General features: G+C 49.9%; 1 protein-coding gene across 1 annotated transcript; it reads right to left on the reverse strand.

The window, feature by feature from the left end:
- Positions 1–11,921: 11,921 nt before the first annotated feature.
- LOC139275520 (retinol dehydrogenase 13-like) lies at positions 11,922–57,923 on the reverse strand. The gene is made up of 5 exons (XM_070892690.1): positions 57,746–57,923; positions 54,715–54,954; positions 38,986–39,075; positions 38,074–38,265; positions 11,922–12,112 (listed from the first exon to the last, which is right to left on the reverse strand). The coding sequence occupies exons 1-5, from the start codon at positions 57,921–57,923 to the stop codon at positions 11,922–11,924; spliced, it is 891 nt and encodes a 296-aa protein (XP_070748791.1).
- Between the last annotated feature and the right edge of the window lie 14,166 nt (positions 57,924–72,089).

Here is a 72,089-nt window from a genome sequence, read left to right on the forward strand (position 1 = left end):
CATCAGCCACTGGGTGAATCCTCTGACACTGAGTGAATCATCAGACACTGAGTGAATCATCTGACACTGGGTGAATCATCTGACACTGGGTGAATCATCAGACACTGGGTGAATCATCAGAGACTGAGTGAATCATCTCACACTGAGTGAATCATCTGACACTGAGTGAATCATCAGACACTGGGTGAATCATCAGAGACTGAGTGAATCATCTGACACTGAGTGAATCATCAGACATTGGGTGAATCATCTGACACTGAGTGAATCATCAGACACTGGGTGAATCATCAGAGACTGAGTGAATCATCTCACACTGAGTGAATCATCTGACACTGAGTGAATCATCAGACACTGGGTGAATCATCAGACACTGGGTGAATCATCAGACACTGAGTGAATCATCTGACACTGGGTGAATCATCAGACACTGGGTGAATCATCTGACACTGGGTGAATCATCTGACATTGGGTGAATCATCTGACATTGGGTGAATCATCAGACACTGAGTGAATCATCTGACACTGGGTGAATCATCAGACACTGGGTGAATCGTCAGACACTGAGTGAATCATCAGACACTGAGTGAATCATCTGACACTGGGTGAATCATCTGACACTGGGTGAATCATCTGACACTGGGTGAATCATCAGACACTGAGTGAATCATCAGACACTGGGTGAATCATCTGACACTGGGTGAATCATCTGACATTGGGTGAATCATCTGACACTGGGTGAATCATCAGACACTGAGTGAATCATCAGACACTGGGTGAATCATCTGACACTGAGTGAATCATCAGACACTGGGTGAATCATCTGACACTGAGTGAATCATCAGACACTGAGTGAATCATCAGACACTGAGTGAATCATCAGACACTGGGTGAATCATCTGACACTGGGTGAATCATCAGGCACTGGGTGAATCATCAGACACTGGGTGAATCATCAGACACTGAGTGAATCATCTGACACTGGGTGAATCATCTGACACTGGGTGAATCATCTGACACTGGGTGAATCATCTGACATTGGGTGAATCATCAGACACTGAGTGAATCATCAGACACTGGGTGAATCATCTGACATTGGGTGAATCATCTGACACTGAGTGAATCATCTGACACTGAGTGAATCATCTGACACTGGGTGAATCATCAGACACTGGGTGAATCATCAGACATTGGTTGAATCATCAGACACTGAGTGAATCATCTGACACTGGGTGAATCATCAAACACTGGGTGAATCATCTGACACTGGGTGAATCATCAGACATTGGGTGAATCATCTGACACTGAGTGAATCATCAGACACTGGGTGAATCATCTGACACTGAGTGAATCATCAGACACGGGGTGAATCATCAGCCACTGGGTGAATCATCTGACACTGGGTGAATCATCTGACACTGGGTGAAACATCTGACACTGGGTGAATCATCAGACACTGGGTAAATCATCAGACATTGGGTGAATCATCTGACATTGGGTGAATCATCAGACACTGGGTGAATCATCTGACACTGGGTGAATCATCTGACACTGGGTGAATCATCTGACACTGAGTGAATCATCTGACACTGAGTGAATCATCTGACACTGAGTGAATCATCTGACACTGGGTGAATCATCAGACACTGGGTGAATCATCAGACATTGGTTGAATCATCAGACACTGAGTGAATCATCTGACACTGGGTGAATCATCAAACACTGGGTGAATCATCTGACACTGGGTGAATCATCAGACATTGGGTGAATCATCTGACACTGAGTGAATCATCAGACACTGGGTGAATCATCTGACACTGAGTGAATCATCAGACACGGGGTGAATCATCAGCCACTGGGTGAATCATCTGACACTGGGTGAATCATCTGACACTGGGTGAAACATCTGACACTGGGTGAATCATCAGACACTGGGTAAATCATCAGACATTGGGTGAATCATCAGAAACTGAGTGAATCATCTGACATTGGGTGAATCATCAGACACTGGGTGAATCATCTGACACTGGGTGAATCATCTGACACTGGGTGAATCATCTGACACTGAGTGAATCATCTGACATTGGGTGAATCATCTGACACTGAGTGAATCATCTGACACTGAGTGAATCATCTGACACTGGGTGAATCATCAGACACTGGGTGAATCATCAGACATTGGGTGAATCATCAGACACTGGGTGAATCATCAAACACTGGGTGAATCATCTGACACTGGGTGAATCATCAGACATTGGGTGAATCATCTGACACTGAGTGAATCATCAGACACTGAGTGAATCATCAGACACTGGGTGAATCATCTGACACTGAGTGAATCATCAGACACTGGGTGAATCATCTGACACTGGGTGAATCATCAGACACTGGGTGAATCATCAGACACTGGGTGAATCATCAGACACTGAGTGAATCATCAGACACTGGGTGAATCATCTGACATTGGGTGAATCATCAGACACTGAGTGAATCATCTGACACTGGGTGAATCATCAGACATTGGGTGAATCATCAGACACTGGGTGAATCATCAGACACTGAGTGAATCATCTGACACTGAGTGAATCATCAGACACTGAGTGAATCATCAGACATTGGGTGAATCATCAGACACTGGGTGAATCATCAGACACTGGGTGAATCATCTGACACTGGGTGAATCATCAGACACTGGGTGAATCATCAGACACTGGGTGAATCATCAGACACTGAGTGAATCATCAGACATTGGGTGAATCATCAGACATTGGGTCAATCATCAGACACTGGGTGAATCATCAGACATTGGGTGAATCATCAGACACTGAGTGAATCATCTGACACTGGGTGAATCATCAGACACTGAGTGAATCATCTGACACTGGGTGAATCATCAGACATTGGGTGAATCATCAGACACTGAGTGGATCATCAGACACTGAGTGAATCATCTGACACTGGGTGAATCATCAGACATTGGGTGCATCATCAGACACTGAGTGAATCATCTGACACTGAGTGAATCATCTGACACTGGGTGAATCATCAGACACTGAGTGAATCATCAGACACTGGGTGAATCATCTGATACTGAGTGAATCATCTGACACTGGGTGAATCATCAGACACTGAGTGAATCATCAGACACTGGGTGAATCATCAGACATGCATTAGACATTGGGTGCATCATCAGACACTGAGTGAATCATCTGACACTGGGTGAATCATCTGACACTGGGTGAATCATCTGACATTGGGTGAATCAGCTGACATTGGGTGAATCATCAGACACTGAGTGAATCATCTGACATTGGGTGAATCATCTGACACTGGGTGAATCATCTGACACTGAGTGAATCATCTGACACTGAGTGAATCATCTGACACTGGGTGAATCATCAGACACTGGGTGAATCATCAGACATTGGTTGAATCATCAGACACTGAGTGAATCATCTGACACTGGGTGAATCATCAAACACTGGGTGAATCATCTGACACTGGGTGAATCATCAGACATTGGGTGAATCATCTGACACTGAGTGAATCATCAGACACTGAGTGAATCATCAGACACTGGGTGAATCATCTGACACTGAGTGAATCATCAGACACGGGGTGAATCATCAGACACTGGGTGAATCATCTGACACTGGGTGAATCATCAGACACTGAGTGAATCATCAGACACCTAGTGAATCTTCAGGCACTGGGTGAATCATCAGACACTGGGTGAATCATCAGGCACTGGGTGAATCATCAGACACTGAGTGAATCATCAGACACTGAGTGAATCATCAGACACTGGGTGAATCGTCTGACATTGGGTGAATCATCAGACACTGGGTGAATCATCAGACACTGGGTGAATCGTCAGACACTGAGTGAATCATCAGACACTGGGTGAATCATCTGACACTGGGTGAATCATCTGACACTGGGTGAATCATCTGACACTGGGTGAATCATCTGACACTGGGTGAATCATCTGACACTGAGTGAATCATCAGACACTGGGTGAATCATCAGACACTGGGTGAATCATCAGACACTGAGTGAATCATCTGACACTGAGTGAATCATCAGACACTGGGTGAATCATCAAACACTGGGTGAATCATCTGACACTGGGTGAATCATCTGACACTGGGTGAAACATCTGACACTGGGTGAATCATAAGACACTGGGTAAATCATCAGATATTGGGTGAATCATCAGACACTGGGTGAATCATCAGACACTGAGTGAATCATCTGACATTGGGTGAATCATCAGACACTGGGTGAATCATCTGACACTGGGTGAATCATCTGACACTGGGTGAATCATCTGACATTGGGTGAATCATCTGACACTGGGTGAATCATCTGACACTGAGTGAATCATCTGACACTGGGTGAATCATCAGACACTGGGTGAATCATCAGACATTGGGTGAATCATCAGACACTGGGTGAATCATCAAACACTGGGTGAATCATCTGACACTGGGTGAATCATCAGACATTGGGTGAATCATCTGACACTGAGTGAATCATCAGACACTGAGTGAATCATCAGACACTGGGTGAATCATCTGACACTGGGTGAATCATCTGACACTGGGTGAATCATCAGACACTGGGTGAATCATCAGACACTGGGTGAATCATCAGACACTGAGTGAATCATCAGACACTGAGTGAATCATCAGACACTGGGTGAATCATCTGACACTGAGTGAATCATCAGACACTGAGTGAATCATCTGACACTGGGTGAATCATCTGACACTGGGTGAATCATCAGACACTGGGTGAATCATCAGAGACTGAGTGAATCATCTCACACTGAGTGAATCATCTGACACTGAGTGAATCATCAGACACTGGGTGAATCATCAGAGACTGAGTGAATCATCTGACACTGAGTGAATCATCAGACATTGGGTGAATCATCTGACACTGAGTGAATCATCAGACACTGGGTGAATCATCAGAGACTGAGTGAATCATCTCACACTGAGTGAATCATCTGACACTGAGTGAATCATCAGACACTGGGTGAATCATCAGACACTGGGTGAATCATCAGACACTGGTTGAATCATCAGACACTGAGTGAATCATCTGACACTGGGTGAATCATCAGACACTGGGTGAATCATCTGACACTGGGTGAATCATCAGACATTGGGTGAATCATCTGACATTGGGTGAATCATCAGACACTGAGTGAATCATCTGACACTGGGTGAATCATCAGACACTGGGTGAATCGTCAGACACTGAGTGAATCATCAGACACTGAGTGAATCATCTGACACTGGGTGAATCATCTGACACTGGGTGAATCATCTGACACTGGGTGAATCATCAGACACTGAGTGAATCATCAGACACTGGGTGAATCATCTGACACTGGGTGAATCATCTGACATTGGGTGAATCATCTGACACTGGGTGAATCATCAGACACTGAGTGAATCATCAGACACTGGGTGAATCATCTGACACTGAGTGAATCATCAGACACTGGGTGAATCATCAAACACTGGGTGAATCATCTGACACTGGGTGAATCATCTGACTCTGGGTGAATCATCTGACACTGGGTGAATCATCAGACACTGGGTGAATCATCAGACATTGGGTGAATCATCAGACACTGAGTGAATCATCAGACACTGAGTGAATCATCAGACACTGGGTGAATCATCTGACACTGGGTGAATCATCAGACACTGGGTGAATCATCAGACACTGGGTGAATCATCAGACACTGAGTGAATCATCTGACACTGGGTGAATCATCTGACACTGGGTGAATCATCTGACATTGGGTGAATCATCTGACATTGGGTGAATCATCAGACACTGAGTGAATCATCAGACACTGGGTGAATCATCTGACATTGGGTGAATCATCTGACACTGAGTGAATCATCTGACACTGAGTGAATCATCTGACACTGGGTGAATCATCAGACACTGGGTGAATCATCAGACATTGGTTGAATCATCAGACACTGAGTGAATCATCTGACACTGGGTGAATCATCTGACACTGGGTGAATCATCAGACATTGGGTGAATCATCTGACACTGAGTGAATCATCAGACACTGAGTGAATCATCAGACACTGGGTGAATCATCTGACACTGAGTGAATCATCAGACACGGGGTGAATCATCAGCCACTGGGTGAATCATCTGACACTGGGTGAATCATCAGACACTGGGTGAATCATCAGACACTGGGTGAATCGTCTGACATTGGGTGAATCATCAGACACTGGGTGAATCGTCAGACACTGGGTGAATCGTCAGACACTGGGTGAATCATCTGACACTGGGTGAATCATCTGACACTGGGTGAATCATCTGACACTGGGTGAATCATCTGACACTGAGTGAATCATCAGACACTGGGTGAATCATCAAACACTGGGTGAATCATCTGACACTGGGTGAATCATCTGACACTGGGTGAAACATCTGACACTGGGTGAATCATCAGACACTGGGTAAATCATCAGACATTGGGTGAATCATCAGACACTGGGTGAATCATCAGACACTGAGTGAATCATCTGACATTGGGTGAATCATCTGACACTGGGTGAATCATCTGACACTGGGTGAATCATCTGACATTGGGTGAATCATCTGACACTGAGTGAATCATCTGACACTGAGTGAATCATCTGACACTGGGTGAATCATCAGACATTGGGTGAATCATCAGACACTGGGTGAATCATCAAACACTGGGTGAATCATCTGACACTGGGTGAATCATCAGACATTGGGTGAATCATCTGACACTGAGTGAATCATCAGACACTGAGTGAATCATCAGACACTGGGTGAATCATCTGACACTGAGTGAATCATCAGACACTGGGTGAATCATCTGACACTGGGTGAATCATCAGACACTGGGTGAATCATCAGACACTGGGTGAATCATCAGACACTGGGTGAATCATCAGACACTGAGTGAATCATCAGACACTGAGTGAATCATCAGACACTGGGTGAATCATCTGACATTGGGTGAATCATCAGACACTGAGTGAATCATCTGACACTGGGTGAATCATCAGACATTGGGTGAATCATCAGACACTGGGTGAATCATCAGACACTGAGTGAATCATCTGACACTGAGTGAATCATCAGACACTGAGTGAATCATCAGACATTGGGTGAATCATCAGACACTGGGTGAATCATCTGACACTGGGTGAATCATCAGACACTGGGTGAATCATCAGACACTGGGTGAATCATCAGACACTGAGTGAATCATCAGACATTGGGTGAATCATCAGACATTGGGTCAATCATCAGACACTGGGTGAATCATCAGACATTGGGTGAATCATCAGACACTGAGTGAATCATCTGACACTGGGTGAATCATCAGACACTGAGTGAATCATCTGACACTGGGTGAATCATCAGACATTGGGTGAATCATCAGACACTGAGTGGATCATCAGACACTGAGTGAATCATCTGACACTGGGTGAATCATCAGACATTGGGTGCATCATCAGACACTGAGTGAATCATCTGACATTGAGTGAATCATCTGACACTGGGTGAATCATCAGACACTGCGTGAATCATCAGACACTGGGTGAATCATCTGACACTGAGTGAATCATCTGACACTGGGTGAATCATCAGACACTGAGTGAATCATCAGACACTGGGTGAATCATCAGACATGCATTAGACATTGGGTGCATCATCAGACACTGAGTGAATCATCTGACACTGGGTGAATCATCTGACACTGGGTGAATCATCTGACACTGGGTGAATCATCTGACATTGGGTGAATCATCTGACATTGGGTGAATCATCAGACACTGAGTGAATCATCTGACATTGGGTGAATCATCTGACACTGGGTGAATCATCTGACACTGAGTGAATCATCTGACACTGAGTGAATCATCTGACACTGGGTGAATCATCAGACACTGGGTGAATCATCAGACATTGGTTGAATCATCAGACACTGAGTGAATCATCTGACACTGGGTGAATCATCAAACACTGGGTGAATCATCTGACACTGGGTGAATCATCAGACATTGGGTGAATCATCTGACACTGAGTGAATCATCAGACACTGAGTGAATCATCAGACACTGGGTGAATCATCTGACACTGAGTGAATCATCAGACACGGGGTGAATCATCAGACACTGGGTGAATCATCTGACACTGGGTGAATCATCAGACACTGAGTGAATCATCAGACACTGGGTGAATCTTCAGGCACTGGGTGAATCATCAGACACTGGGTGAATCATCAGGCACTGGGTGAATCATCAGACTCTGAGTGAATCATCAGACACTGAGTGAATCATCAGACACTGGGTGAATCGTCTGACATTGGGTGAATCATCAGACACTGGGTGAATCATCAGACACTGGGTGAATCGTCAGACACTGAGTGAATCATCAGACACTGGGTGAATCATCTGACACTGGGTGAATCATCTGACACTGGGTGAATCATCTGACACTGAGTGAATCATCAGACACTGGGTGAATCATCAGACACTGAGTGAATCATCTGACACTGAGTGAATCATCAGACACTGGGTGAATCATCAAACACTGGGTGAATCATCTGACACTGGGTGAATCATCTGACACTGGGTGAAACATCTGACACTGGGTGAATCATCAGACACTGGGTAAATCATCAGATATTGGGTGAATCATCAGACACTGGGTGAATCATCAGACACTGAGTGAATCATCTGACATTGGGTGAATCATCAGACACTGGGTGAATCATCTGACACTGGGTGAATCATCTGACACTGGGTGAATCATCTGACATTGGGTGAATCATCTGACACTGGGTGAATCATCTGACACTGAGTGAATCATCTGACACTGGGTGAATCATCAGACACTGGGTGAATCATCAGACATTGGGTGAATCATCAGACACTGGGTGAATCATCAAACACTGGGTGAATCATCTGACACTGGGTGAATCATCAGACATTGGGTGAATCATCTGACACTGAGTGAATCATCAGACACTGAGTGAATCATCAGACACTGGGTGAATCATCTGACACTGAGTGAATCATCAGACACTGGGTGAATCATCTGACACTGGGTGAATCATCAGACACTGGGTGAATCATCAGACACTGGGTGAATCATCAGACACTGAGTGAATCATCAGACACTGGGTGAATCATCTGACACTGGGTGAATCATCAGACATTGGGTGAATCATCAGACACTGGGTGAATCATCAGACACTGAGTGAATCATCTGACACTGAGTGAATCATCAGACACTGAGTGAATCATCTGACACTGGGTGAATCATCAGACATTGGGTGAATCATCAGACACTGGGTGAATCATCAGACACTGAGTGAATCATCTGACACTGAGTGAATCATCAGACACTGAGTGAATCATCAGACATTGGGTGAATCATCAGACACTGGGTGAATCATCAGACACTGGGTGAATCATCTGACACTGGGTGAATCATCAGACACTGGGTGAATCATCAGACACTGGGTGAATCATCAGACACTGAGTGAATCATCAGACATTGGGTGAATCATCAGACATTGGGTCAATCATCAGACACTGGGTGAATCATCAGACATTGGGTGAATCATCAGACACTGGGTGAATCATCTGACACTGGGTGAATCATCAGACATTGGGTGAATCATCAGACACTGAGTGGATCATCAGACACTGAGTGAATCATCTGACACTGGGTGAATCATCAGACATTGGGTGCATCATCAGACACTGAGTGAATCATCTGACACTGAGTGAATCATCTGACACTGGTTGAATCATCAGACATTGGGTGAATCATCAGACACTGAGTGAATCATCAGACACTGGGTGAATCATCAGACATGCATTAGACACTGAGTGGATCATCAGACACTGAGTGAATCATCAGACACTGGGTGAATCATCAGACACTGGGTGAATCATCAGACACTGATTGATTCATCAGACACTGTGTGAATCATCAGACACTGAGTGAATCATCAGACATGCATCTGACACTGAGTGGATCATCAGACACTGGGTGAATCATCAGACACTGAGTGAATCATCAGACACTGGGTGAATCATCAGACACTGGGTGAATCATCAGACACTGGGTGAATCATCAGACACTGGGTGAATCATCAGACACTGAGTGAATCATCAGACACTCATCTGACACTGAGTGAATCATCTGACACTGAGTGGATCATCAGACACTGGGTGAATCATCAGACACTGGGTGAATCATCAGACACTGAGTGAATCATCAGACACTGAGTGAATCATCAGACACTGAGTGAATCATCAGACACTCATCTGACACTGAGTGAATCATCTGACACTGAGTGGATCATCAGACACTGGGTGAATCATCAGACACTGAGTGAATCATCAGACACTGGATGAATTAGCGGGCACACAGTGAATCAGAGGGCCCACAGTGAATCAGCGGGCACACAGTGAATCAGAGGGCCCACAGTGAATCAGCGGGCACACGGTGAATCAGCAGGCACACGGTGAATCAGCGGGCACACAGTGAATCAGCAGGCACTTGGTGAATCAGCAGGCACACAGTGAATTAGCGGGCACACAGTGAATCAGCGGGCACACGGTGAATCAGCAGGCACACAGTGAATCAGCGGGCACACGGTGAATTAGCGGGCACACAGTGAATCAGCGGGCACACGGTGAATTAGCGGGCACACAGTGAATCAGCGGGCACACAATGAATCAGCAGGCACACGGTGAATCAGCGGGCACACAGTGAATCAGCAGGCACTTGGTGAATCAGCGGGCAGACGGTGAATCAGCAGGCACACAATGAATCAGCGGGCACACGGTGAATCAGCAGGCACACAGTGAATCAGCGGGCACACGGTGAATCAGCAGGCACACAGTGAATCAGCGGGCACACGGTGAATCAGCAGGCACTTGGTGAATCAGCGGGCAGACGGTGAATCAGCGGGCAGACGGTGAATCAGCAGGCACACAGTGAATCAGCGGGCACACAGTGAATCAGCGGGCACACGGTGAATCAGCAGGCACACAGTGAATCAGCGGGCACACAGTGAATCAGCGGGCACACGGTGAATCAGCAGGCACACAGTGAATCAGCAGGCACTTGGTGAATCAGCGGGCAGACGGTGAATCAGCGGGCAGACGGTGAATCAGCAGGCACACAGTGAATCAGCGGGCACACGGTGAATCAGCAGGCACACAGTGAATCAGCGGGCACACAGTGAATCAGCAGGCACTTGGTGAATCAGCGGGCAGACGGTGAATCAGCGGGCACACGGTGAATCAGCAGGCACACAGTGAATCAGCGGGCACACGGTGAATCAGCAGGCACACAGTGAATCAGCAGGCACTTGGTGAATCAGCGGGCAGACGGTGAATCAGCGGGCAGACGGTGAATCAGCAGGCACACAGTGAATCAGCGGGCACACGGTGAATCAGCAGGCACACAGTGAATCAGCGGGCACACAGTGAATCAGCAGGCACTTGGTGAATCAGCGGGCAGACGGTGAATCAGCGGGCACACGGTGAATTAGCGGGCACACAGTGAATCAGCGGGCAGACGGTGAATCAGCGGGCAGACGGTGAATCAGCGGGCACACGGTGAATCAGCAGGCACACGGTGAATCAGCAGGCACACGGTGAATCAGCGGGCACACGGTGAATCAGCGGGCACACGGTGAATCAGCAGGCACACAGTGAATCAGCGGGCACACGGTGAATCAGCAGGCACACAGTGAATCAGCAGGCACACGGTGAATCAGCGGGCACACAGTGAATCAGCAGGCACACGGTGAATCAGCGGGCAGACGGTGAATCAGCAGGCACACGTCGAATGAGCCGGCACACGGGGAATCAGCGTGCACTTGGTGTTGCGCTGCGCATCGAGTGCCATAGCAGCTTGGTGTGTGAATGGTGCGTGACGTGAGCACTGACCTTGAAGAAGAAGATGCCAAGCAGCTTGCTGATCACTCGAATGTAGATTTTTTGGTTCCTCATTATCTCCGTCTGCACAATTCCTGGGTGAACTGCATTTACCGTCACACCTGCCCGAGGCAAGAAATTTCCAAACACAACTCCTTACTTCAAAAACTTTGTACAAACACATAAATAGTTACATACGGTATATATGGCACAGAAACCGGCCATTTAGCCCAACCAGTCCATGCCGGCGTTTATACTCCACTCGAGCCTCCTCCCGTCTTTCAATCTTAAAGTCTTTTAAATCTATCAGCATAACCCTCTATTCCCTTCTCCCCGATATGCTTGTCCAGCCTCCCTTTAAATACATCGATACTATTCGCCTCAACCCCTCCCTGTGGCAGCAAGTTCCACATTCTCACCACTCTCTGAATAAAGTAGTTTCTCCTGAATTCCCCATTGGATTTTTCAGTGACTATCTTATATTGATGGCCTCTAGTTATGCTCTTCCCCACAAGTGGAAACATTCTCTCTGTACCCACTCGATCAAAACTTTTCATCATTTTAAAGACCTTTATTAGGTCACCCCTCAGCCGCCTTTTTCCAGAGAAAAGAGACTCAGCCTGTCCATCCTTTCCTGATATGTATACCCTCGCATTTCTGGTATCATCCTTGTAAATCTACTCTGCACCATTTCCAGTGGCTCTATCTCCTGTTTATAATATGGCGACCAGAACTGTACGCAGTGCTCCGAGTGTGGTCTAACCAAGGTTCGATACAGGTTCAGCATAACTTCCCTACTTTTCAATTCTATCCCTCCAGAAATAAACTCTAGTTCTTGGTTTGCTTTCTTATGGCCTTCTTAATCTGTGTTGCTACTGTTAGTGATTTGTCTATTTGTACTCCGAGGTCCTTTTGTTCCTCTATCCCATTTAGATTCTCATTTGTCCAAATAATTTATGACCTCCCTATTTTTCTTACCAAAATATAATACTTCACATTTCTCGGTGTTGAAATTAATTTGCAATTATTTGCCCATTCTTCAGGTTTATTAATGTCCGCCTATAATGTGTTTCAGTCTTCCTCAGTATTGACTATCGCCCCTCCAATTTAATGTCATCCGCACATTTACAAATTGTGTTTTTGATTGCTGAGTAGAGCTAGAAATTTCACTCACATCTATGGCGCCTGATCACCAGTGACATTGTGGCATTTGCGTCTTTTTAACTGCGGGAATACCGCTGGTGTGCGCTCCCGGGGTTTTCGGGTCCTCAATGTCGGCGGCGGCGAAGGCGAGTGATTGTGGTCTGGGGCGGGCAGCAAAAACCAGAAGAAAAGTCTCCCATCACCTTCCCTTTAGAAAGGGAAGCAGAGCCTCTGTAGGAAACGGCCGGAAAAGCTTCTCCACGGCATGCACGGCAATTCCCCCACGATTCCGGGGTCAAGGGTGATCCTGTGCATGCGCAGCCATTCCCCCACGATTCCGGGGTCAAGGGAGATCCTGTGCATGCACGGCAATTCCCCCACGATTCCGGGGTCAAGGGTGATCCTGTGCATGCACGGCAATTCCCCTACGATTCCGGGGTCAAGGGTGATCCTGTGCATGCACGGCAATTCCCCCACGATTCCGGGGTCAAGGGTGATCCTGTGCATGCGCAGCCATTCCCCCATGATTCCGGGGTCAAGGGTGATCCTGTGCATGCGCAGCCATTCCCCCACGATTCCGGGGTCAAGGGTGATCCTGTGCATGCGCAGCCATTCCCCCATGATTCCGGGGTCAAGGGTGATCCTGTGCATGCGCAGCCATTCCCCCATGATTCCGGGGTCAAGGGTGATCCTGTGCATGCGCAGCCATTCCCCCACGATTCCGGGGTCAAGGGTGACCCGCGATTGCGCCGCGAAGGTAAGGACGGCACTCAACATTTCAAGCTGCAGAGGTTGGTGCAAGTCAGTGGGACAGGAGCTGGGAGCATTTGTGAACATTTTTGAGGAGTATTTAGTATCTTGACAATTATATTATATTATAAATAATATCAATATAACTAGTAATAATTATAATAATAATAAATCTTCAAATTAATAATAATAACTCATTAATTAAATTGAAATGGATATATAAATATATATCAATATAATGGAGAAGCAAGCCATGCAAGTGGAGCGGGAGTTCGGTGGGAGAAAAAGGGGCCACTGGTTTCTCGGAAGAAGCCCTGGAGCCATTGATGGAGGAAGTGGAGGCGCGTTGGCATCAGTTAACACCGGGTGGGCAAGGGAGACCGTCACCGTCTGTGTATCAGCTGTCATGGTGATAGATCGCTGAGGTGGTGTCCTCTATCGCGCCCGTGATGCGGGGCCAAACCCGTGCCGCAAACGGTGGAATGACATCGTTGGGTCTGCGAGAGTAAGTACTAACTTTTATCATGTATTGATGATTGACGCTTGAATAGTGACATGTTTTATTATGTTATAAAGCTTGGTAACATTTTTATTTCCCATCATCAATCGCATTGTGTTAGTGCCCTGTATGTTCATCATGCAACATCTGCATGCTAACATAACTTAAATCGTGCAGTCGTTGACGAAAAGACTGGGGGACAGTTAATTGGGGATGTGTACCAATATTTTGTATGTGTGTATGTGTGTGTGTGTGTTTGTGCTCGGTGTTAGTCGCTGTCAAATTAGTTCACACATATTTTTTCTCACCTTTGCAGAAAAAACTAGCCGGCAATAGGGCGGAGCTACACGAAATGGGCGATGGTCCACCCAACACTGTTCCTCTCACGGACCTGGAGGGAAGCGCTGCAGCCCTGATGGAGGCGTCTGATTGCAGCGCCACGTGTGTTGGTGCTAAACCAGTTATCCCGGAGGGTAAGTCTGCATAGTCCCTGGGCTGTACTGCGATCAGCTAATTCAATGTTATGATTATATAATGTAGACTGTAATGTAATGGTGGGACCAAGACACGTTGTTAATGGTGACATGAATTTTTAGTTAATCACGCCGTGCCACTTGGAAACCAAACTGTTTGGGACTGAAGTTTTGTTATGTCATGTACTTTCTCTATCCTTTGCTCATGATACATTCAAGTAATGATTCTCAGTAAAAAAATATTTGCTCTCCACATAAGCCTGCGCAAAGTGAATTGCTCTGATGTTACCTCTGAACCCGAACATAAGAACATAAGAACATAAGAATTAGGAGCAGGTGTTGGCCATACGGCCCTCGAGCCTGCTCCGCCATTTAATACGATCAAGGCTGATCCGATCATGAACTCAGCTCCACTTCCCTGCCCGCTCCCCACAACCCCTTATCGGTTAAGAAACTGTCTATTTCTGTCCTAAATTTATTCACAGCTCTCTGAGGCAGCGAATTCCACAGATTTACAACCCTTTGAGAAAATAAATTTCTCCTCATCTCAGTTTTAAATGGGCGGCCCCTTATTCAAAGATCATGCCCTTTCGTTCTAGTCTCCCCGATCAGTGGAAACATCCTCTCTGCATCCACCTTGTCAAGACCACTCAGAATCTTTTACATTTCGATACGATCACCTCTCATTCTTCTGAATTCCAATGAGTAGAGGCCCAATCTCATCAACTTTCCTCATTGTTCAACCCCCTCACCTCCGGAATAAACCTTGTGAACCCTCTCTGAACTGCCTCCAAAGCAAGTATATCCTTTTGTAAATAGGGAAACCAAAAAGCACGCAGTATTCCAAGTGTGGCCGCACCAATACCCTGTATAACTGTAGCAAGACTTCCCTGCTATTATACTCCTTCCCCTTTGCAATAAAGGCCAAGATTCCATTGGCTTTCCTGATCACTTGCTGTACATGTATCTATCCCAAACTAATCCCACTGCCCCGCTCTCTCCCCATAGCCCTGCATCAATCCCCAAACTAATACCACTGCCCCGCACTCTCCCCATAGTCCTGTATCAATCCCCAAACTAATCCCACTGCCCCGCTCTCTCCCCATAGTCCTGTATCAATCCCCAAACTAATCCCACTGCCCCGCGCTCTCCCCATAGTCCTATATCAATCCCCAAATTAATCCCACTGCCCTGCTCTCTCCCCATAGTCCTGTGTCAATTATCAAATAATCCCACTGCCCCGCTCTCTCCCCATAGCCCTGCATCAATCCCAAACTAATCCCACTGCCCCGCTCTCTCTCCATAGCTTTGTATCAATCCCAAACTAATCCCACTGCCCCGCTCTCTCCCCATAGTCCTGTATCAATCTCAAACTAATCCCACTGCCCCGCTCTCGCCCCATAGCCCGTATCAATCCCCAAACTAATCCCTCTGCCCTACTCTCTCCCCATAGCCCTGTATCAATCCCAATCTAATCCCACCGCCCCGCTCTCTCCCCATAGCCCTGTATCAATCCCCAAACTAATCCCACTACCCCGCTCTCTCCCCATAGCCCTGTATCAATCCCCAAACTAATCCCACTACCCCACTCTCTCCCCATAGTCCTGTATCAATCCCCAAACTAATCCCACTGCCCCGCGCTCTCCCCATAGTCCTGTATCAATCCCCAAATTAATCCCACTGCCCCGCTCTCTCCCCATAGTCCTGTGTCAATTATCAAATAATCCCACTGCCCCGCTCTCTCCCCATAGCTCTGCATCAATCCCAAACTAATCCCACTGCCCCGCTCTCTCTCCATAGCTCTGTATCAATCCCAAACTAATCCCACTTCCCCGCTCTCTCCCCATAGTCCTGTATCAATCTCAAACTAATCCCACTGCCCCGCGCTCTCCCCATAGTCCTGTATCAATCCCCAAATTAATCCCACTGCCCCGCTCTCTCCCCATAGTCCTGTGTCAATTATCAAATAATCCCACTGCCCCGCTCTCTCCCCATAGCTCTGCATCAATCCCAAACTAATCCCACTGCCCCGCTCTCTCTCCATAGCTCTGTATCAATCCCAAACTAATCCCACTGCCCCGCTCTCTCCCCATAGTCCTGTATCAATCTCAAACTAATCCCACTGCCCCGCTCTCGCCCCATAGCCCGTATCAATCCCCAAACTAATCCCTCTGCCCCACTCTCTCCCCATAGCCCTGTATCAATCCCAATCTAATCCCACCGCCCCGCTCTCTCCCCATAGCCCTGTATCAATCCCAAACTAATCCCACTGCCCCGCTCTCTCCCCATAGTCCTGTATCAATCCCAATACCAGTAATCCCAGTGGGATTAGTTTAGGATTGATACAGGGCTATGGGGAGAGAGCGGGGCAGTGGAATCAGTATTGGAATTTGGCGAAGTGACAGGAAACAGCTTCTTCTTAGGCAATCCCCTCGTTGTTGAAGATGCTTCCACACTAAAATGTGTTCTAAGGTGACTGATGCCAGGTCTCCAACTTCATTTTAAAGTGTGAAAATGCCCGTGCATGAATTCTTTTAACATGGGGAGGCTATTGAACACCAGCTACCACACGGGATTGATGGAACAAGTTCTTGGTGCAATGGCAAAGGTATTCAAGACAATTGGAGACCAGGCTCTGCTGTATGGGCCTTACGCTTAACATCCATAAGACAAAGGTCCTCCACCAGCTTGTCCTCGCCGCACAGCACTGCCCTCCAATCATCAAGATCCACGGCGCGGCCCTGGACAACGTGGACCATTTCCCATACCTTGGGAGCCTCTTGTCAACAAAAGTAGGCATTGATGAGGAGATTCAACACTGCCTCCAGTGTGCCAGTACAAACTTTGGCCGCCTGAGGTAAAGAGTGTTCGAAGACCAGGCCCTCAAATCTACCACCAAGCTCATGGTCTACGGGGCTGTAGTCATACCCGTCCTCCTAGACACCTCAAGTCGCTGGAGAAATACCACCAACAATGTCTCCGCAAGATCCTGCAAATCCCCTGGGAGGACAGGTGCACCAACATTAGCGTCCTTGACCAGGCGAATATCCCCAGTATTGAAGCACTGACCACACTCAATCAGCTTCGCTGGGCAGGCCACATAGTTCGCATACCAGACATGAGACTCCCAAAGCAAGTGCTTTATGCGGAGCTCCTTCACGGCAAACGAGCCAAAGGTGGGCAGTGGAAACGTTGCAAGGACACCCTCAAAGCCTCCCTGATAAAGTGCAACATCCCCACTGACACCTGGCAGTCCCTGGCCGAAGACCGCCCGAGGTGGAGGAAGTGCATCCGGGAGGGCGCTGAGCTCTTTGAATCTCAACGCCGAGAGTGTGAAGAGGTCAGGCGCAGGCAGCGGAAGGAGCGTGTGGCAAACCAGTCTCACCCACCCCTTCCCTCAACGAATGTCTGTCCTACCTGTGACAGAGTCTGTGGCTTTCGTATCGGACTGTTCAGTCACCAATGAACTCATTTCAGGAGTGGAAGCAAGTCTTCCTCGATTCTGAGGGATGGCCTATGATGATGATGATGGGCCTAGTACACAGGAAGCAGAGAGTAGGGCTGAATGGTTGTTTCTCGGACTGGAGGAAGGTATACAGTGGTGATCCCCAGGGGTCGGTACTGGGACCACTGCTTTTCTTGATATATGTTAATGACTTGGCCTTGGGTGTACAGAGCACAATGTCAGGAGTACCCCCATGAGTCCATCACACTTCCAAACCAATATTCACTTCTGAGTACCGTTGAGGGCAATGGTGCCTCTGGGGAGTGCAGCCAGAGCCAATTCCAAGGCACCACGGGTGGCTCAGCTGCACAGGGGGGAGGAGGGACAAAGAACAAAAGAGCCCTAGTGATAGAGGATTCTATAGTTAGGGGAACAGACGGGCGTTTCTGCAGCCGTAGACGTGACTCCAGGATGGTTTTGTGCCTCCCTGGTGCCAGGGTCAAGGATGTCACAGAGCAGACGCAGGGCATTCTGGGGGTGGGGGGGGGGTGGGCGGGGGTGAGCAAACAGCTAGAGGTTGTGGTTCATATCGGGATGAACGACAGGTAAAATGAGGGATGAGGTCCTACAGGCAGAATTCAGGGAGCTAGGAAGAAAATTAAAGGGTAGGACCTCAAAGGTAGTAATCTCCGGGTTACTACCGGTGCCACGTTCTAATGAGTACAAGAATAGAAGGATAGAGAGGATAAATACGTGGCTGGAGAGTTGGTGTCGGAGGGAGGGCTTTAAATTCTTGAGGTATTGGTACCGCTTCTGGGGGAGAGGGGACCTGTACAAACCAGACGGGTTGCACCTCAACAGCGCCCGGACCCAATATCATCACGGGGAGTTTTGCTAGTGCTCTTGGGGAGAGTTTAAACTAGCTTGGCAGGGGGATGGGAACCTGAAAATGAATTCAAAAGGGAAGGAAATAAAGTAGAAATTGGATAGCAAGAATGTAGAAAGCAAATCTGTAAGACAAAGGAAACAGGGCTTAGTATGTAGTAAGCAAGGAGGTCTTCCTGTGCTGAATGGTATATACTTTAATGCAAGGAGTATAGCGAAGAAGGCGGATGAGCTAAGATCACAGGTAGACACTTGGGAGTATGACATTATAACCATTACAGAAACATGGCTGAAAGAGGGGCAGGTTTGGCAGATCAATATTCCTGGCTGCAGAATTTTTAGACAAGACAGAGAGGGGGGTAAAAGGGGGGAGTGGTGTCATGGTACTAATTAAAGAAACTATTACAGCGGTGTGGAGGGATGATATGTTAGAGGAATCATCAAATGAGGCCATTATGATCAAATTGAAAAATAAAAAAGGGGCGATCACACTGCTGGGCGGGTATTATAGACCCCCAAACAGTGGGAGGGAGATAGAGGAACAAATATGTAGGCAAATTGCTATGAAGTCAAAACACCATAGGGTAGTAATAATCGGGGATTTTAACTATCCGAATATTGATTGGGACAAATTTAGTGTGAAGGGTATAAAGGGTGTGGAATTCTTGAAATACATTCAAGAGAACTTTTTTAGTCAGTATGTAGCAAGCCCAACACCAGAGGGGGCAGTCTTGGATTTAGTTTTGGGGAATGAAGCTGGGCAGGTTGAAGGGGTATTAGTGGGAGAGCACGTGGGTGCCAGTGACCATAATTCAGTCAGATTCAAGTTGGTTATGGATAAGGACAAGGATAGGCCTGGAATAAAAGTTCCGAATTGGGGAAAAGCTAATGTTGCTAAGTTAAGGAGTGATTTGGCCACAGTGGACTGGAAACAGCTACTTGTGGGTAAATAAGTGTCGGAACAGTGAGAGGCATTCAAGGAGGAGATCTGGAAGGCTCAGGCCAAACATGTGCCCTTGAAGAAAAAGACTGGGAAAAATAATTCTGGAGCCCCCTGGATGTCTAGGGACTTACAGGAGAGGATAAAGAAAAAAAGGGAAGCTTATACCAACGGCAAAATACTATAGAATCCTTGGAGGAATAGAGAAAGTTAAGAGGCAAAATTAAAAAGGATATTAGGAATGCTAAAATTCCTGGCTAAAATTAAGGAAAACCCAAAGATGTTCGCTAAATATATTAAGAGTAAGAGGGTAACTAAAGAAAGGGTAGGGCCTATTAGCGAACAGGTGCAAAATTAAAGCACATGGTATTGGGGGTAATTATTGACGTGGATAGAGAACTGGTTGGCAGACAGGAAGCAAAGAGTGGGAAAGTCCAAATACACCACATCCACTGGTTCTCCCTTGTCCACTCTTACACCCTCAAAAAATTCTAGAAGATTTGTCAAGCATGATTTCCCTTTCATAAATCCATGCTGACTTGGTCCAATCCTGTCACTGCTTTCCAAATGCACTGCTATTTCATCTTTAATAATGATTCCAACATTTTCCCCACTGCTGATGTCAGGCTAGCCGGTCTATAATTACCCGTTTTCTCTCTCCCTCCTTTTATAAAAAGTGGGGTTACATTAGCTACCCTCCAATCCAGAATCTGATCCAGAATCTATAGAATGTTGGAAAATGACCATCAATGCATCCACTATTTCTAGGGTCACTTCAGGCAGACTATCAGGCCCTGGGGATTTATCGGCCTTCAATCCCATCAATTTTCCTAACACAATTTCCTGACGAATAAGGATATCCTTCAGTTCCTCCTTCTCGCTAGACCCTCGGTCCCCTAGTATTTCCAAAAGGTTATTTGTGTCTTCCTTAGTGAAGACAGAACCAAAGTATTCGTTCAATTGGTTTGCCATTTCTTTGTTCCCCATTATAAATTCACCTGATTCTGACTGCATTTGTCTTCACTAATCTTTTTCTCTTCACATATCTATCGAAGCTTTTGCAGTCAATTTTTATGTTCCCAGCAAGCTTCCTCTCATACTCGATTTTCCCCCTCCTAATTAAACCCTTTGTCCTCCTCTGCTGAATTCTAAATTTCTCCCAGTCCTCAGGTTTGCTGCATTTTCTGGCCAATTTCCCTTGTTAGCCACGGTTAAGCCACCTTCCCCGTTTTATTTTTATGCCAGACAGGGATGTACAATTGTTGAAGTTCATCCATGTGATCTTTAAATGTTTGCCATTGCCTATCCACCATCAACCCTTTAAGTATCATTTGCCAGTCTATTCTTACCAATTCATGCCTCATACCATCGAAGTTACCTTTCTTTAAGTTCAGGACCCTAGTCTCTGAATTAACTGTGTCACTCTCCATCTTAATGAAGAATTCTACTGTATTATGGTCACTCTTCCCCAAGGGGCCTCGCACAACAAGATTGCTAATTAATCCTCTCTCATTACACAACACCCAGTCTAGGATGGCCAGCTCTCTAGTTGGTTTCTCGACATACTGATCTGGAAAACCATCCCGAATATACTCCAGGAAATCCTCTTCCATCGCATTGCTACCAGTTTGGTTAGCCCAATCTATATGTAGATTAAAGTCGCTCATGATAACTGCTGTACCTTTATTGCACGCATCCCTAATTCCCTGTTTGATGCCATCTCCAACCTCACTACTACTGTTTGGTGGTTTGTACACAACTCCCACTAGCGTTTTCTGCCCTTTGGTATTACGTAGCTCCACCCATACCGATTCCACATCATCCAATTTAATGTCATTCCTTACTATTGCATTAATTTCCTCTTTAACAAGTAATGCTACCCCACCTCCTTTTCTTTCCTGAATATTGAATACCCCTGGATGTTGAGTTCCCAGCCTTGGTCACCCTGGCGCCATGTCTCCGTGATGCCAATTACATCATATCCGTTAACTGCTATCTGCGCAGTTAATTCATCCACTTTATTACGAATACTCCTCGCATTGAGAGATGATGAGTACTGTAAGAAACAAAGCAAACAGATAGAAGAGTTGAAAAAGAAACATAGTCAGGAGATAGGGGACTTAAAGAAGCAGCAAGTTCAGGAGATGGGAGACTTAAAAAGGCGAATTACAGACAGAGAGCCAGACCTCTCAAGCTGCTACAACAGAGAGTGTGGGCGATCCAGGCCGGAGGTGTTCTGGTGAATTAGGAGAAAGTAAACAAGTTACAATCTTGTGAGAGAGAGAGAGAGAGAGAGAGAAAACCTTACGTGTGACCTACGAGATGCCAGAGGCACCTTGAGGGAAGCTCTCCAGAGCCCTGATAGAGAAATGGATCACACTCAGTGCAGGTTGACGATATACGAACTAGAGGGAAAGCTGGGGTAACGGGATGCTCTTGTGGCCGTCACAGCCAGACCATATGATTCAGTAGGAGCAGCGGGCAGAGGGGAAGTGATAGACCGGGGTGCACTGGAAGGAAAGGCATGTGGTTGGGGAGACCCCGGAGAGTCCAACAATAGTAAGGGCAGACCCCTGTGAGTGTCACCGTTAGCACCCAGCCCTATAATGACAAGGGGGAGGAGACACCTCCCGAGACACACTCCCTTCCCTCAATGCTTCTGAATTGCAGGCTTGTGTTAATGAGTTCGGTCCCATAACACTATCCAAGTGGCCCATCGATGTGAGGATATGATGGGATGCTTGGAAACGAGGACACGACGAATTAGACAATGCCAATTTGAAACCTGTTCTGCTCGCAGCTATCAATCCTAAAATACGACAAAATCTTTCATTTATGGTTTATAATACCCTCACTACCCCAAAATAGGTTATGGAGTCCATTCAGAACAGTTAGGCATTAAAAACATGGATATGGCTGAGAAATGTTATCAAACCATACAGGGCCAGCAGAATCACCCATGTGTACAGGGACAGGCTGTACACAGTTTATACTGGAATCCATGGTGTACAGGGACAGGCTGTACACAGTTTATACTGGAATCCATGGTGTACAGGGACAGGCTGTACACAGTTTATATTGGAACCCGTGGTGTACAGGGACAGGCTGTACACAGTTTATGAACCCATGGTGTACAGGGACAGCCTGTACACAGTTTATACTGGAACCCATGGTGTACAGGGACAGGCTGTATACAGTTTATGAACCCATGGTGTACAGAGACAGGCTATACACAGTTTATGAACCCATGTGTACAGGAACAGGCTGTACACAGTTTATGAACCCATGGTGTACAGAGACAGGCTGTACACGGTTTATGAACCCATGGTGTACAGAGACAGGCTGTACACAGTTTATGAACCCATGGTGAACAGGGACAGGCTGTACACAGTTTATGAATACATGGTGTACAGGGACAGGCTGTACACAGTTTATGAACCCATAGTGTACAGGAACAGGCTGTACACAGTTTATACTGGAACCCATGGTGTACAGGAACAGGCTGTACACAGTTTATACTGGAACCCATGGTGTACAGAGACAGGCTGTACACAGTTTATGAACCCATGGTGTACAGGGAGAGGCTGTACACAGTTTATGTTGGAACCCATGGTGTACAGGGACAGGCTGCACAGTTTATACTGCAACCCGTGGTGTACAGGGACAGGCTGCACACAGTTTATGTTGGAACCCATGGTGTCCAGGGAGAGGCTGTACACAGTTTATGCTGGAACCCATGGTGTACAGGGACAGGCTGCACACAGTTTATGTTGGAACCCATGGTGTACAGGGAGAGGCTGTACACAGTTTATGCTGGAACCCATGGTGTACAGGGACAGGCTGTACACAGTTTATACTACAACCTGTGGTGTACAGGGAGAGGCTGTACACAGTTTATACTGCAACCCGTGGTGTACAGGGACAGGCTGTACACAGTTTATACTGCAACCCGTGGTGTACAGGGACAGGCTGTACACAGTTTATACTGCAACCCGTGGTGTACAGGGACAGGCTGTACACAGTTTATGTTGGAACCCATGTGTACAGGGACAGGCTGCACACAATTTATGAACCCGTGGTGTACAGGGACAGGCTGTACACAGTTTATGAACCCATGGTGTACAGGGAGAGGCTGTACACAGTTTATGCTGGAACCCATGGTGTACAGGGAGAGGCTGTACACAGTTTATGCTGGAACCCATAGTGTACAGGGACAGGCGTACATGGTTTATGAACCCATGGTGTACAGGGACAGGCTGTACACAGTTTATGGACCCGTGTTGTACAGGGACAGGCTGTACACAGTTTATGAACCTGTGTTGTACAGGGAGAGGCTGTACACAGTTTATGAACCCGTGTTGTACAGGGACAGGCTGTACACAGTTTATGAACTTGTGTTGTACAGGGAGAGACTGTACACAGTTTATGAACCCGTGGTGTACAGGGACAGGCTGTACACAGTTTATGAACCTGTGTTGTACAGGGACAGGCTGTACACAGTTTATGAACCTGTGTTGTACAGGGAGAGGCTGTGCTACCTGTCTGATGTTGCCCGACACGACACAAACATTCCGTCTCCAGGTCGCATCCAGGGATCATAGTCTGACTGCGGTCCTATGTCAAAAACGACTAGACAGGTTACAACCGATCATGCATACTTCAGGGGTGTTGCAGGGGGCAGAAACGATGTATTCAGCCTGCGAGCGCCAACTACTGGCGATGTTCTGTGCCACTCAACGCTTTACCTACATCACGGGCTTCCAGTGGGTCATCTTACATTTCCCTCACACCCCGCTGAACCTGCTCATGGAACCAGGCGATTGTTGGGTCTCAGCCCAACGCATTAGTAAATGGACTTTGGAACTATTTACAACGGGACATTGATAGAACCCCAAACAGACTCCTCTCTTACCACTATTATTTGTGTATGAGGGACAACGTCACATGTATCTGCTGCCCTTAATACACTTTGATTCCCATCCTGTTTTGCGATCGCCAATAGAAGGAGCTTCTGAGATAGAGGTGGACAGTTTTTCACACCACATACAGGGCTCACCCTGTGCCTGCTGTGTTGTGGTCCTCCCTCACAAGGCTCTCAAGTTTAAAAGTATCAAACATTCAGGCCAATATGCGGAGATTTTGGCCCTCCTCATTGCCGTTCAAGAATCTTCTGACTCCCCGGCAAGCATTAGAAACATAGAAACATAGAAAATAGGTGCAGGAGTAGGCCATTCGGCCCTTCGAGCCTGCACCGCCATTCAATGAATTCATGGCTGAACATGCAACTTCAGAACCCCCTTCCTGCTTTCTCGCCATACCCCTTGATCCCCCTACTAGTAAGGACTTCATCTAACTCCCTTTTGAATATATTTAGTGAATTGGCCTCAACAACTTTCTGTGGTAGAGAATTCCACAGGTTCACCACTCTCTGGGTGAAGAAGTTTCTCCTCATCTCGGTCCTAAATGGCTTACCCCTTATCCTTAGACTGTGACCCCTGGTTCTGGACTTCCCCAACATTGGGAACATTCTTCCTGCATCTAACCTGTCTAAACCCGTCAGAATTTTAAACGTTTCTATGAGGTCCCCCCTCATTCTTCTGAACTCCAGTGAATACAAGCCCAGTTGATCCAGTCTTTCTTGATAGGTCAGTCCCACCATCCCGGGAATCAGTCTGGTGAACCTTCGCTGCACTCCTTCAATAGCAAGAATGTCCTTCCTCAAGTTAGGAGACCAAAACTGTACACAATACTCCAGGTGTGGCCTCACCAAGGCCCTGTACAACTGTAGCAACACCTCCCTGCCCCTGTACTCAAATCCCCTCGCTATGAAGGCCAACATGCCATTTGCTTTCTTAACCGCCTGCTGTACCTGCATGCCAACCTTCAATGATTGATGTACCATGACACCCAGGTCTCGTTGCACCTCCCCTTTTCCTAATCTGTCACCATTCAGATAATAGTCTGTCTCTCTGTTTTTACCACCAAAGTGGATAACCTCACATTTATCCACATTATACTTCATCTGCCATGCATTTGCCCACTCACCTAACCTATCTAAGTCACTCTGCAGCCTCATAGCAACCTCCTCGCAGCTCACACTGCCACCCAACTTAGTGTCATCCGCAAATTTGGAGATACTACATTTAATCCCCTTGTCTAAATCATTAATGTACAGTGTAAACAGCTGGGGCCCCAACACAGAACCTTGCGGTACCCCACTAGTCACTGCCTGCCATTCTGAAAAGTACCCATTTACTCCTACTCTTTGCTTCATATCTGACAACCTGTTCTCAATCCACGTCAGCACACTACCCCCAATCCCATGTGCTTTAACTTTGCACATTAATCTCTTGTGTGGGACCTTGTCGAAAGCCTTCTGAAAGTCCAAATATACCACATCAACTGGTTCTCCCTTGTCCATTCTGCTGGAAACATCCTCAAAAAATTCCAGAAGATTTGTCAAGCATGATTTCCCTTTCACAAATCCATGCTGACTTGGACCTATCATGTCACCTCTTTCCAAATGCGCTGCTATGACATCCTCAATAATTGATTCCATCATTTTACCCACTACTGAGGTCAGGCTGACCGGTCTATAATTCCCTGTTTTCTCTCTCCCTCCTTTTTTAAAAAGTGGGGTTACATTGGCTACCCTCCACTTCATAGGAACTGATCCAGAGTCAATGGAATGTTGGAAAATGACTGTCAATGCATCCGCTATTTCCAAGGCCACCTCCTTAAGTACTCTGGGATGCAGTCCATCAGGCCCTGGGGATTTATCGGCCTTCAATCCCATCAATTCCCCCAACACAATTTCCCGACTAATAAGGATTTCCCTCAGTTCCTCCTCGTTACTAGACCCTCCGACCCCTTTTATATTCAGAAGGTTGTTTGTGTCCTCCTTAGTGAATGCCGAACCAAAGTACTTGTTCAATTGGTCTGCCATTTCTTTGTTCCCCGTTATGACTTCCCCTGATTCTGACTGCAGGGGACCTACGTTTGTCTTTACTAACCTTTTTCTCTTTACATATCTATAGAAACTTTTGCAATCCGTCTTAATGTTCCCTGCAAGCTTCTTCTCGTACTCCATTTTCCCTGCCCTAATCAAACCCTTTGTCCTCCTCTGTTGAGTTCTAAATTTCTCCCAGACCCCGGGTTCGCTGCTATTTCTGGCAAATTTGTATGCCACTTCCTTGGCTTTAATACTATCCCTGATTTCCCTTGATAGCCACGGTTGAGCCACCTTCCCTTTTTTATTTTTACGCCAGACAGGAATGTACAATTGTTGTAGTTCATCCATGCGGTCTCTAAATGTCTGCCATTGCCCATCCACAGTCAACCCCTTAAGTATCATTCGCCAATCTATGCTAGCCAATTCACACCTCATACCTTCAAAGTTGCCCTTCTTTAAGTTCTGGACCATGGTCTCTGAATTAACTGTTTCATTCTCCACCCTAATGCAGAATTCCACCATATCATGGTCACTCTTCCCCAAGGGGCCTCGCACAATGAGATTGCTAATTAATCCTCTCTCATTACACAACACCCAGTCTAAGATGGCCTCCCCCCTAGTTGGTTCCTCGACACATTGGTCTAGAAAACCATCCCTTATGCACTCCAGGATGTTGGGGGGGCATCAAACAGGAAATTAGGGGTGCATGCAATAATGGTGCAATAAATGGATGACTTTAATATGCACATAGATTGGGCTAGCCAAACTGGAAGCAATACGGTGGCAGGCTTTGCAGGAACGTCAAAAGGCCTGTCACGTTGGCAACGTTAACGCCCCCCAGTCCGCTCACACCCTCAGGAACAATGCGGCAGATTCTGCTGCTAGAGAAGCAGCTCTGACAGGCGAGTCCCTCCGTTTACACCGTGAGGGGGGTCCCAGTGTGTGACAGGCTGTTACGGTTACACCGTGAGGGGTGTCCCAGTGGATGACAGGTCCCTCCCTTTACATCGTGAGGGGTGTCCCAGTGGTTGACAGGTCCCTCCCTTTACATTGTGAGGGGGGTCCCAGTGGTTGACAGGTCCCTCTCTTTACATTGTGAGGGGGGTCCCAGTGGTTGACAGGTCCCTCCCTTTACATCGTGAGGGGGGTCCCAGTGGATGACTGGTCCCTCCCTTTACATCGTGAGGGGGGTCCCAGTGGATGACAAGCCGTTACGGTTACACCGTGAGGGGGGTCCCAGTGGCTGACAGGTCCCTCCCTTTACATCGTGAGGGGGGTCCCAGTGGCTGACAGGTCCCTCCGGTTACACCGTGAGGGGGGTCCCAGTGGCTGACAGGTCCCTCCCTTTACATCGTGAGGGGGGTCCCAGTGGGTGACAGGTCCCTCCATTTACACCGTGAGGGGGTCCCAGTGGGTGACAGGTCCCTCCGGTTACACCATGAGGGCGTCCCAGTGGGTGACAGGTCTCTCCGGTTACACCATGAGGGCGTCCCAGTGGGTGACAGGTCTCTCCCTTTACATTGTGAGGGGGGTCCCAGTGGGTGACAGGTCCCTCCGTTTACACCGTGAGGGGGTCCCAGTGGGTGACAGGTCCCTCCGGTTACACCATGAGGGCGTCCCAGTGGGTGACAGGTCTCTCCCTTTACATTGTGAGGGGGGTCCCAGTGGGTGACAGGTCCCTCCGTTTACACCGTGAGGGGGGGTCCCAGTGGGTGACAGGTCCCTCCCTTTACACCGTGAGGGGGTCCCAGTGGGTGACAGGTCTCTCCGGTTACACCGTGAGGGGGTCCCAGTGGGTGACAGGTCTCTCCGGTTACACCGTGAGGGGGTCCCAGTGGGTGACAGGTCTCTCCGGTTACACCATGAGGGGGTCCCAGTGGGTGACAGGTCTCTCCGGTTACACCGTGAGGGGGTCCCAGTGGGTGACAGGTCCCTCCGGTTACACCATGAGGGCGTCCCAGTGGGTGACAGGTCCCTCCCTTTACATTGTGAGGGGGGTCCCAGTGGGTGACAGGTCCCTCCCTTTACACCGTGAGGGGGTCCCAGTGGATGACAGGTCTCTCCGGTTACACCATGAGGGCACCCCAGTGGGTGACAGGTCTCTCCGGTTACACCGTGAGGGGGTCCCAGTGGGTGACAGGTCTCTCCGGTTACACCATGAGGGGGTCCCAGTGGGTGACAGGTCTCTCCGGTTACACCGTGAGGGGGTCCCAGTGGGTGACAGGTCCCTCCCTTTACACCATGAGGGTGTCCCAGTGGGTGACAGGTCTCTCCGGTTACACCGTGAGGGGGTCCCAGTGGGTGACAGGTCTCTCCGGTTACACCGTGAGGGGGGTCCCAGTGGATGACTCGCCGTTACGGTTACACCGTGAGGGGGTCCCAGTTGCCATGGTTAGCTCAGCTCTCGACCTGGCTTCTCTTCAAACAGAGCACAGCTCCTATCCGATGGTCATCAGTGGCCATGAACAAGGTGAACCTTTACCAGCACCCACCACTAGGGTCTCCAAAACCCTCCTGATGGTAAATGGTGCATAACCCTAACTCTTGTATCAACAGGCCCCAGATAAAGGCCCAATTGACTGCATTCCCCCACACTTGACAGACTAAATATTGTTCCTATTTCACTCACAGGAGGTCATTACTCAGCAGAAGTCACTTTTGCAAAAATTGCCTCCACGGCCTGGTGGCCTAATATGAAGGAGACGGTAAATTTATATGTTTCATGATGCTTACTTTGTTTACAGCAGAATCCATCCCCTTGTTCCAACCGTGCCTTGCTTCGAAGCCAGCCAGTCCTTGGACTCATATTCAAATTGGTCCTCTCCCACTATCGCAGGGTAATTATAAATACGCCCTTGTTATCATCGACCAGTTCACTAAATGGATCGAAGCCTTCCCATCCCGATCCAACACCGCGCTTGTTGCAGCCAAGGTGTTATTGAGTGAGGTGTTCTGTAGGTGGGGACCAACATTGTCCATGGCCCTCTTTGATCTTGAAAAGGCCTTTGACACTGTTAACGTGAGGGACTATGGAGCGTCCTCCTCCTTTTTGGATGCCCCCAAAAGTTCGTCACCATCCTCTGCCTGCTCCACGACGACATGCAGGCCATGATCCTTACCCCAACGGATCCATTGCAGACACAATCCACGTCCAGACTGGGGTCAACAGGGCTGCGTCATCGCCCCAACCCTCTTCTCGATCTTCCTCGCTACAATGCTCCACCTTGCACTCAACAAGTTCACCACTGGAGTGGAACTAAACTACAGAACCAGTGGGAAATCTGTTCAACCTTCATTGTCTCCAGGCCAGATCCAAGACCATCCCAACCTCTGTCATCGAGCTACACTACGCGGACGACGCTTGTGTCTGCGCACATGGAGCCTGCACTCCAAGTCATCATTAACATCTTCACTGAGACGTACAAAAGCATGGGCCTTACACTAAACATCCGTAACACAAAGGTCCTCCACCAACCTGACCCCACCACACACTACTGCCCCTCAGTCATCAAGATCCACGGCGCGGCCCTGGACAACATGGACCACTTTTCATACCTCGGGACCCTATTATCAGCAAGGGCAGACATCGACGACAAGGTCTAACACTGCCTCCAGTGTACCAGCGCAGCCTTCGGTCACCTGAGGAAAAGAGTGTTCGAAGACCAGGACCTCAAATCTGGCACCAAGCTCATGTTCTACAGGGCTATAGTAATACCTGCCCTTCTGTATGGCTCAGAGACATGGACCATGTACAGTAGACACCTCAAGTCGCTGGAGAAATGCCACCAACGATGTCTCCGCAAGATCCTGCAAATCCCCTGGGAGGACAGATGCACCAACGTTAGTGTTCTCGATCATGCCAACATCCCCAGCATTGAAGCACTGACCACACTTGACCAGCTCCATTGGGCAGGCCACATAGTCCACATGCCTGACACGAGACTCCCAAAGCAAGTGCTCTACTCGTAACTCCTACAGGGCAAGCGAGCCAAAGGTGGGCAGAGGAAACATTACAGGGACACCCTCAAAGCCTCCCTGATAAAATGCAACATCCCCACCGACACCTGGGAGTCCCTGGCCAAAGACTGCCCTAAGTGGAGGAAGTGCATCCGGGAGGGCGCTGAGCGCCTCGAGTCTCGTCGCTGAGAGCATGCAGAAATCAAGCACAGGCAGCAGAAGGAGCGTGCGGCAACCTGTCCCACCCACCCTTTCCTTGAACAACTATCTGTCCCACTTGCAACAGAGACTGTAATTCTCGTATTGGACTGTTCAGCCACCTGAGGACTCACTTTTAGAGTGGAAGCAAGTCTTCCTCGATTCCAAGGAACTGCCTATGATGAGGTGTGGACTACCACTTCAAGTTGGTAGCTATCAGGCCTCCCATTTCACTGCTGAATTTTTTTCAAGTTACAGGAACTTATAGAAATTAAACATAAGCCAGATATAGGCCATCATACCCAATCGTCTGGGATAGTAGAGCGGGAATCATACACTGAACTCCAGGTTAGGAAAATTGTGTACAGAGCACCCCACTCAATGGGTCCATATGGTCCCGATGCGTTTAATGGCAATTCGGGCCACCCACCACAGAGGACCACAGGGATATCACCTGACCAGGCAATGACTGGAGGTTGGTGAGGTCGCCAGGTCACCTGACTTTGATTGGAACCACCCCCCTCTCGCAACAACCATGGGACCACCCCTGGTTGGAGCGCACAGTGGAGTTAATCGACACGTGGTAAAAAAATTTAGGGAAATCTAAAACCCAAATCAAGAAATACTTTGACAAGAAGGTTCAACCTTTTGAGTATCAGATAGGTGACAGTGGCGTCGTATTAAATTATGGGAAAGGATACTGTGTTTGATCCCAAATGGAAGGGTCCCTACCCGATAGTGGATAACTTGGATCCAGCCGTGTATCTGGCTCAATACACTAAAGGGAAGTGGAGAAAAGGAAAGTAACTACGTGCGACCATATCAATCAGTTACAGATTGTGAAAGAATAAATACTGCACTTTATTCCTTCGGGTGCTCGAAGTGACGGGACTCAGACGCATGGTGGGACAGTGATACTTGTTGCTGTTACCAACCAGTTCTCAAACATTATCATCGTCCGGAAAGGAGTCGATGTGTCAACCGACAAAACGGCATCGTTAGAATGGGGAGCGGCTTCAGGAGATGGATGCGATATGACTGTGTACTGTGATTATTGTAAGCACGGAAACATGCCTGATGTGACTTTGAATATACGGGCCAGAGAAAGCGAAGGGATTAACATCGAGTGTCTAGGTACTAAAGACAACATTCGCAACCCCAGTTTCACTTAGGAAAAGGGAAGTCTGTAGATCCAGGATTTAGGTTCAACGAGATGGTTAAGATTACCCCAAATAGTATTTGGGACAGCGCTTGAATAAACTGAATTGTCCTAAAATAGGTCAAAGGCACAGGGGAATGGTGGGATGCTATAATGCAGAGCTAGGGGGAGCCAGGCCAGGACAAATACAACAGTCTGAGATCAGGGGAAGAACAGAGGCGATAACATCAGCAACAGGCATGAGGGATACCCATTATTGACAAAAGGACCATCAAACGGATTGGTTGTCACCATAGCTATCAGCAATTGTATAGCGACATTCGGTATGAGATTATTCTGGTCATTCTTAATTTTAGTGCTATTCCCTTCCCCAGAAATATTTGGCCTAAAGGATATTGCGGATATTATGACCAATTGGTGAGGAAAATGGTAAAGGATTTTTTGGATAAGAACCATGCACAAGACAAGTGGGATCACAGGATGTAGGATAGATTTACGCAACAGGTCATAATAATGGCCATTTGAGAATGAAGAGAGGTCTGGGAGAATGGTTAGGTCTAGGAGCCACTGCGGGAGCCTCTGCCTTGACCAGGGTCGATACAGAGACTATGTGGGAACATGATGAGGTAAGGAGACAACAGCTGAAAGGCCTTGTGTCTGGTGTGAATAAGGGTGATTCAGACACCATACAGGAGTTAGAGACTATGCTGATAACCACACAAGACAAAACTGAAATATACAGACATGGATCAAGTAATGGCATGGTCAGGTCAAATAGAATGCAAACAGGTCCCCACATCCCTCAACCATTCCGTGATTAGGAAATGGTTCCATTATGATTCGGGCTGTAATGTAAAGGATGCAAGGAAGCAGGGACTAGTATATTTGGTGAGAGGGAATGGGGCCAGTTGTTCCTGTAGTGTTGTGGATGCTCCAGGTACACAGGATGACACCTGGGGAGGTATGGAGCGTGGAATTGATAGGGACACTGCAGGAAGAGTCCATAAGTCCTTTGCATCAACCCCACTTGCCTTGATTAAGTGAGAGGATACCTGGGACAGTCCAGATATGGGGTGTTGTACTGAATATGGGTGTTTACATGTGCAGGTGGGATGTCAGGAACCCAAGGCGGGCCGCTTGTGGGTCCACAGTAGACTCACACTCAGCCCTCTGTAGTAGGAATGTGCAGAGGTGCGGATTAGACTGGATACGGTGGGCCAGAAATCCCTACATCCCGGGCCCGAACGAAGTTTCTTCGCACCCGGGAAGGGCATCGATAGATCGTAGCCAGATCGGGAGCAAGGACATTGGCATGGCCAAGATTTGCACATATCTTGCCCAGCAAATGTCTTCAAAACTCTAGCGCCTGATAACAGCATGCCATAGCTTACTTTTACAGGCGCAAGTTATGAAAACATATTTTATTGTTAAAACCCTCCCCATTACGGTAAGTTTATTTTAAGGCATAATTAAAAAACTTTTTTAAAATCGGGAAAATATATATTTTTTTATAAGACATTAATAACTTTAATTTAAATGAATCTTAAATAAGTAGTAAATATTTTCTATTTTTTATTAGTGTTTTGTGTGTTTGGGGGGGGTTTCTCAATCAAAATAATGGGAAGTCCAACTTACAGAGTTCCCATTATTATGAATGAGAAAATACTATACCTTGATTGGCTGCCCAGAGCCATGTGACTCCAGTCCAGCTTACGGACGTGCCGATGTGCACGTGCTGCGACGCACAGGGAGAGGAGGCCTGAGGATCGGGAACTTGAGTGGGCGCAGAAGCTTCAGGTAGGTGCGTATTTTTTCTCCAAAATCTAGTTGAATGCCGGCGGGAAGGAGAAAGCGGGATTTCTGGGCCATTACGTTTATTTACAGATGAGCACCGATTGCGTCACCACTCAGGCAAAATCAAACCAGCATGGGCAGGATGAATGTCCAATAGATTATCCGACCTCTTGCTTTAAACCCACACAAACAGTCCGTATAGGCAGCAAAACCCTCCTACCTGTGATAATTCACAACATCACCGAACGAAGTGAACTTTTCAATGCAAGAAGAAGGCCCAAGAGTGGTGGCTAACTTTGGACATCGAATTCTGCCCTTATCCCTAAATCTTAAAGCTGTTATAGACAGAACTACAACTTCACAAGTACACTTAGTTTAAAAGCAGCAAAGCAATGATGGAAGACAGAGAGAGATTGTGGCCCTAGGGAGTAGCAGCTGTTGGGAACCGACATATAACCTGGGTCAGCACCCATTGTACACAATGATCTCTGTGGCAATCTTACCTATGCAAATGATATTAACCTTTCTTGTACTGATTATGATATGCTATCTGCGGAGTGCAGTCTGTAATGTTTCTGGGCGCGCGATGACTATGCATAACTTAGATTTACAGCGATACTTGACAGAAAATAGATTACGGTAGTCGAGGAATCGATGTTTAAAACATTTCATCCTCTAGGAGGTCACGACCCGTGCCGTTGTGTGCCTCCAGTGGTAACACCATCGTTGTGTGGGGCGACCCATCTTCACCACACAGTGAGGTATTTCTGCCCCTTGGCAGAAATCGGGCAGCCCCCCCATGAGGGCCATGGCTGGGTCAGCCTCACGGGTCATGAACACGGGGCGGATGTTAAAGGGGAGGTTCGCTGCGCCGCGATCAGTTATTTTTAACGCACTTACCGGTCAGACCGCTGTCCTGATGCTTCGTGTTGGGCCGGGGCTGTGGCAGTGGAGGACATCGAAGGGCCTGCAGACCACATACCATCACTCCCTCCCTCCCCTTTGACGGAAGAGGAGAGCTGTTGAAACGTGAAGAGGCCACGTGGCGCTCCGCGTTGTGTCCACCTCACGCCCCCGATCCCACCCCGAGAGGGAGTAGAGTGCGTGGGATGGCACGCCACTTCCTGTGAGGGGCGGTGACCCCAATTTCACTTCCAGGGCGGGACTTCTGCGCTGGGCGCCGGGCTCAGAAAGGTTACTGCCCCCAATCAGGGCCAGAGCCAATCTGGGCCCTGTTGTATTTATATAGCGCCTTTAACCGAGTGAAACATCCCAAGGTACTTCATAGGAGCATTAAAAAATAATGTGACACCAAGGAGCATAAGGAGAAATTAGGGCACGTAACCAAAAGCTTGGTCAATGCGGGAGGTTTTAAGGAACGTCTTAAAGGAGGAAAGAGAGGGAGAGAGAGAGGCGGGGAGGATAAATGAGGGTTTCAGAAGCAGAAGAGCTGAGGCAGGGGGGGAGACGGGCGATGTTCCCGAGGTGGAAATATACGGTTTTAGTTATACCGTGGATATGTGGTCCCAAACTCATTTCAGGTCAAATATGACACCGAGGTTGTGAACAGTGTGGTTCAGTCTCAGACAGAGGTTGGGGAGAGGGATGGAGTCATTGGCTGGGGAATGCAGTTTGTGGTGTGCATCGAAGACAATGGCCTCGGTCTTCCCAATATTTAATTGGAAAACATTTCTGTTCATCCAGTACTGGATGTCGGACAAGCAGTCTGACAAGTTAGACACCGAGGAGGGGTCGAGAGAAGTGGTGGTGAGGTAGAGCTGGGTGTCGTCAGCGTACATGTGGAAACTGACTCCGTGTTTTCGGATGATGTCGTCAAGGGGCAGCATATAGATGAGAAATAGGAGGGGGCCAAGGACAGATCCTTGGGGCACACCAGAGGTAACGATGCGGGAGCGGGAAGAGAAGCTGTTGCAGGTGATTCTTTGCCTACGATTAGATAGATAAGAATGGAACCAGGCGAGTGCAGTCCCACCCAGCTGGACAATGGTGGAGAGGCGTTGGAGGAGGATGGAGTGGTCAACTGTGTCAAAGGCTGCAGACAGGTCCAGGAGGACAAGGAGGGAGAGTTTACCTTTGTCACACTCACAAAGGATGTCATTTGTGACTTTGATGAGAGCCGTTTCGGTTCTGTGTCAGGGGCGAGAACCGGATTGGACGGATTGAAACATGGAGTTCTGGGAAGGGTGGGCATGGTTTGGGAGGTGACAACACGTTCAAGGACTTTGGAGAGGAAAGGGAGGTTGGATATGGGGTGGTAATTTGAAAGGATGGATGGGACAAGGGTTGGTTTTTGAGGAGAGGGGGTGATGATGGAAGATTTAAGGGAGAGGGGGACAGTACCTGAGGACAGAGAACCGTTAACAATGTCGGCTACCATGGGAGCCAGAAAAGGAAGTTGTGTGGTCAGCAGTTTGATGGGAATAGGGTCAGGGGAGCAGGAAGTGGATCTCATGGACTGGATGAGTGCGGAGAGTGCATGAGGGGAGATCAGAGAGAAAGAGGAGAAAGTTCAGGGCTACGGCAGGGGGGAACCTTTGGGGAAGTTTGGTTGGGTGGGCTCGGGAAAGGAAGGGACACAGTGGGAGGAGATAGCTGAGGGTGTCAATGCTAGGTGCAGTGTACCAAGTGCTTGGCAGATATGGTAGAAATAAGTTCAATGATCTAACTAAAATTATGAAGGTAAGAACGTTTTCATTTCAGCCACATCCAGCACTCACAGCCTCAGTGAGGAACAGAGGGACCTGGCAGTGCATGTCCACAGATCCTTAAAGGTAGCAGGACAGGTCGATAAGGTAGTTAAAAAGGCATACGGAATGTTTGCCTTTATTAGCTGAGGCACAGAATACAAGAGCAGGGAAGTTATACTAGAACTGTATAAAACACTGGTTCAGCCACAGCTGGAGTACTGCGTGCAGTTCTGCTCGCCATATTCCAGGAAGAGTGTGATTGCACTGGAGAGGGTACAAGGGAAATTTACCAGGATGTTGCTTGGATTGGAGAATTTTAGCTTTGAGGACAGATTGGATAGGCTGGGGTTGTTTTCCTTGGAACAGAGGAGGCTGAGGGGAGACCTTATTGAGGTGTATAAAATTATGAGGGGTCTGGATAGAGTGGATAGCAATGGCTTATTTCCCTTAGCAGAGGGTTCAATAACCAGGGGGCATCGATTTAAAGTAATTGGTAGATGGATTAGAGGGGAGATGAGGAATTTTTATTCACCCAGAGGGCAGTGGGGGTCTGGAACTCACTACCTGAAAGGGTGGTAGAGGCAGAAACCCTCACCACATTTAAAAAGTTCTTGGATATGAACTTAAAGAGCCGTAAGTTACAGGGCTACGGACCTGGTGCTGGAAGGTGGGGTTAGGCTGGGTAGATCTTTGTTGGCCGGCGCGGACACGATGGGCCGAATGGCCTCCTCTCATGCTGTAAGTTTTGAAGATTCTCTAATTCTATGATGCGGGCGCTGCTGGTAAGGCCAGTATTTATTGCCCACGCCTAATTGCCCTGAGAAGGTCGTTGGGAGCTGCCTTCTTGATACAACTGAGGGCAGTTAAGAGTTAACCACGTGGGTTTGGGACAAATCGGCCCAGACCGGGTAAGGACGGCAGGTTTCTTTCCCTAAAGGATATTCGTGAACCAGTTGGGTTTTTAAGACAATCTGACAGCTTCATGGTCACCACAGCTTTTTATTGACTGAACTGAAATTCTGAAAGTGCCGCTGTGGGAACTGAACTGATGTTCTCTGGATTATTATCGGAGGCCTGTGGATGAGTAATGATTGCGGCCCTCGTAAATGCACAGTATTGAGTGTCAGAGTGAACACTGAGCCCACCCCCCCCCCAGCCCACCTCTCAATGCTGTCCCTACCTGTGTGGCGCAGTTGATTGGACAACTCCAGTGTGAACAGGACATTCATTAGTTTGGTGTTGCTGTACTTCACATCTTTCCAGGAGCTCGGCAGATTCTGCCCTCTCATGTGCCTGAAGTCTATCTCCCCCTCTCTGTGAATTACCGAAGACAGATTCACAATCCGTGCATTCTGCGAGCTCTTCAGCAAATCTGGAAATTACACATGAGATTGTGACGGAACGACATGGAATATACATCACTGACACAGGCCATTGGGTCCCACCGCTTTGTGCCGGGGTTTATGCTCCACACCAGCCCTCCCACCTTCTCCATCTCACCACGTCACCGTATCCTTCTATTCCTCGCTCCCCCATGTGTTTATCCAGCTTCCCCTAAATACATCGATACTATTCGCATCAACCCCTCCCTGTGGCAGCGAGTTCCACATTCTCAACACTCTCTGGGTAAAGAAGTTTTTCCTGAATTCACCATTGGATTTATTAGTGACTGTCTGTTATTGATGGCCCCTAGTTCTGCTCTCCCCACAACTGGGAACATCTTCTCTAAATCTACCCGATCAAACCCTTTTTTAATCTGGAAGCCCTTCATCAGGTCAACTCTCAGACTTCTCTTTCCTGGAGAAAAGTGCCCCAGCCTATTCAATCTTTCCTGATCAATATAGCTTCTCACTTCTGGTATGGTCCTTGTAAATCGTGTCTGCAGCCTCCCCAGTGCCTCCACATCCTTTTTATAAAATGGAGAACAGAACTACTGACAGCAATCCGAGGGGGGTCTAACCGAGGTTGGTTACAAGTTGAATATAATGTCTCTGCTTTCCAGTTGTGCCCCTGTGGAACAGGGCCCAGTCTGGGCCTGCTCTGTGTGCCCTGATGAAGCTGTATTGTCAGCAATGCTGAGCCAATCACTCACCCAGCAGCAGCGATGTCAGGAGGAATGGCCCCAGGTGGTTGGTGGCAAAGGTCAGTTCCAAACCCTCCGAGGAGATCGTGAGCTTCAAACCTGAGAGAGAAGACATGGCTGTATTCAATCCAGATCCCCAACAATTGTCCATCACACAGCCCCCAACATCCCACCCTGCTGTAAACACACTGCCGATATTTTCATCCCCGCTTTCAGGCTGAGAACAGGGCGGGATCAGACCGGGTGTGGGACTGAGTCTGGGATCAGACCGGGAGTGCGACTGAGAGTTCGGTATCAGACCGGAAGTGGGACTGAGTCCGGGATCAGACCAGGAGTGGGACTGAGTCCGGGATCAGACTGGGAGTGGGAATGAGGCACGGAACAGACCGGGAGTGGGACTGAGAGTTTGGTATCAGACCAGGAGTGGAACTGAGTCCGGGATCAAACTGGGAGTGGGACTGACTCCGGGATCAGACTGGACGTGGGACTGAGTCTGGGATCAGACTGGAAGTGAGACTGAGTACAGGATCAGACCGGGAGTGGGACTGAGTCAGGAATCATACTGGGGGTGGGACTGAGTCCGGGATTAGATTGAGAGTGGGACTGAGAGTGGGACTGATTCCAGTATCAGACAGGGAGTTGGACTGACTCTGGGATCAGACAGGGAGTGGGACAAACTGCAGGATCAGACTGGGAGTGCGCTTGAGTCTGGAATCAGACTGGGAAGCATAGAAATATAGAAAATAGGTGCAGGAGTAGGCCATTCAGTCCTTCGAGCCTGCACCGTCATTCAATAAGATCATGGCTGATCATTCTCTCAGTACCCCTTTCCTGCTTTCTCTCCATACCCCTTGATCCCCTTAGACGTAAGGGCCATATCTAACTCCCTCTTAAATATATGCAATGAACTGGCATCAACAACTCTTTGCGGCCGGGAATTCCACAGGTTAACAACTCTCTGAGTGAAGAAGTTTCTCCTCATCTCAGTCCTATATGGCCTGCCCCTTAGCCTAAGACTACGTCCCCTGGTTCTGGACTTCCCCAACATCGGGAACATTTTTCCTGCATCTAACCTGTCCAGTCCCATCAGAATCTTATACATTTCTATGAGATCCCCTCTCATCCTTCTAAACTCCAGTGAAAACAGGCCCAGTTGATCCTGTCTCTCCTCATATGTCAGTCCAGCCATCCCTGGAATCAGTCTGGTGTACCTTTACGGCACTCCCTCAATAGTAAGAACATCCTTTCTCAGATAGGGAGACCAAACTGACCACAATATTCCAGGTGAGGCCTCACTAAGGCCCTGTACAACTGCAGTAAGACCTCTCTGCTCCTATACTCAAATCCCCTAGCTATGAAGGCCAACATACCATTTGCCTTCTTCACCGCCTGCTGTATCTGCATGCCAAATTTCAATGACTGATGAACCATGACACCCAGGACTCGTTGCACCTCCCCTTTTCCTAATCTGCCGCCATTCAGATAATATTCTGCCTTCGTGTTTTAGCCACCAAAGTGGATAACCTCACATTTATCCACATTATACTGCATCTGCCATGTATTTGTCCACTCACCTAACCTGTCCAAGTCATCCTGCAGCCTCCTGGCGTCCTCCTCACAGCTCACACCGCCACCCAGTTTAGTGTCATCTGCAAACTTGGAGATATTACACTCAATTCCTTCGTCTGAATCGTTAATGTATATTGTAAAGAGCTGGGCTCCCAGCACTGAGCCCTGCGGCACTCCACTAGTCACTACCTGCCATTCTGAAAAGGACCCGTTTATCCCGAATCTCTGCTTCCTGTCTGCCAACCAGTTCTCTATCCACGTCAGTATATTACCCCCAATACCATGCGCTTTGACTTTGCACACCAATCTTTTGTGGGGGACCTTGTCAATAGCCTTTTGAAAGTCCAAATACACCACATCCACTGGTTCTCCCTTGTCCACTCTGCTGGTTACATCCTCAAAAAATTCCAGAAGATTCGTCAAACATGATTTCCCTTTCATAAATCCATGCTGGTTGGACCGATCCTGTCACTGCTTTCCAAATGTGCTGCTTTTTCATCCTTAATGATTGATTCCAACATTTTCCCCACTACTGATGTCAGGCTAACCGGTCTATAATTACGCGTCTTCTCTCTCCCTCCTTTTTTAAAAAGTGGTGTGACATTACCTACCCTCCAGTCCATAGTAACTGATCCAGAGTTGATAGACTGTTGGAAAATGACCACCAATGCATCCACTATTTCTAGGGCCACTTCCTTAAGTACTCTGGGATGCAGACTATCAGGCCCCAGGGATCTATCGGCCTTCAATCCCATCAATTTCCAAAACACAATTTCCCGCCTAATAATGATATCCTTCAGTTCCTCCTTCTCACTCGACCCATTGACCCCTAGTACATTCGGAAGGTTATTTGTGTCTTCCTTCGTGAAGAGAGAACCAAAGTATTTGTTCAATTGTTCTGCCATTTCTTTGTTCCCCATTATAAATTCACCTTAATCCGACATCAAGGGAACTACGTTTGTCTTCACTAATCTTTTTCTCTTCACATATTCATGGAAGCTTTTGCAGTCAGTTTTTATGTTCCCTGCAAGCTTCCTCTCGTACTCTATTTTCCCCCTCTTAATTAAAGCCTTAGTCCTCCTCTGTTGAATTCTAAATTTCTCCCAGCCCTCAGGTTTATTGCTTTTTTTAGCCAATTTATATGCCTCCTCCTTGGTTTTAACACTAACCTTAATTTTCTTTGTGAGCCACGGTTGAGCCACTTTCCCCGTTTTATTTTTACTCCAGACAGGGATGTAGAATTGCTGAAGTTCATCCATGTGATCTTTAAATGTTTGCCACTGCTTATCCACCGTCAACCCTTTAAGTATCCTTTGCCAGTCTATTCTTGCTAATTCACGCCTCATACCATCGAAGTTACTTTTCCTCAAGTTCAGGACCCTGGTTTCTGAATTAACTGTGTCACTCTCGATCTTAATAAAGAATTCAACCATATTATGGTCACTCTTCCCCAAGGGGCCTCACACAACAAGATTGCTAATTAGTCCCTTCTCGTTACACATCACCCAGTCTAGGATGGCCAGCTCCCTAGTTGGTTCCTCGACATAACATAAGAACGTAAGAATTAGGAACAGGAGTAGGCCATTGAGCCCCTCGAGCCTGCTCCACCATTCAACAAGATCATGGCTGATCTGGCCGTGGACTCAGCTCCACTTACCCGCCCGCTCCCCATAACCCTTAATTCCCTTATTGGTTAAAAATCTATCTATCTGTGACTTGAATACATTCAATGAGCTAGCCTCAATTGCTACCCTGGGCAGAGAATTCCACAGATTCACAATCCTCTGGGAGAAGCAATTCCCTCTCAACTCGGTTTTAAATTGGCTCCCCCGTATTTTGAGGCTGTGCCCCCTAGTTCTAGTCGCCACCACCAGAGGAAACAACCTCTCTGCCTCTATCTTGTCTATCCCTTTCATTATTTTAAATGTTTCTTTCAGATCATCCCTCATCCTTCGAACTCCAATGAGTAAAGACCCAGTCTACTCAAACTATCATCATAAGGTAACCTCCTCATCTCCGGAATCAGCCTAGTGAATCGTCTCTGTACACCCTCCAAAGCTAGTATATCCTTCCTTAAGTAAGGTGACCAAAACTGCACGCAGTACTACTCCAGGTGCGGTCTCACCAATACCCTATACAGTTGCAGAAGGACCTCCCTGCTTTTGTACTCCATCCCTCTCACAATGAAGGCCAACATTCCATTCGCCTTCCTGATTACCTGGACATATTGGTCGAGAAAACCATCGCTAATACACTCCAGAAAATCCTCCTCCACCTCATTGCTACCAGTTAGGTTAGCCCAATCAATATGTAGATTAAAGTCACCCATGATAACTGCTGTACCTTTATTGCACACATCCCTTATTTCTTTTATATGCTGTCCCCGACCTCACTACTACTGTTTGGTGGCCTGTACACAACTCCCACTCGCATTTTCTGCCCTTTGGTATTCCGCAGCTCCACCCATACCGATTCCACATCATCCAGGCTAATGTCCCTCCTTACTATTGCATTAATTTCCTCTTTAACCAGCAACGCCACCCCGCCTCCTTTTCCTCTCTGCCTATCTTTCCTAAATATTGAATACCCCTGGATGTTGAGTTCCCAGCCTTGGTCACCCTGGAGCCATGTCTCCGTGATGCCAATTACATCATATCCATTAACTGCTGTCTGCGCAGTTAATTAATCCACCTTATTCCGAATACTCCTCGCATTGAGGCACAGAGCCTCCAGGCTTGTCTTTTTAACACACTTTGCCCTTTTAGAATTTTGCTGTAATGTGGCCCTTTTTGTTTTTTGCCTTGGGTTTCTCTGCCCTCCACTTTTACTGTTCTCCTTTCTATCTTTTGCTTCTGCCTCCATTTTAATTCCCTCTGTCTCCCTGCATAGGAGTGGGACGAAAAGTGGGACTGACTCCGGTATCAGACCGGGAGTGGGACTGAGTCCGGGATCAGGCAGGGAGTGGGACTACGAATGGGACTGACTCCAGGATCAGACTGGGAGTGGGACTGAGGTCCGGATGAGACTGGGCGTGGGACTGACTCCGGGATCAGACCGTGAGTGGGACTGACACCGGGATTAGACTGGGAGTGGGAGCCAGTCCGAGATCAGACTGGAAGTGGGATTGAGTCCGGGATCAGACTGGGAGTGGAACTGAGTCTGGGATCAGACCAGGCTCCGGGATCAAACTGGAAGTGGGACTGAGAATGGAACTCAGTCCGGGATAAGACTGGGAATGGGACTGACTCCGGGATCAGACCGTGAGTGGGACTGACACCAGGATTAGACTGGGAGTGGAAGCCAGTCCGAGATCAGACTGGAAGTGGGAATGAGTCCGGGATCAGACTGGGAGTGGGACTGAGTCTGGGATCAGACCAGGAGTGGGGCTGAGTCTGGGACCAGATTGGGACTGGGACTGTCTCCGGCATCAGACCGGGAGTGCGACTGACTCCGGAATCAGATTGGGAGTGGGACTGAGTCCAGATTAGACTGGGAGTGGGACTGACTCCGGGATCAGACTGGGAGTGAGACTGACTCTGGAATCAGACTGGGAATGGGACTGAGTCCGGGATCAGACTGTGTGTGTTACTGACTACGGGATCAGATTTGGAGTGGGACTGAGAGTCCGGGATGAGACTGGGATCAGACTGAGAGTACGGGATCAGACTGGGAGTGGGACTGAGAGACCGGCATCAGACTGGGAGTGGGACTGAGAGTCCGGGATCAGACTGGGAGTGGGACTGACTCCGGGATCAGACTGGGAGTGGGACTGACTCCGGGATCAGACCGGGAGTGGGACTGACACCGGCATCACACTGGGAGTGGGACTGAGTCCAGGATCAGACCGGGAGTGGGACTGAGTTTGGGATCAGACTGGGAGTGGGACTGAGTCCGGGCTCTGACTGGGAGTGGAACTGCGAGTGGGACTGACTCCAGGATCAGACTGGGAGTTGGACTGAGGCCTGGATGAGACTGGGAGTGGGACTGACTCTGAGATCAGACTGGGAGTGGGACTGACTCCGGGATCAGACCGGGACTGGGACTGACTCCGGAATCGGACTGGGATCAGAATTAGAGTCCGGGATCAGACTGGGAGTGGGACTGAGCGTACATCTTCAGACTGGGATCAGACTGAGAGTCCGGGATCAGACTGTGAGTGGGACTGACTCCGCGATCATACTGGGATTGGGATAGGCTCAGGGATCAGACTGGGAGTGGGGCATAGTCCGGGATCGAACTGGGAGTGGGACTGAGTGTCCGGGATCAGTTCGCAAGTGGGACTGAGACTGGGACCAGACTGGGAGTGGGACTGAGACGGTCTCAGACCGGGAGCAGGTTGGGAGGGAGACTGATACCGGGAGTGGGACTGAGTCCGGGATCAGACCGGGGGTGGGACTGAGTCCGGGATCAGACTGGAAGTGGGACTGACACTGGGATCAGATTGGCAGTGGGACTGGGAGTGGGACTGAGGGTCCATGATCAGACTGGGATTAGACTGAGAGTCCGGGATCAGACTGGGAGAGGGACTGACTTTGGGATCGGACTGTGAGTGGGACTGAGAGTCCGGGATCAGCCTGGGAGTGGGTCCCAGTATCCGGGATCAGACCGGGAATGGGACTGAGTCCGGAATCAGGCTCTGAGTGCGACTAAGTTCGGGACGAGCCTGGCCGTGGGACTGAGAGTCCCGGATCAGACTGGGAGTGGGACTGACTGCAGGATCAGACTGGGAGTGCGCTTGAGTCTGGAATCAGACTGGGAAACATAGAAACAGAGAAAATAGGTGCAGGAGTAGGCCATTCGGCCCTTCGAGCCTGCACCGCCATTCAATAGAACATGGCTGATCATTCCCTCAGTACCCCTTTCCTCCTTTCTCTCCATACCCCTTGATCCCCTTAGACGTAAGGGCCATATCTAACTCCCTCTTGAATATATGCAATGAACTCGTATCAACAACTCTTTGCGGCAGGGAATTCCACAGGTTAACAACTCTCTGAGTGAAGAAGTTTCTCCTCATCTCAGTCCTATATGGCCTGCCCCTTATCCTAAGACTGTGTCCCCTGGTTCTGGACTTCCCCAACATCGGGAACATTCTTCCCGCATCTAACCTGTCCAGTCCCGTCAGAATCTTATACGTTTCTATGAGATCCCCTCTCATCCTTCTAAACTCCAGTGAATAAAGTCCCAGTTGATCCTGTCTCTCCTCATATGACAGTCCAGCCATCCCTGGAATCAGTCTGGTGTACCTTTGCTGCACTTTCTCAATAGCAAGAACGTCCTTCCTCAGAGAAGGAGACCAAACTGAATGCAATATTCCAGGTGAGGTCTCACTAAGGCCCTGTACAACTGCAGTAAGACCTCCCTGCTCCTATACTCAAATCCCCTAGCTATGAAGGCCAACATACCATTTGCCTTCTTCACTGATGCTGTACGAGCATGCCAACTTTCAATGACTGATGTACCATGACACCCAGGTCTCGTTGCACCTCCCCTTTTCCTAATCTGCTGCCATTCAGATAATATTCTGCCTTCATGTTTTTGCCACCAAAATGGATAACCTCACATTTATCCACATTATACTGCATCTGCCATGTATTTGTCCACTCACCTAACCTGTCCAAGTCACCCTGCAGCCTCCTGGCGTCCTCCTCACAGCTCACACCGCCAGCCAGTTTAGTGTCATCTGCAAACTTGGAGATATTACACTCAATTCCTTCGTCTGAATCGTTAATGTATATTGTAAATAGCTGGGGTCCCAGCACTAAGCCCTGCGGCACTCCACTAGTCACTGCCTACCATTCTGAAAAGGACCCGTTTATCCCGACTCTCTGCTTCCTGTCTGCCAACCAGTTCTCTATTCACGTCAGTATATTACCCCCAATACCATGCGCTTTGACTTTGCACACCAATCTCTTGTGCAGGACCTAGTCAATAGCCTTTTGAAAGTCCAAATACACCACATCCCTTGTCCACTCTGCTGGTTACATCCTCAAAAAATTCCAGAAGATTCGTCAAGCATGATTTCCCTTTCATAAATCCATGCTGGTTGGACCGATCCTGTCACTGCTTTCCAAATGCGTTGCTATTTCGTCCTTAATGATTGATTCCAACATTTTCCCCACTACCGATGTCAGGCTAACCGGTCTATAATTACACGTTTTCTCTCTCCCTCCTTTTTTAAAAAGTGGTGTTACATTACCTACCCTCCAGTTCATAGGAACTGATCCAGAGTCGATAGACTGTTGGAAAATGACCACCAATCCATCCACTATTTCTAGGGCCACTTCCTTAAGTACTCTGGGATGCAGACTATCAGGCCCCGGGGATTTATCGGCCTTCAATCCCATCAATTTCCCAAACACAATTTCCCGCCTAATAATGATATCCTTCGGTTCTTCCTTCTCACTAGACTCATTGACCCCGAGTACATTCGGAAGGTTATTTGTGTCTTCCTTCGTGAAGAGAGAACCAAAGTATTTGTTCAATTGTTCTGCCATTTCTTTGTTCCCCATTATAAATTCACCTGAATCTGACTGCAAGGGACCTACGTTTGTCTTCACTAATCTTTTTCTCTTCACATATTCATGGAAGCTTTTGCAGTCAGTTTTTATGTTCCCTGCAAGCTTGCTCTCGTACTCTACTTTCCCCCTCTTAATTAAGCCCTTAGTCCTCCTCTGTTGAATTCTAAATTTCTCCCAGTCCTCAGGTTTATTGCTTTTTTTAGCCAATTTATATGCCTCTTCCTTGGTTTTAACACTATCCTTAATTTTCCTTGTTAGCCACGGTTGAGCCACCTTCCCCATTTTATTTTTACTCCAGATAGGGATGTACAATTGCTGAAGTTCATGCATGTGATCTTTAAATGTTTGCCACTGCTTATCCACCATCAACCCTTTAAGTGTCCTTTGCCAGTCTATTCTTGCCAATTCACGCCTCATACCGTCGTGGTTACCTTTCCTTAAGTTTATGGACCCTGGTTTCTGAATTAACTGTGTCACTCTCCAACTTAATAAAGAATTCAACCATATTATGGTCACTCTTCCCCAAGGGGCCTCACACAACAAGATTGCTAATTAGTCCTTTCTCATTACACATCACCCAGTCTAGGATGGCCAGCTCCCGAGTTGGTTCCTCGACATATTGGTCGAGAAAACCATCGCTAATACACTCCAGGAAATCCTCCTCCACCATATTGCTACCAGTTTGGTTAGCCCAATCAATATGTAGATTAAAGTCACCCATGATAACTGCTGTACCTTTATTGCACACATCCCTTATTTCTTTTATATGCTGTCCCCGACCTCACTACTACTGTTTGGTGGCCTGTACACAACTCCCACTCGCATTTTCTGCCCTTTGGTATTCCGCAGCTCCACCCATACCGATTCCACATCATCCAGGCTAATGTCTCTCCTTACTATTGCATTAATTTCCTCTTTAACCAGCAACGCCACCCCGCCTCCTTTTCCTCTCTGCCTATCCTTCCTAAATGATGAATACCCCTGGATGTTGAGTTCCCAGCCTTGGTCACCCTGGAGCCATGTCTCTGTGATGCCAATTACATCATATCCATTAACTGCTGTCTGCGCAGTTAATTCGTCCACCTTATTCCGAATACTCCTCGCATTGAGGCACAGAGCCTTCAGGCTTGTCTTTTTAACACACTTTGCCCCTTTAGAATTTTGCTGTAATGTGGCCCTTTTTGTTTTTTGCCTTGGGTTTCTCTGCCCTCCACTTTTACTATTCTCCTTTCTATCTTTTGCTTCTGCCTCCATTTTATTTCCCCCTGTCTCCCTGCATACGAGTGGGACGAAAAGTGGGATTGACTCCGGTATCAGACCGGGAGTAGGGCTGAGTCTGGGATCAGGCTGGGAGAGGGACTGAGAGTGGGACTAACTCCGGGAACAGTCTGTGAGTGGGAATGACTCCAGGAGCAGACTGGGAGTGGGACTGAGGCCTGGATGAGACTGGCAGTAGGACTGAGAGTCCCGGATCAGACTGGGAGTGGGACAGAGTCCGATATCAGACCGGGAGTGAGACTGACACTGAGATTAGACTGGGCGTGGAAGTCAGTCCGAGATCAGACTGCAAGTGGGACTGAGTCCGGGATCAGACTGGGAGTGGGACTGAGTCTGGGATCAGATTGGGACTGGGACTGTCTCCGGCATCAGACCGGGAGTGCAACTGACTCCGGGATCAGACTGGGAGTGGGACTGACTCCGGGATCAGACTGGGAATGGAACTGAGTCCGGGATCAGACTGCGAGTGTGACTGACTCCGGAACAGATTAGGAGTGGGACTGAGAGTCCGGGATGAGACTGGGATCAGACTGAGAGTACGGGATCAGACTGGGAGTGGGACTGAGAGTCTGGAATCAGACTGGGAGTGGGACTGACTCCGGGACAAGACTGGGAGTGGGACTGACTCCGGGATCAGACTGGGAGTGTGACTGAATCCGGGAATGGACTGGTAGTGGGACTGAGTCCAGGATCAGACCGGGAGTGGGATTGAGAGTACAGCATCAGACTGGGTTTGGGAATGACTCCTGGATCAGACTAGGAGTGGGAATGAGACAGGATCAGGCTGGGAGTGGGACTGAGAGTCCCATATCAGACCGGGAGTAGGACTGAGTCCGTGATCAGACTGGGAGTGGGACAGACTCCGGGTTCAGACTGGGAGTGGGAATGAGTCCGCGATCAGTCTGGGACTGGGATTGACTCTGGGTTCAGAATGGGATTGGGACTGAGAGTGGGACTGACTCCGGGATTAGACCGGGAGTGGGACTGAGACCGGGATAAGTCTGCGAGTGGGACTGAGTCCGAGATTAGACCTGGGAGTGGGACTGACTCCGGAATCATACTGGGATTGGGACAGACTCAGGGATCATACTGGGATTGGGACAGACTCCGGGATCATACTGGGCGTGGGACAGAGTCCGGGACTGGACTGTGAATGGGACTGAGTGTCCGGGATCAGTCCGCAAGTGGGAATGCGTCCGGGATCAGACTGGGAGTGGGACAGAGTCCAGGTTCAGACCGGGACTGGGACAGAGTCCGGGATCAGACTGGGAGTGGGACTGATAGTCCAGGGTCAGACTGGGAGTGGGACAGAGTCCGGGATCATACTGGGATAAGATTAAGAGTCCGGGATCAGACTGATAGTGGGACTGAGAGTGCGGCATCAGACTGGAATCAGACTGAGAGTCCCGTATCAGACCGGGAGTGGGACTGAGTCCGGGATCAGATTGGAATTGGGACTGACTCCGGATCAGACTGGGAGTGGGACAGAGTCTGGGATCAGACTGGGAATGGCAGTGAGTGTCCGGGATCAGTCCGCAAGTGGGAATGAGTCCGGGATCAGACGGGGGATGGGACTGAGTCCGGGATCAGACTGGGAGTGGGACTGACTCGGGGATCAGACTGGGAGTGGGACTGAGTCCGGGATCAGAATGGAAGTGGGACTGAGAGTCCGGTATCAGACTGGGAATGGGACTAACTCCAGGATAAGACCGGGAGTGGGACTGAGACAGGATCAGACTGGGAGTGGGACTGGGAGTCCAGGAACAGACCGGGATTGGGGCTGAGTCCGGGATCAGACTGCGAGTGGGACTGAGTCTGGGATCAGAACGTGTGTGGTACAGACTCCGGGATCAGACGGGGAGTGGGATTGATTCCGGGATCAGACTGGAAGTTTGACTGAGTCCGGGATCAAACTGGGAGTGGGACTGAGAGTGGGACTGACTCTGGGATCAGACTGGGATCAGGACTGACTCCAGGATCAGACTGGGATCGGGACTGACTCCAGGATCAGACTGAGATTGGGACTGACTCCAGGATCAGACTGGGAGTGGGACTGAGTCCAGCATCAGAAAGGGAGTGCACAGACTCCGGGATCAGACTGGGAGTGGGACTGAGTCCAGGATCAGACTGGGAGTGGGACTGAGTCTGGGATCAGTCTGGGAGTGGGACTGAGACTCCAGCATTAGACCGGTAGTGGGACTGAGTCCAGGATCAGAATGGGAATGGGACTGAGAGTCCGGGATCAGACTGGGAGTCCGGTATCAGACTGGGAGTGGGACTGAGTCTGGGATCAGACTGGAAGTGGGACTGTATTCGGGATCAGACTGGGAATGGGACTGAGCATGGGACAGACTCCGGGATCAGACTGGGAGTCGGCATGAGAATCCAGCGTCAGACTCGGAATGGGACTGAGTCCGGGATCAGTCTGGGAGTGAGACTGAGAGTCCCGGATGAGACCGGTAGTGAGACTGAGTCCGGGATCAGACCGTGAGTGGGAATGACTCTGGGATCAGACTGGGAATTTGGCACTGAGAGTCCGGGATGAGACTGGGATCAGACTGAGAGTCCAGGATCAGACTGGGAGTGGGAGTGAGTGTCTGGGATCAGTCTGAGAGTCCGGTATCATACTGTGAGTGAGATTGATTCCGGGATCAGACTGGGATTGAGACAGACTCAGGGATCAGACTGGGAGTGGGACAGAATCTGGGATCAAATTGGGAGTGGGATTGAGAGTCCGGGATCAGACTGGGAGTGGTACTGAGTGTCCGGGATCAGATTGTATGTGCGACTGAGTGTCCGGGATCAGACTGGGAGTGGGACTGAGTCTGGGATCAGATTGGGAGCGGGACTGACACCAGAATCAATCTGGGATTGGGACTGAATGTCCGGAATCAGTATGGGATCAGACTGTGAGTCCGGGATCAGACTGGGAGTAGGACTGAGTCTCTGGGATTAGAACGGGAGTAGGACTGAGTCCGGTATCGGACTGGGAGTAGGACTGAGAAAGGGTCAGACTGGGAGTGGAACTGAGAGTCCAGGATCAGACTGGGAGTGGGACTGAGTCCGGAAACATACTGGGAACAGATGGGATCAGACTGAGAGTTCGGGATCAGACCGGGAGTTGGATTGACTCTGGGATCAGACTGTAAGTGCGTCTGAGAGCCCGGGATTAGACTGGGATCAGACTGAGAGTCCGCGATCAGAGTGGGATCAGACTGAGAGTCCTGGAGCAGACTGGGATCAGACTGAGAGTTTCGATTTAACTGGGATTAGACTGAGAGTTCAGGTTCAGACTGGGGTCAGACTGCGATTCCGGGATCAGACTGGGATCAGACTGCGAGTCCGGGATCAGACTGGGATCAGACTAAGAGTCCAGGATTAGACAGGGATCAGACTGAGATTGCAGGATCAGACTGGGAGTGGGACCGAGAGTCCGGGATCAGACTGGGAGTGGGACCGAGAGTCCGGGATCAGACTGGGAGTGGGACTGAGAGTCTAGGATCAGACTGAGAATCCGGGATCAGACTGAGAGTGGGACTGAGAGTCTGGGATCAGACTGAGAGTCCATGATCAGACTGAGATCAGACTGAGAGTCCGGGATCAGACTGGGATCAGGGCAGAGACACCTTGCAATATGATAGAGATCCAGGTTTTTGAGGACAGGTGGTACCTGGGCAATCTGACACACTGTCACTTCGAGGCCAGTGTCAGGGCTGTCCTGGTACAGCTTGGGACTGTGGACGGTGAGCTGGAGTACACAGATCTCCAACACTACATAGAAACATAGAAACAGAGAAAGTAGGTGCAGGAATAGGCCATTCGGCCCTTCGAGCCTGCACCGCCATTCAATATGATCAAGGCTGATCATGCACTTCAGTACCCCATTCCGGCTTTCTCTCCATAGCCCTCGATCCCTTGAGCCGTAAGGGCCACAACTAACTCCCTTTTGACTGTATCTAATGAACTGCCCTCAACAACTTTCTGTGGTAGAGAATTCGACAGGTTCACAATTCTCTGAGTGAAGACGTTTCTCCTCATCTCGATCCTAAATGGCTTAAGGGGTGGGCCATTTAGGACTGAGATGAGGAGAAACTTCTTCACTCAAAGAGTTGTTAACCTGTGGAATTCCCTGCCGCAGAGAGTTGTTAATGCCAGTTCATTGGATATATTCAAGAGGGAGTTAGATATGGCTCTTACAGCTAAGGGGATCAAGGGATATGGGAAGGAAGCAGGAAAGGAGTACTGAGGGAGTGATAAGCCATGATCTTATTAAATGGCGGTGCAGGCTCGAAGGGCCGAATGACCTACTCCTGCACCTATTTTCTATGTTTCTATGTTTTCTATGTTTCTATGTTTACCCCTTATCCTTAGATTGTGAGCACTGGTTCTGGACTTCCCCAAAATCGGGAGCATTCTTCCTGCATCTAACCTGTACAATCCGGTCACAATTTTATATGTTTCGATGAGATCCCCTCTCATTCTTCTAAATTCCAGTGAATATAAGCCTAGTCGATCCAGTCTTTCTTCATATGTCCGTCCTGCCATCCCGAGAATCAGTCTGGTGAACCTTCGCTGCACTCGCTCAATAGCAAGAATGTCCTTCCTCAGATTAGGAGACCAAAACTGTACACAATATTCAAGGTGGGGTCTCACCAAGGCCCTGTACAACTGTAGTAAGACCTCCCTGTTCCTATACTCAAATCCCCCCGCTATGAAGGCCAACATGCCATTTGCCTTCTTCACCGCCTGCTGTACCTGCATGCCAACTTTCAATGACTGATGTACCATGACACCCAGGTCTCGTTGCACCTCCCCTTTTCCTAATCTGTCACCATTCAGATAATATTCTGCCTTCCTGCTTTTGCCACCAAAGTGGATAACCTCACATTTATCTACAGCATACTGCATCTGCCATGCATTTGCCGACTCACCTAACCTGTCCAAGTCAACCTGCAGCCTCTTAGCATCCTCTTCACAGCTCACACTGCCACCCAGTTTAGTATCATCTGCAAACTTGGAGATATTACACTCAATTCCTTCATCTAGATCATTAATGTATATTGTAAAGAGCTGGGGTCCCAGCACTGAGCCCTGCAGCACTCCACTGGTCACTGCCTGCCATTCTGAAAAGGACCCGTTTATCCCGACTCTCTGCTTCCTGTCTGCCAACCAGTTCTCTATCCACATCAGTACATTACCTCCAATACCATCTGCTTTAATTTTGCACACCAATCTCTTGTGTGGGACCTTGTCAAAAGCCTTTTGAAAGTCCAAATACACCACATCCACTGGTTCTCCCTTGTCCGCTCTGCCAATTAATGAAGAATTCTACATATTATGGTCACTCTTTTCAAAGGGGCCTCACGCAACATGATTGCTAATTTATCCTCTCTCATTATACAACACTACAGACCAGATGTTCTCAGGGGCCTGAGCCATCGCTATGTCCAGTGCACTCAGCCACCTCTCAACATCACCTCGCGTGAATCGAATTGGATGGACGCTGACATCTGGAATGGAGCGGACCTGGGAAGGTGCGCAGTAGGTTCACCCACTCGGCCTGGTCTCCTGTGCCCATGTGCCTGGTTCCGATGTGTTTGAGTTATTGATAGAATCATACAATGGTACAGCACCGAAGGAGGCCATTCCACCCATCCTGTCTGTGCCAGCTCTTTGAAAGAATGATCCAATTCGTCCCACTCCCTCTGCCATTTCCCCATAAAAGTTATTTTCAGCGACATATCCCATTCCCTTTTCAAAGTTCTTGTTGAATCTGCCCTCCCTGGCCTCATTCAAGAGATTATTGCAGCAATTACCAGGAGCATGTTGTCCAACCTGTTCACCTGTTCTGTTACTGAGAATAGACAGTACAAAACATTGAAATGTTAAAATGATGAGCTGGTGACACGCGATATTAACTAATTATTCTCCTGAATATATAGCGCAAAGATCTCCCTGCAGGAATACAGGTGATACTGCTCTTTACATTCGTCTATTTTGCATTGAAAATGTTCCGTAATTTACTTCAATTTTCTCAGTATTACTTTAAGCAATGCTATTAAATCCCTTGTGATGAACGTTCCGAGTTAGCTAAGCCCCCTGCATGTATGTCGGAATGATGTCTTACACTCAGCTTCTCCTGCTGCAAGGATCACATCAATTGTCAACTGTTTTATTTATTAAATAGATTTCTATCCAACCACTGATGTCTCGTTGAACCACAGAACATTGCCAAAGGCTGGGAAATGAAGTAAACTTGTCACAAAGCAATCCCTCCTGAAGTGCCAGGAGTTCCAGACCCTTCCCCACTTTCCCCTTGTCCCCGGGTTCTACATTATTCTACACTGTTCCACGTTCAGGACCATCACATTACCTGAAGAGGCTGCATTATTTACAAGGATATCCAGCTGTTTCACCTCCTCCTTAAACCGCTGGCTGAATTCCCGCACCGATTCCATCGAGCTGGTGTCCAGAACATACAGGTGAACCTTACTGTTCCCTGACCTGAGCCGGATCTCTCGCTCCGCTCTCTGTCCTCGCTCCAAATTCCGGCAGGCCAAGATCACACGGGCATTTCTCTGGGCAAAGTCCAGTGCAATGGACTTCCCGATCCCTGGACACGGAAACAAGGCTCACCACAATGAAGCTCCACAATACAGCGGGACATGAACACACAACCTTCTGATTCAGGACTTGTGCAAAAATTAGATGCCGCCTTTCCTTCATTCGAAAAGTGACGACACTTAAAAAAGTACTTCATTGACAGTAAAGTGCTTCGGGAGGTCGTGATAGGTGCGATATAAAGGCAAATCTTTCTTTAGCATGAAATCTCACAGCTCAGAAGGTTATTCCGTACAACCTGTCTGTGCTGGCTATTTGAAAAGGACAGTCGTGCTCAGTCCAGACCCGCCATTGTGTCCTGACCGACCCAGTCCTCCAGTACCTGTACATTCCCCACCCTCCAGTACCTGTACATTCCCCACCCTCCAGTACCTGTACATTCCCCACCCTCCAGTACCTGTACATTCACCACCCTCCAGTACCTGTACATTCCCCACCCTCCAGTACCTGTACATTCACCACCCTCCAGTACCTGTACATTTCCCACCCTCCAGTACTTGTACATTCACCACCCTCCAGTACCTGTTCATTCCCCACCCTCCAGTACTTGTACATTCACCACCCTCCAGCACCTGTACATTCCCCACCCTCCAGTACTTGTACATTCACCACCCTCCAGTACCTGTACATTCCCCACCCTCCAGTACCTGTACATTCCCCACCCTCCAGTACCTGTACATTCCCCACCCTCCAGTACCTGTACATTCCCCGTCCTCCAGTACCTGTACATTCCCCGTCCTCCAGTACCTGTACATTCCCCACCCTTCAGTACCTGTACATTCCCCATCCTCCAGTACCTGTACATTCCCCATCCTCCAGTACCTGTATATTCCCCACCCTCCAGTACCTGTACATTACCCACCCTCCAGTACCTGTATATTCCCCACCCTCCAGTACCTGTACATTCCCCACCCTCCAGTACCTGTACATTCACCACCCTCCAGTACCTGTACATTCCCCACCCTCCAGTACTTGTACATTCACCACCCTCCAGTACCTGTACATTCCCCACCCTCCAGTACCTGTACATTCCCCACCCTCCAGTACCTGTACATTCCCCACCCTCCAGTACCTGTACATTCCCCGTCCTCCAGTACCTGTACATTCCCCACCCTCCAGTACGTGTACATTCACCACCCTCCAGTACCTGTACATTCCCCACCCTCCAGTACATGTACATTCACCACCCTCCAGTACCTGTACATTCCCCACCCTCCAGTACCTGTTCATTCCCCACCCTCCAGTACCTGTACATTCCCCACCCTCCAGTATCTGTACATTCCCCACCCTCCAGTACCTGTACATTCCCCATCCTCCAGTACCTGTACATTCACCGTCCTCCAGTACCTGTACATTCCCCACCCTCCAGTACCTGTACATTCCCCACCCTTCAGTACCTGTATATTCCCCGTCCTCCAGTACATGTACATTCCCCATCCTCCAGTACCTGTACATTCCCCATCCTCCAGTACCTGTACATTCCCCACCCTTCAGTACCTGTATATTCCCCGTCCTCCAGTACGTGTACATTCCCCATCCTCCAGTACCTGTACATTCCCCATCCTCCAGTACCTGTACATTCCCCACCCTCCAGTACCTGTATATTCCCCGTCCTCCAGTACCTGTACATTCCCCATCCTCCAGTAACTGTCCATTCCCCGTCCTCCAGTTCCTGTACATTCCCTTTGCAGGAAAATTGTTGCAGATTATGAGTACTCCCGAGTGAAAAGAATGATCCTCATATACCCTCCAGATCTTCTTCCAACGATTTAACAACCATGACCTCCAGTTATTGACGCACTCGATCTGGAAAACCTCTATTTGATCACCTCTTATCCTTCTCTGTTCCAAGTAGAACAGTCCAAATTTTTCCAGCCTCTGCTCATATCTGAAATCCCTCATACCTTGTACAAGGCTGCAGTGACATGGTGGCTATGTTGCTCGACTAGTGACCCAGCGGCTTGGCCCAATGATCCGTAAGCACGGGGTCAAATCCCACCACGGCAGCTGGGGAATTTAAATTCAGTTAATTAAATAAATCTGGGATAAAAAGCTAGTGCCATTAATGGTGACCATGAAACAGCCAGATTGGTGTAAAAACCCATCTGGAAATGTGCTGCCCTTGCCTGGTCTATATGTGACTCGAGACCAATGTGAGACACTGTTAACTGGCCGAGCAAGCCATTCAGTTGTCTCACCAGCAGCTTCTTGAGGGCAATTAGGGATGACCAACAAATGCCTGGCCATCCCAGGAATGAATAAAATAAATCCCTGATAAACCTCCTGCACCATTGCAAAGGCCTTTGAATGTTATATTATAATGAATTTGTGCACATTGTGCAATGCTTCAGGCTTGTTGCCTAGTAACTGATCGAACAAATTGGATTTTGCACAAGTATGGGCAGGGACATCTCAGGCACGTTCAAGCAGTCAATGGAAACTTAATTTCCATGTGAGCCTCTGTCTCCAAACACTGCGACACATTCTGTTGCGTTTAATACCAGGCATTTGAAGGTTTTTATTGAAGGGAGATTGTTGGCTCTGCTTTTCATCCATATAGTCATATATAGATCTTTAACACCCACCTGAAACTGCGACAAGTCCTCGGTTTCATGTCTCATCCGAAAGGCAGTACCTGTGCAAGTGCAGCACTCCCTCGGCACTGCACTGAAAGATCAGCCCGGATTATGGGCTGTAGTCTGAGAGAGGCTTCAGCCCATGACCTTCTGATCGGCAGGAAGGGGGAGTGTTACTAACTGAGCCAAGCTGCTGCAGACACTTACCTGTGTTAGCGCCAGTGATAATGGCCGTTTTCCCGGTTAGATCCACGGGACACTCTCTCGGTCTCCACCAACCTCTCCTTTGCAACCTGACAACGCAATACAGGACAACTGAAATGATGAGCCAAGCTGGGTGGGAGGCGAGTGAAATGATCCCGGAGTTGAGGTGGGACAGCTCCATGATGGCAGGACTATATCAACTGAGGCACCGAGTGCAGAGTCCAACTGATTGTACCGCAGTGAATGGTTTTGCTCTACTGGTTTGACAGGTAACATATTTTCTTCAGAATCTTTTGTTGGCTTTCCAACTATTGATTACAATTTGCAAAGAAATTTAGGTTTGTTAAAGGGGCAATGACATAGATGGGAATCATGTCAAGCGTAATGTGAAGGGGACTCTCGTCTCCAATCCCTCCTAATATAACAGTAACAACATAAATAATCATTCCTGGGATGTGGGTGTCACTGGCAATCCCGGCCTTTATTGGCCGTCCTTAATTACTTCACAACATAAATATTAGCCGCAGTGAGCCATTCGCTCCTTGAACCTGTTCTGCCATTCAATAAGATCATCATACAATCATCGCAATTTACCGCACAGAAGGAGGCCATTTCAGCCCATCGTGTCCGCGCCAACCAAGAGCTATCCAGCCTAATCCCACTTTCCAGCTCTAGGTCCGTAGCCCTGTAGGTTACTGCACTTCAAGTGCAAATCCAAATACTGTTTAAATGTGATGAGGGTTTCTGCCTCTACCACCCTTTCAGGCAGTGAGTTCCAGACCTACACCACCCCCTGGGTGAAGAAATTTCCCCTCAAATCCCCTCTAAACCTCCCCCCAATCTCTGCCCCCGGTTGTTGACCCCTCTGCCAAGGAAAACAGGTCCTTCCTATCCACTCTATCCAGACCCCTCATAATTGCATACACCTCAATCAGGTCTCCTCTCAGCCTCCTCTGTTCCAAAGAAAACAGACCCAGCATCTCCAATCTTTCCTCATAGCCAAAATTCTCCAGTCCAGACAACATTCTTGTAAATCTCCTCTGCACCCTCTCCAGTGCAATCACATCTTTCCTGTAAATGTAGTGACCAGAACTGCACACAGTACTCCAGCTGTGGTTTATACAGTTCAGACATAACCTCCTTGCTCTTGTATTCCATGCCTCGACTAATAAACGCAAGTATTCCGTATGCCACCTTAACCACCTTATCTACCTGGCCTGCTACCTTCAGGGATCTGTGGACCTGCAATCCAAGCTCCCTTTGTTCCTCTACACCTTTCAGTGTTATACCATTTAATGTGTATTCCCTTGCCTTGTTAGCCCTCCCCAAATGCATTACCTCACACTTCTCCAGATTGAATTCAAGTTGCCACTGTTCTGCCCACCTGACCAGTACATTGATATCTTCCTGCAATCTGCAGCTTTCTTCTTCATTATCAACCACACAGCCAATTTTAGTGTCATCTGCAAACCTCTTAATCATACCCCCAACATTCAAGTCCAAGTCATTGATATATACCACAAAAAGCAAGGGACCCAGCACTGAGCCCTGCGGAACCCCACTGGAAACATCCTTCCAGTCACAAAAACACCCATCACCCATTACCCTTTGCTTCCTGTCTCCGAGCCAATTTTGGATCCAACTTGTCACTCTGCCCTGGATCCCATGGGCTTTTACTTTCATGACCAGTCTACCATGTGGAACCTTATCAAAAGCTTTGCTAAAATCCATATACACTACATCGTATGTCTGCCCTCATCGACCCTCCTGGTTACCTCCTTGAAAAATTCAATCAGGTTAGTCAGACATGACCTTCCCTTAACAAATCCGTGCTGACTGTCCTTGATTAATCCGTGTCTTTCCAAATGAAGATTTATCCTGTCCTTCAGGATTTTTTCCAATAATTTTCCCACTATTGAGGTTAGGCTGACTGACCTGTAATTATTCGGTCTATCCCTTTCTCCCTTTTTAAACAAAGATACAACATTAGCAGTCCTCCAGTCCTCTGGCACCACACCTTTAGCCAGAGAGGACTGGAAAATGATGATCAGAGCCTCTGCTATTTCCTCTTTTGCTTCTCTTAACAGCCTGGGATACATTTCATCTGGGCCTGGGGATTTATCCACTTTCAAAGCCTCTAAGTCCCTTAATACTTCCTCTCTGACTATGTTTATTTCAGACTGGGAGTGGGACTGACTCCGGGATCAGACTGGGAGTGGTACTGAGTCCGGGATCAGACTGGGAGAGAGATTGAGTCCAGGGACAGACCGGGAGTGGGACTGAGACAGGATCAGACTGGGAGTGGGACTGAGAGTCCTGTATCAGACCGGGAGTGGGACTGAGTCCGGGATCAGACTGGGAGTGGGACAGACTCCGGGTTCAGACTGGGAATGGGAATGAGTTCGTGATCAGACTGGGAGTGGGACTGACTCCGGGATCAGACTGGGAGTGGGACTGAGTCAGGGATCAGTCTGGGAGTGTGACTGACTCCGGGATCAGACTGGGAGTGGGACAGAGTCCGGGATCAGTCTGGGAGTGGGATTAACTCTGGGTTCAGAATGGGATTGGGACTGAAAGTGGGACTGACTCTGGGATCAGACCGGGAGTGGGACTGAGTCCGGGATCAGTCTGGGAGTGGCACTGAGTCCAAGATCAGACTTGGAGTTGGACTGACTCCAGGATCAAATTGGGAGTGTGACTGAGTCCGTGATCAGACTGTGAGTGGGACTGACAGTCCCAAATCAGACTGGGAGTGGGACTGAGTCAGGGATCAGACTGGGAGTAGGACTGACTCCGGGATCAGACTGGGAGCGGGAATGACTCTGGGTTCAGAATGAGATTGGGACTGAAAGTTGGACTGACTCTGGGATCAGACCGGGAGTGGGACTGAGTCCGGGATCAGTCAGGGAGTGGAACTGAGTCCGAGATCAGACTGGGAGTGGGACTGACTCCGGAATCATACTGGGATTGGGACAGACTCAGGGATCAGAATGGGATTGGGACAGAGTCTGGGATCAGACTGGGATCAGACTGAGAGTCCGGGATCAGACTGGGAGTTGGACTGACTCCGGGATCAGATTGGGAGTGGGTCTGGGAGTGGGACTGAGGGTCCATGATCAGACTAGGATCAGACTGAGAGTCTGGGCTCAGAGTGGGAGTGGGACTGAATGTCCGGGATCAGACTGGGAGTGAGACTGAGAGTCTGGGATCAGACTGGGAGTGGGACTGATTCCGGGATCAGACTGGGAGTGGGACTGACTCCGGGATCAGACTGGGAGTGGGACTGAGTCCGGGATCTGACCGGGAGTGGGACTAACTCTGGGATCAGACTGGGAGTGGGACTGACTCCGGAGTCATACTGGGATTGGGACAGACTCAGGGATCAGAATGGGAGTGGGACAGAGTCTGGGATCAGACTGGGAGTGGGACTGAGACAGGATCAGACTGGGAGTGGGACTGAGAGTCCCTTATCAGACCGGGAGTGGGACTGAGTCCGGGATCAGACTGGGAGTGGGACAGACTCCGGGTTCAGACTGGGAATGGGACTGAGTTCGTGATCAGACTGGGAGTGGGACTGACTCCGGGATCAGACTGGGAGTGGGACTGAGTCCGGGATCAGTCTGGGAGTGTGACTGAGTCCAAGATCAGACTGGGAGTGGGACTGACTCCGGAATCATACTGGGATTGGGACAGACTCAGGGATCAGAATGGGAGTGGGACAGAGTCTGGGATCAGACTGGGATCAGACTGAGAGTCCCGGATCAGACTGGGAGTGGGACTGACTCCGGGATCAAACTGGGAGTGTGACTGAGTCCATGATCAGACTGTGAGTGGGACTGAGAGTCCCAAATCAGACTGGGAGTGGGACTGAGTCAGGGATCAGACTGGGAGTGGGACTGACTCCGGGATCAGACTGGGAGTGGGAATGACTCTGGGTTCAGAATGGGATTGTGACTGAAAGTTGGACTGAGTCTGGGATCAGACCGGGAGTGGGACTGAGTCCGGGATCAGTCTGGGAGTGGGACTGAGTCTGAGATTAGACTGGGAGTGGGACTGACTCCGGAATCATACTGGGATTGGGACTGACTCGGGGATCAGAATGGGATTGGGACAGAGTCTGGGATCAGACTGGGATCAGACTGAGAGTCCGGGATCAGACTGGGAGTGGTACTGAGTCCGGGATCAGACTGGGAGAGAGATTGAGTCCAGGGACAGACCGGGAGTGGGACTGAGACAGGATCAGACTGGGAGTGGGACTGAGAGTCCTGTATCAGACCGGGAGTGGGACTGAGTCCGGGATCAGACTGGGAGTGGGACAGACTCCGGGTTCAGACTGGGAATGGGAATGAGTTCGTGATCAGACTGGGAGTGGGACTGACTCCGGGATCAGACTGGGAGTGGGACTGAGTCAGGGATCAGTCTGGGAGTGTGACTGACTCCGGGATCAGACTGGGAGTGGGACAGAGTCCGGGATCAGTCTGGGAGTGGGATTAACTCTGGGTTCAGAATGGGATTGGGACTGAAAGTGGGACTGACTCTGGGATCAGACCGGGAGTGGGACTGAGTCCGGGATCAGTCTGGGAGTGGCACTGAGTCCAAGATCAGACTTGGAGTTGGACTGACTCCAGGATCAAATTGGGAGTGTGACTGAGTCCGTGATCAGACTGTGAGTGGGACTGACAGTCCCAAATCAGACTGGGAGTGGGACTGAGTCAGGGATCAGACTGGGAGTAGGACTGACTCCGGGATCAGACTGGGAGCGGGAATGACTCTGGGTTCAGAATGAGTTTGGGACTGAAAGTTGGACTGACTCTGGGATCAGACCGGGAGTGGGACTGAGTCCGGGATCAGTCAGGGAGTGGAACTGAGTCCGAGATCAGACTGGGAGTGGGACTGACTCCGGAATCATACTGGGATTGGGACAGACTCAGGGATCAGAATGGGATTGGGACAGAGTCTGGGATCAGACTGGGATCAGACTGAGAGTCCGGGATCAGACTGGGAGTTGGACTGACTCCGGCATCAGATTGGGAGTGGGTCTGGGAGTGAGACTGAGGGTCCATGATCAGACTAGGATCAGACTGAGAGTCTGGGCTCAGAGTGGGAGTGGGACTGAATGTCCGGGATCAGACTGGGAGTGAGACTGAGAGTCTGGGATCAGACTGGGAGTGGGACTGATTCCGGGATCAGACTGGGAGTGGGACTGACTCCGGGATCAGACTGGGAGTGGGACTGAGTCCGGGATCTGACCGGGAGTGGGACTAACTCTGGGATCAGACTGGGAGTGGGACTGACTCCGGAGTCATACTGGGATTGGGACAGACTCAGGGATCAGAATGGGAGTGGGACAGAGTCTGGGATCAGACTGGGAGTGGGACTGAGACAGGATCAGACTGGGAGTGGGACTGAGAGTCCCTTATCAGACCGGGAGTGGGACTGAGTCCGGGATCAGACTGGGAGTGGGACAGACTCCGGGTTCAGACTGGGAATGGGACTGAGTTCGTGATCAGACTGGGAGTGGGACTGACTCCGGGATCAGACTGGGAGTGGGACTGAGTCCGGGATCAGTCTGGGAGTGTGACTGAGTCCAAGATCAGACTGGGAGTGGGACTGACTCCGGAATCATACTGGGATTGGGACAGACTCAGGGATCAGAATGGGAGTGGGACAGAGTCTGGGATCAGACTGGGATCAGACTGAGAGTCCCGGATCAGACTGGGAGTGGGACTGACTCCGGGATCAAACTGGGAGTGTGACTGAGTCCATGATCAGACTGTGAGTGGGACTGAGAGTCCCAAATCAGACTGGGAGTGGGACTGAGTCAGGGATCAGACTGGGAGTGGGACTGACTCCGGGATCAGACTGGGAGTGGGAATGACTCTGGGTTCAGAATGGGATTGTGACTGAAAGTTGGACTGAGTCTGGGATCAGACCGGGAGTGGGACTGAGTCCGGGATCAGTCTGGGAGTGGGACTGAGTCTGAGATTAGACTGGGAGTGGGACTGACTCCGGAATCATACTGGGATTGGGACTGACTCGGGGATCAGAATGGGATTGGGACAGAGTCTGGGATCAGACTGGGATCAGACTGAGAGTCCGGGATCAGACTGGGAGTTGGACTGACTCCGGGATCAGATTGGGTGTGGGTCTGGGAGTGGGACTGAGGGTCCCTGATCAGACTAGGATCAGACTGAGAGTCTGGGATCAGAGTGGGCGTGGGACTGAATGTCCTGGATCAGACTGGGAGTGAGACTGAGAGTCCGGGATCAGACTGGGAGTGGGACTGACTCCGGGATCAGACTGGGAGTGAGACTGAGTCCGGGATCAGATTGGGATGGGACTGAGTTCGGGATCTGATCGGGAGTGGGACTGACTCCGGGATCAGACTGGGAGTGGGACTGACTCCGGAATCATACTGGGATTGGGACAGACTCAATGATCAGAATGGGAGTGGGACTGACTCCGGAATCATTATGGGATCGGGACAAACTCAGGGATCAGAATGGGAGTGGGACAGAGTCTGGGATCAGACTGGGATCAGACTGAGAGTCAGGGATCTGACTGGGAGTGGGACTGACTCCGGGATCAAACTGGGAGTGTGACTGAGTCTTGGATCAGACTGGGACTTGGACTGACTCCGGGATCAGATTGGGAGTGGGTCTGGGAGTGGGACTGAGGTTCTGTGATCAGACTAGGATCAGACAGAGAGCTTGGGATCAGAGTGGGAGTGGGACTGAGTGTCCGGGATCAGACTGAGCGTGAGACTGAAGTCCGGGATCAGACTGGGAGTGGGACTGACTCCGGGATCAGACTGGGAGTGGGACGGGGAGTGGGACTGAGGGTCCGTGATCAGACTGAGAGCCTGGCACTGAGTCCAGGATCAGGACTGAGTGTCCGGGATCAGACTGGGAGTGGGACTGACTCCGGGATCAGACCGAGAGTGTGACTGAATCCGGGATCAAATTGGGAGTGGGACTGAGATGGGATCAGACTGAGAGTGGGACTGAGACGGGATCAGACCGGGAGCAGGTTGGGAGCGATACTGACTCCAGGATTAGACCGGGAGTGCGACTGAGTCCGGGATCAGACCGGGAATGGGACTGGGCGTGGGACTTAGGGTCCGTGATAAAACTGGGATCAGACTGAGAGTCTGGGATCAGAGTGGGAGTGGGACTGAGACAGTAACAGACCGGGAGCAGGTTTTCAGGGAGACTGACAGCGGGATTAGACCAGGAGTGGGACTGAGTCCGGGATCAGACTGGCAGTGGGAATGACTCCGGGATCAGATTGGGAGTGGGACGGGAGTGGGACTGAGGGTCCGTGATCAGATTGGGATCAGACTGAGAGCCTGGGATCAGAGTGGGATTGGGACTGAGTGTCCGGGATCAGACTGGGAGTGGGACTGAGAGTCTGGGATCAGATCGGAAGTGGGACTGACTCCAGGATCAGACTGGGAGTAGGATTGACTCCAGGATCAGACCGGGAGTGGAACTGACTCCGGGATCAAACTGGGAGTGGGACTGAGTTCGGGATCAGACTGGGAGTGAGACTGAGACGGGATCAGACCGGGAGCAGGTTGGGAGGGAGACTGACTCCGGGATTAGACCGGGAGTGGGACTGGGCATGGGACTGAGGGTCCGTGATAAGACTGGGATCAGACTGCGTGTCTGGGATCAGAGTGGTAGCGTGACTGAGGCGGGATCAGACCGGGAGCAGGTTGGCAGGGAGACTGACACCGGGATTAGATGGGAGTGGGACTGAGCCCGGGATCAGACCGGGGGTGGGACTGAGTCCGGGATCAGACTGAGAGTGGCACTGAGTCCAAGATCAGACTGGGAGTGGGACTGACTCCGGAATCATACTGGGATTGGGACAGACTCAGGGATCAGAATGGGAGTGGGACAGAGTCTGGGATCAGACTGGGATCAGACTGAGAGTCCCGGATCAGACTGGGAGTGGGACTGACTCCGGGATCAAACTGGGAGTGTGACTGAGTCCATGATCAGACTGTGAGTGGGACTGAGAGTCCCAAATCAGACTGGGAGTGGGACTGAGTCAGGGATCAGACTGGGAGTAGGACTGACTCCGGGATCAGACTGGGAGTGGGAATGACTCTGGGTTCAGAATGGGATTGTGACTGAAAGTTGGACTGAGTCTGGGATCAGACCGGGAGTGGGACTGAGTCCGGGATCAGTCTGGGAGTGGGACTGAGTCTGAGATTAGACTGGGAGTGGGACTGACTCCGGAATCATACTGGGATTGGGACAGACCCGGGGATCAGAATGGGATTGGGACAGAGTCTGGGATCAGACTGGGATCAGACTGAGAGTCCGGGATCAGACTGGGAGTTGGACTGACTCCGGGATCAGATTGGGTGTGGGTCTGGGAGTGGGACTGAGGGTCCCTGATCAGACTAGGATCAGACTGAGAGTCTGGGATCAGAGTGGGCGTGGGACTGAATGTCCTGGATCAGACTGGGAGTGAGACTGAGAGTCCGGGATCAGACTGGGAGTGGGACTGACTCCGGGATCAGAATGGGAGTGGGATTGACTCTGGGATCAGACTGGGAGTGAGACTGAGTCCGGGATCAGATTGGGATGGGACTGAGTTCGGGATCTGACCGGGAGTGGGACTGACTCCGGGATCAGACTGGGAGTGGGACTGACTCCGGAATCATACTGGGATTGGGACAGACTCAATGATCAGAATGGGAGTGGGACTGACTCCGGAATCATTATGGGATCGGGACAAACTCAGGGATCAGAATGGGAGTGGGACAGAGTCTGGGATCAGACTGGGATCAGACTGTGAGTCAGGGATCTGACTGGGAGTGGGACTGACTCTGGGATCAAACTGGGAGTGTGACTGAGTCTTGGATCAGACTGGGACTTGGACTGACTCCGGGATCAGATTGGGAGTGGGTCTGAGAGTGGGACTGAGGATCTGTGATCAGACTAGGATCAGAGAGAGAGCTTGGGATCAGAGTGGGAGTGGGACTGAGTGTCCGGGATCAGACTGAGCGTGAGACTGAAGTCCGGGATCAGACTGGGAGTGGGACTGACTCCGGGATCAGACTGGGAGTGGGACGGGGAGTGGGACTGAGGGTCCGTGATCAGACTGAGAGCCTGGGACTGAGTCCAGGATCAGGACTGAGTGTCCGGGATCAGACTGGGAGTGGGACTGACTCCGGGATCAGACCGGGAGTGGGACTGACTCCGGGATCAGACCGGGAGTGGGACTGACTCCGGGATCAGACCCGGAGTGGGACTGACTCCGGGATCAGACCCGGAGTGTGACTGAATCCGGGATCAAATTGGGAGTGGGACTGAGATGGGATCAGACTGAGAGTGGGACTGAGACGGGATCAGACCGGGAGCAGGTTGGGAGCGATACTGACTCCAGGATTAGACCGGGAGTGCGACTGAGTCCGGGATCAGACCGGGAATGGGACTGGGCGTGGGACTTAGGGTCCGTGATAAGACTGGGATCAGACTGAGAGTCTGGGATCAGAGTGGGAGTGGGACTGAGACGGTAACAGACCGGGAGCAGGTTTTCAGGGAGACTGACAGCGGGATTAGACCAGGAGTGGGACTGAGTCCGGGATCAGACTGGCAGTGGGAATGACTCCGGGATCAGATTGGGAGTGGGACGGGAGTGGGACTGAGGGTCCTTGATCAGTGTGGGATCAGACTGAGAGCCTGGGATCAGAGTGGGATTGGGACTGAGTGTCCGGGATCAGACTGGGAGTGGGACTAAGAGTCTGGGATCAGACCGGAAGTGGGACTGAGTCCAGGATCAGACCGGGAGTAGGATTGACTCCAGGATCAGACTGGGAGTGGAACTGACTCCGGGATCAAACTGGGAGTGGGACTGAGTTCGGGATCAGACTGGGAGTGAGACTGAGACGGGATCAGACCGGGAGCAGGTTGGGAGGGAGACTGACTCCGGGATTAGACCGGGAGTGGGACTGGGCGTGGGACTGAGGGTCCGTGATAAGACTGGGATCAGACTGCGTGTCTGGGATCAGAGTGGTAGCGTGACTGAGGCGGGATCAGACCGGGAGCAGGTTGGCAGGGAGACTGACACCGGGATTAGATGGGAGTGGGACTGAGCCCGGGATCAGACCGGGGGTGGGACTGAGTCCGGGATCAGACTGGGAGTGGCACTGAGTCCAAGATCAGACTGGGAGTGGGACTGACTCCGGAATCATACTGGGATTGGGACAGACTCAGGGATCAGAATGGGAGTGGGACAGAGTCTGGGATCAGACTGGGATCAGACTGAGAGTCCCGGATCAGACTGGGAGTGGGACTGACTCCGGGATCAAACTGGGAGTGTGACTGAGTCCATGATCAGACTGTGAGTGGGACTGAGAGTCCCAAATCAGACTGGGAGTGGGACTGAGTCAGGGATCAGACTGGGAGTAGGATTGACTCCGGGATCAGACTGGGAGTGGGAATGACTCTGTGTTCAGAATGGGATTGTGACTGAAAGTTGGACTGAGTCTGGGATCAGACCGGGAGTGGGACTGAGTCTGGGATCAATCTGGGAGTGGGACTGAGTCTGAGATTAGACTGGGAGTGGGACTGACTCCGGAATCATACTGGGATTGGGACAGACCCGGGGAACAGAATGGGTTTGGGACAGAGTCTGGGATCAGACTGGGATCAGACTGAGAGTCCGGGATCAGACTGGGAGTTGGACTGACTCCGGGATCAGATTGGGTGTGGGTCTGGGAGTGGGACTGAGGGTCCCTGATCAGACTAGGATCAGACTGAGAGTCTGGGATCAGAGTGGGCGTGGGACTGAATGCCCTGGATCAGACTGGGAGTGAGACTGAGAGTCCGGGATCAGACTGGGAGTGGGACTGACTCCGGGATCAGAATGGGAGTGGGATTGACTCTGGGATCAGACTGGGAGTGAGACTGAGTCCGGGATCAGATTGGGATGGGACTGAGTTCGGGATCTGACTGGGAGTGGGACTGACTCCGGGATCAGACTGGGAGTGGGACTGACTCCGGAATCATACTGGGATTGGGACAGACTCAATGATCAGAATGGGAGTGGGACTGACTCCGGAATCATTATGGGTTCGGGACAAACTCAGGGATCAGAATGGGAGTGGGACAGAGTCTGGGATCAGACTGGGTTCAGACTGTGAGTCAGGGATCTGACTGGGAGTGGGACTGACTCCGGGATCAAACTGGGAGTGTGACTGAGTCTTGGATCAGACTGGGACTTGGACTGACTCCGGGATCAGATTGGGAGTGGGTCTGAGAGTGGGACTGAGGATCTGTGATCAGACTAGGATCAGACAGAGAGCTTGGGATCAGAGTGGGAGTGGGACTGAGTGTCCGGGATCAGACTGAGCGTGAGACTGAAGTCCGGGATCAGACTGGGAGTGGGACTGACTCCGGGATCAGACTGGGAGTGGGACGGGGAGTGGGACTGAGGGTCCGTGATCAGACTGAGAGCCTGGGACTGAGTCCAGGATCAGGACTGAGTGTCCGGGATCAGACTGGGAGTGGGACTGACTCCGGGATCAGACCAGGAGTGGGACTGACTCCGGGATCAGACCAGGAGTGGGACTGACTCCGGGATCAGACCCGGAGTGTGACTGAATCCGGGATCAAATTGGGAGTGGGACTGAGATGGGATCAGACTGAGAGTGGGACTGAGACGGGATCAGACCGGGAGCAGGTTGGGAGCGATACTGACTCCAGGATTAGACCGGGAGTGCGACTGAGTCCGGGATCAGACCGGGAATGGGACTGGGCGTGGGACTTAGGGTCCGTGATAAGACTGGGATCAGACTGAGAGTCTGGGATCAGAGTGGGAGTGGGACTGAGACGGTAACAGACCGGGAGCAGGTTTTCAGGGAGACTGACAGCGGGATTGGACCAGGAGTGGGACTGAGTCCGGGATCAGACTGGCAGTGGGAATGACTCCGGGATCAGATTGGGAGTGAGACGGGAGTGGGACTGAGGGTCCGTGATCAGATTGGGATCAGACTGAGAGCCTGGGATCAGAGTGGGATTGGTACTGAGTGTCCGGGATCAGACTGGGAGTGGGACTGAGAGTCTGGGATCAGACCGGGAGTGGGACTGACTCCAGGATCAGACCGGGAGTAGGATTGACTCCAGGATCAGACCGGGAGTGGAACTGACTCCGGGATCAAACTGGGATTGGGACTGAGTTCGGGATCAGACTGGGAGTGAGACTGAGACGGGATCAGACCGGGAGCAGGTTGGGAGGGAGACTGACTCCGGGATTAGACCGGGAGTGGGACTGAGCCCGGGATCAGACCGGGGATGGGACTGAGTCCGGGATTAGACTGGGAGTGGGACAGAATCCGGGATCAGTCTGGGCGTAGGAATCAATCCGGGATCAGACTGGGTGTGGGACTGAGACAGGATCAGACTGGGAGTGGGACTGAGTCCGGGATCAGACTGGGAGTGGGATTGAGTCCAGGATCAGACCGGGAGTGGGACTGACTGCAGGATTAGACTGGGAGTGGGACTGAGTCCGGGATCAGACTGGGAATGGGATTGAGTCCAGGATCAGACCGGGAGTGGGACTGAGTCCAGGGTCAGACCGGGAGTGGGACTGAGTCTGGGAACAGACTGGGAGTGGGACTGAAAGTCCAGCATCAGACTGGGAGTGGGAATGACTCCGGGATCAGACTGGGAGTGAGACTGAGACAGGATCAGACTGGGAGAGGGACTGACTCCGGGATCAGACTGGGAGTGGGACTGAGTCCGGGATCAGTCTGGGAGTGGGACTGAGTCCGAGATCAGACTGGGAGTGGGTCTGGGAGTGGGACTGAGGGTCCGTGATCAGACTAGGATCAGACTGAGAGTCTGGGATCAGAGTGGGAGTGGGACTGAATGTCCGGGATCAGACTGGGAGTGAGACTGAGAGTCCGGGATCAGACTGGGAGTGGGACTGACTCCGGGATCAGACTGGGAGTGGGACTGAGTCCGGGATCAGACTGGGAGTGGGAATGAGTCCGGGATCTGACCTGGAGTGGGACTGACTCCGGGATCAGACTGGGAGTGGGACTGACTCCGGAATAATACTAGGATTGGGACAGACTCAGGGATCAGAATGGGAGTGGGACAGAGTCTGGGAACAGACTGTGAGTGGGACTGACTCCGGAATCATTATGGGATTGGGACAAACTCAGGGATCAGAATGGGAGTGGGACAGAGTCTGGGATCAGACTGGGATCAGACTGAGAGTCAGGGATCTGACTGGGAGTGGGACTGACTCCGGGATCAGACTTGGAGTGGGACTGAGTCCGGGATCAGACTGGGAGTGGGATCGAGTTCAGGATCAGACCGGGAGTGGGACTGAGACAGGATCAGACTGGAAGTGGGACTGAGTCTGGGATCAGACCGAGAGTGGAACTAAGTCCGGGATCAGACTGGGAGTGGGACAGACTCCGGGTTCAGACTGGGAATGGGACTGAGTTCGTGATCAGACTGGGAGTGGGACTGACTCCGGGATCAGACTGGGAGTGGGAATGACTCCGGGATCAGACTGGGAGTGGGACAGAGTCCGGGATCAGTCTGGGAGTGGGATTAACTCTGGGTTCAGAATGGGATTGGGACTGAAAGTGGTACTGACTCTGGGATCAGACCGGGAGTGGGACTGAGTCAGGGATCAGTCTGGGTGGCACTGAGCCCAAGATCAGACTGGGAGTGGGACTGACTCCGGAATCATACTGGGATTGGGACAGACTCATGGATCAGGATGGGAGTGGGACAGAGTCTGGGATCAGACTGGGAGTGGGACTGACTCCGGAATCATTATGGGATTGGGACAAACTCAGGCATCAGAATGGGAGTGGGACAGAGTCTGGGATCAGACTGGGATCAGACTGAGAGTCAGGGATCAGACTGGGAGTGGGACTGACTCCGGGATCAAACTGGGAGTGTGACTGAGTCCGGGATCAGACTGGGAGTTGGACTGACTCCGGGATCAGATTGGGAGTGGGTCTGGGAGTGGGACTGAGGATCTGTGATCAGACTAGGATCAGACAAAGAGTCTGGGATCAGAGTGGGAGTGGGACTGAGTGTCCGGGATCAGACTGGGAGTGAGACTGAGAGTCCGGGATCAGACTGGGAGTGGGACTGACTCCGGGATCAGACTGGGAGTGGGACAGGGAGTGGGACTGAGGGTCCGTGATCAGACTGAGAGCCTGGGACTGAGTCCGGGATCAGGACTGAGTGTCTAGGATCAGACTTGGAGTGGGACTGACTCCGGGATCAGACCGGGAGTGGGTTAGACTCTGGGATCAGACCAGGATTGGGACTGACTCCGGGATCAGACCGTGAGTGGGACT

Source organism: Pristiophorus japonicus, chromosome 11, assembly GCF_044704955.1.
Source record: "Pristiophorus japonicus isolate sPriJap1 chromosome 11, sPriJap1.hap1, whole genome shotgun sequence".
NCBI lineage: Eukaryota > Metazoa > Chordata > Chondrichthyes > Pristiophoridae > Pristiophorus > Pristiophorus japonicus.

What these genes read in the sequence shown, in the direction of transcription:
- LOC139275520 (XM_070892690.1), bottom strand. Translation starts at nt 57,923, where the DNA reads ATGGAGCTGTCCCACCTCAACTCCGGGATCATTTCACTCGCCTCCCAC. An exon ending in CCTGACATCGCTGCTGCTGG is followed by an intron (nt 38,266 to 38,985) that starts GTGAGTGATTGG and finishes TGTAATTTCCAG; the next exon opens with ATTTGCTGAAGAGCTCGCAG. An exon ending in CAATCAACTGCGCCACACAG is followed by an intron (nt 12,113 to 38,073) that starts GTAGGGACAGCA and finishes TGCCTCGGGCAG; the next exon opens with GTGTGACGGTAAATGCAGTT.